The 72,089-nt window shown below is 39.4% G+C and overlaps 1 protein-coding gene across 1 annotated transcript; it reads left to right on the top strand.

Moving 5' to 3' along the window:
- The first annotated feature begins 29,371 nt into the window (after positions 1–29,371).
- pax2a (paired box 2a) lies at positions 29,372–65,661 on the top strand. The gene is made up of 11 exons (XM_061229276.1): positions 29,372–29,429; positions 30,467–30,469; positions 31,228–31,393; positions 32,395–32,592; positions 37,155–37,234; positions 37,760–37,879; positions 47,248–47,423; positions 49,801–49,915; positions 58,198–58,299; positions 61,414–61,500; positions 62,473–65,661. The coding sequence occupies exons 1-11, from the start codon at positions 29,387–29,389 to the stop codon at positions 62,592–62,594; spliced, it is 1,212 nt and encodes a 403-aa protein (XP_061085260.1). The 5' UTR covers positions 29,372–29,386; the 3' UTR covers positions 62,595–65,661.
- Positions 65,662–72,089: the final 6,428 nt, after the last annotated feature.

Here is a 72,089-nt window from a genome sequence, read left to right as displayed (position 1 = left end):
TTCAATCTCTACACCCTCTGAGAATATTCCTGCCAAAAATCTTGAAGTGCAGGTTGTGTTAGATTATTTATTGCTGGGTTATGCTGAAAGCTTACACAGTAGTGGTGTCTATTTTTTTGATAGGTCTAGTTCGTAAAGCTTTTAAAACAGATTTTTCTCAATTAAATGTATAGTTCAATCTCCATGATGTGAAGAAACAAGCTATGTGTTTACCTGTTAATGTATTATACATATAATTGATACATTATACATATCACTTGTTAATCAAGAAAAAAGTGAATGAAATCACTGACCAATGATCAGTTTAAAGAGAAATTACATTACTGTCTAAATGACAAGCCTAGTTCTAAGAAAGGCAACCTCATGAAAATGTATTTGAAAAATAACTGTTACACATAGCAGGGCGCACAGTGCTACTGGAAAGCTAGCACTAGTTAGAAGAGATATTTTTCTCTCTGGCAATAGCTAGCTGTGTGCACCTAGTGCAACATTAGGATGAACTAGCCATAAACTCTGAATCCTGTCCGACTCAAGCCAACCCTTCTCCTAGAGGGACAAGGCCAATTGTGGCCTGCTGCTACAGATTCTAATTTAGCACAATGATTGTTATGAATGAGTGTTATTGCAGAGGATTATCTAAATTATTAAGATTACTGCAAAGGGGAAATAACATGGAAAGCTTTTCAAGAAATCTAAATTAAGATCACATACAAATTCCACTCACATCATATTTCAGAGATTTACTGTTTTTTCTCTAAACATTCCCCAAATATGGAGTTGAAATTTAGCTAACCGTAACCTTTGCATTTGTTTGCGTTTTTACTTCACTTTTCAGTTAAAAATAAATAAAAAATCTGTTTCAATAGCATAATGCTAGTATCCTGTGCAAAAAGTGAGCCCCTAGGTACAGAAGTCAATGTCCTAACTATAATACCCATACGGATATAAGCTGAAAATTGTATTCCAGGATGAATAAAATAGAAGTGTATTTTATTTTAGATTATCTTATTTGAAATATGATAAAGTATTCAATGGTCCAAGGATGATCAGTTTTCCTAATTAATGGCATTTTTTTGCAAATGATGGAATGTTCATTGGTTCCATATGAATCTTACTGAAAGCTGTATATAGGCTGTTTTGTTATTATTATTATTATTATTATTATTATTATTATTATTATTATTATTATTATTTATTTGTTTTTGAACTAGCTAGTTAAATCTTCCATAAATATGTCATGTTAAACAAGCAGTTTAAGTGACAAGGAAATTCAATGACAAGGAGATGGAAGTTTGCTGCTGTTTCAGAAAGTCATGACTAAAATGAACGAGAATCTGCCCTGACTGAAATTGAACCATAAAAGTGACAAAGTAAACAATATTTGGCTAAAAAGACATAAATTGGGAGGAAAGCGTCGCTCCCAGCTCAGAAATTGCTCTGAAATATGAGGACCGAGTATCCCATCTCCTTTCAGGAGAGGAAAAAATGCTTCTTTAAGGAGCAAAACTTACCCACCCACCTTTTTCTCCACCCCCTCCCTCTAAACAACAGCACACAGCTTACATGCAACTCGCATCGATTCAGTTCCCAAGGGCTCAAACCAATTTCTCTTGTTTTCAGCCAGTCTCTCTGGCTGAACCTGCAACAGCCATCAAACCCATTAATCCATCCGCCGAAGATGACTATGACTGATTTGGCCGCCAAACAATCAATTTGTATCTCTCTCTCTCTCTTCTTTTTCGGATGTACAAAATATCATGAAAAAGTGTCAGTGGTAATAGTTCCACAACAGTGAAATAATAGAGTAATAAGGCAATCAGCGTTTGACCTTGGAGGACAGCTAATTCATCTGCCCATCTATCTTAATTATTTCCTCTGAAATGGTTACAAAAGAGAAACTGTACCATTCATTCATTCTGCTATGACAATTCCATTTTTTATACACTGTACACTGTTTTTTTTTTTTTTACCTGATGTTGCAATTCCACGTTTTGTACGATTTCTGGAGCAGAACCAACAACAATACGTTTTTGCATAAGCTGGTTGGCGTGGAAGTGAGGATAATTATTATTTGCTTAAGGAGACGTCACAAAGTAGTTTCACAGAACGCAAAGAAATCACGCTTCAGCCGCAAACAAAGGCTCTAAGTGTTTTGATTGTGTAGCCTCCTCCCTGGTTCACTCATTCTACTTCAGGGGGCCCCCGCATTGAGACCAAGGACTAAAGGAGGGCTATCAAAACATGTAAATGGTCTGAACGTCACTGGGGTTCGCCGGTTTACAATTTACAGACTGGACTTGCGACTTCTAAACGTGCTAAATAAATGGCGGCGTCTGACGTTCGCTTTCGGACTTTTCACATTTGCAAATGCGATGTAAATGTGCCAAGCCTGTCTGCGCCCGGCGCAAGGCACGGGATGGGGAAGCAGGCCGGCCGTCTAGCCTTGTGAACCTTGCTTGCATACCAGAATGCAAAACACCCTCTTTTAATACTAGGGAGCAGAAGGTAGGGAAGGATAAGTCTGGGAAAGGCTGTGGAAAACATTTGTCAGAAGACAGTGACAAAAGGGGGCTTGCTCCATGCTATTCAGAGACAATTTGTAAGCACGGCTGTTGAAGCCGGGCCAAAGACTGGCGAACAGCTGGAGCCCCACCGTGATTGATAAATACGGCCCCAAGAACTTCATTTCGATGTGAATGAAGACAAAAGCGCGACAATGTTCACTGAGTGTGTAATGCTACCGTCATTAAGTGGGAGCACTGGACATGCTCGGGTCCTCAGATGGGGGACACTGAATGCCAAAAGGGAGGTCAGCGCCCCCTACTCATTACAATTCTCTGACAAAATGCTCTTTTTTTCTAACAATTTCATAATTGATTTACATTTCAGTTTGATCACCGTAGAAGCACTTTGTCACGGATTTATGGGGTCCGTCCATGGGCACACCCACTATTTTCAACAATGTATGAAAAAGAAAAAAAAGAAAGTTCCATTAAATCTATAGACAAAAGATAGACACTTCACAAGAGTTTGAGCTCCAATGGTCCCCTTTTCAAAATGACTCACATACGACTGCTTCATTATGATAGTAGTACATTATTTAGGTATTGTTTTCATCAGAAATATCATTTTGTGGAAGCTGAGGCTTATGTTCCATCAATCCTATTACCATGCTTCCAGAAACTTCCTTTTCACAATTTTAACCAGGAAATGTTGACTAACAGTATGGACTGTCAAACATCTTGAGCCTGATAGTTTTAAAAGGTAAAAGTTAAAGCAGAAAAAAATACAAAGTATCTCTCTCACAAGTTTCACAAATGGTTGCCAGTCGATTCAAATTCAACTGAGAAATCGATAGGATTACCAGATCAACCTACTGGTTACTCAGTATCAGTAAATCAGTTACACCTGAATGTACTTTGTCTGACAATATTGTGCAGTATATTGGCTACACATCCTACATTGGGTCTTGATTATCATAACTACTGTAAAGCATTTATCAATAAAAATAAGGATTCCCATGTAATATTTCAACACCCATTTGGTTAGGATGAAAGATAAATCCAGATTTGAGCAAAATGTAGTTGAGTGTAGTTTTCTATGTAATCATAACCAAGGTTGAAAATGTGCACTATTTCCATGAATGTTGTCATCATTTTATTTTAGTTTTGTACTGAAAATAAAGGTAATCTGGAAGTAAAGTCGTGACAGCAATATAAATAGTATAGCAGTAAAACATGTGCATTTTCGATTTGGTATTAACTGCTTTTGTCGCATGGAAAGCAATGACTTCCATTGTAAATTTGTTCACATTAGTTTCTTCCTAATAGTACCTAAACGAGCAGCTGAATAGGATCAGCGAACACATGATTAATGACACTCAACCTACTTTGTTTTCTGCCAATTACAAAAACCAATTATTGAACCTTCTGCCTTGGACTTAAATCTTAAATATATGTCTCAGTCATCACAGAAATCCTTAAAGACAAGCATATCCTTCACAGAAAAAATAATGACTGATTCAAATTTGTCCTTTTCGCATAAACAGCAAACACAAAAAAACATTATGTAATTATTTGAATTATTTCAACCACTAACAACATGTTCCTCCTAACTATAAAACATTAGTAAATGATACATTATAATACTTTTGCCAATTACACATATTGCTTTTTTCGTCTTTCATATTCTTTCTGATGTTTACTCTATACCCTATTAATAATACCCATGTGATAAACCACCCATTGGATGCTGAAAATAATTTATGAAGATAGAGGCTGATTTTGAAGATTTTACTGAGCCGTATTTTTCTGGTTAATTATCATGTTATAGTGCCCTACACATCATTGCCATGAGGGCCTGCTGACCCAGGGATAAAGTGTGCTTCTAAATATCTGTCAAAAATGTTCTGACCCAAGGATTCCAGTGAGAGCTAGTGACCCTAACCCTAAAAAAAAAAAATATTCATCAACTAAATTATACTTATAGTTTTTACTCTCTTTTTCAGTGTTTTTTCTGAAAGAGCTACATATCAATAAAATTAAATCTTCTTTTTTCCCGACCTACGTGGTCTTGGGCGACTAGCCCAGGAATTGACAGAGACAGATATAAGTGCCATTGCTTAAGACTTCTGCCAATTTTGTGACCCATGCAGGCAGAGGTCAGCGGAACGGGGGATGACCAATTCACGGAGCGTCAGGCCGTCAGCTCGCCCCCTGCTTCAGCTGCATTTAAACCTGCCGTAAATAGCTTCATTTTCAGCTGTTTTCACACCTCATCATTTGCCTCATCTGCCATTGATAAAGATCACAGTGTTGCGCCCTTAGTCACGTTTTACGGCTTAGGTTACGATTCGACGGATTGGAATTCTGTTTTTATTTTCTTTTGTTTTAATTCCTCCACTTTGTAAATGAAAATAAGACGGTTTCTCTGGCGAGTGCATTTTTTATTGTATTTTTTTTGTCTGGTTCTAAGTGCAGGCATACACGGGACACATCCATCCTTGACCTATTTAATGGCTGGGTAGTGCTAAAGACCCCAAGCGCAAATTGAAAAGTTTTCCATCGCTAAGTAAAATGTATGGCTGCGACTCAAGTCCATAAAAATTGGGGATTGTTCTATTTTAATTTTGAACTCAATTTCAGACACCCTCACTGCGACAAAGGAGAACATCCATCCACCAATACCATTTGGAATTTCAGCTGCCAGGATTCACGATGAATGAGTGAATATTGATGAACTCCCCAAGCCCACGGGGGCATTTTTTTCTCCCTGCCTCCTCCCCCCCACACCCACCACCGCGGTCGGCGGAGAAAGGGGAAGAGGCGCCGCACACTCCCCAGGGGGGAAGCACCCCTCTCAGTATTCAGAATACTGGTGTTTTGTATGAAGTTCAGAAGGAGATATCAATCTCACTTTGAAGCCCCGTGCCTTCATTTGTTTGTGAGGGATGTGAAGTGCTGCTCAAATGACTATGCCAATTCTTCAAAACCCACTTACAGCGGCCACACCGGCGCTCCTGCCTTCATTGTGTCTGCTCCAAGTTTCCACGCAGGGGATGCCGTGATTGAAGCCGCGCGCGCTCCTCAAAAGTGGCTCCGTGAGAGGCATCCAGGGGAAGATGCCGCCGATATCCGTTACTCCATTTGCAGGTGTCAGGACGGCGAGAAATATAGACCTTATCGGATAACCGCGGGAAAATGAATAAATAAATAAATAAATGAATAATTTCTAACAAACACTGAAATACAGAAGAAAACGGTGGTGGATGAATTTTCTTTGGAGAAAGCGCATCCGAGACGCCTAAGGATGCATGCAAAGTGGTGTAGCACTGTATCAGTGAAGTCTTCCACAGACCCTAAACTACAACATGATTTGAATGACACCTGAGATTGTCTCTGCAACTGACTCACTGTGAATTCATAATTTGCTAGCTCTACCATATTAGCCTTCTTTTTCTTAGCCTTTTTAGATGTAAGTCACTCTTGACCTGCGTAGTTCCACTGGTAACTTGACCGTAAGCCAGCAAGATGGACGTTTGTCGTTATAGAGAAAACAGCACTAGAAAACATGTCTTATAGAGGTGGTTGACAAAAATCATGTCTATCAGCGTCACTCAAAGACAACTCCAAACACTGGTGGCTTCAGTGCAGGCCCGACAACGCTAAAAACTTAAAAATTAAAAATGGGCATACAAGGGCGAGAAATCTAAATCTAAAAGGACACGCCTCAGAGGCGCATGAAAATCCTTAATTCCACTAATTCCACTAACACACCACAACACAACAGCCTCTTTAAACACATTTTGTCTCCCGTGGCTTTGCCGTTTGTGGTCATCCCCCCTTCCACCAGCACCAGCACCAGCACCAACCCCCCTCTGTCTGCGGCAGCCATCCTCCGTGCAGTTTTAGCTGTGCAATGGACCATGCGCTCCCCTCCGCGCGTGTTTAGAAGTGGAGCCTCCATGTGTGCTCAGTTGTGCCTGGTTTACCAACACTATTGATTGCAGGTGATGTTCTGGACAGAGTCCATCTGACCTCTGGAGAGACTTAAATACATCATTGTCCGAGGGAGACCTCCCGAGACTCCTGGTTACCCAGCGCACGCTGCCCCGCGCTCCGCTCCCAGGACCGCTGATGAAGTCGTTCGCCAAAGGAGAGAGAGAGAGTGATTCGCTAAGTTCCCCTTTCGCCGCCACGGCCTGCTTGTTCCGAAGAGCAGATGGTTCACATCTGTAAACGCTTTTGTAAACTGATTCCAATTGGTAAATATGATATACATACAGACATACATATCAGGAATTTTGTATATTGCTTTACTTTTAAGTTCTCAGTATGTCTGTAAATATTGTATGAAAAAACTAAATTGACAATAAAGTGGCAGGTATTCATTTCATTTTTTTAAACATATAAATAATGCATTTATACAGCTTATCAATAATTGGGTGTGTTGTATTATTGTATCAGCACTTTCGGGTAAAGTTGGATGCCGCCCAGCACATGAAGGAGGTTTAGATCTTGTTAACTGCTCCTTTAATAAAAATGATAAGTTTAAAAGAGACTAAAAGAGCAGCACATATGGACTGAGAAACAGGAAGTGGACTGGGCCTTCCAACAAGTATCCATCGTACAGCAATATTAGTCAGTTCTTCTTTTTGCTTTGCGGTGAACGCTAATTAGAATTATTAATATGCAATCATGTTAACATTCACCCTAATTTGTGTAGCATGCCTCTCTCTTTCCCACACACCTCAGAGCAGTTGATGGAAATCCAGTGAGACGCAGGCTTACCTGCCATGAAACTACCGCTGCCACTTGGACACATTGTGCAGAGTGGGGGGGAAGTAAGTATTAAATTAATTAACATCAGACCTCTTGTAGCAGTTCATTTCTGTAAACAAACATTTTAATACGCGGTAATTAATTAAATCTGCCAAGCTTCTCCACTCCTCCCATTGATCTTGCGCACTTCACTTTGTGTTCATGTTAAAGGGTTTATTATTGTTTGTGAGAGGATAATGCAGGACACGTCCTCCACCGGCACGTACTTTCACAAAAGACTTCAGCGCTTCTTATTTCAGACAGCATAAACTGGACTTCTTCCCTCTTAAGGGTGGAAACGTTCCCTCTAGAAAATATCCGGTGTTAATTCAACTCCAACAGAGTACATATGCGTCCGACTGGGACCATATGTATTCTGTGAGAGCTGATTTAACACTGAATGTTTGACTGTGTGCAGCCTGAGGTGTGGTGGGGACTGGGTCTAACCAGCTGGTGTGCGTTGTGGTGTGGGCCACGGAGCTGCCTAGTGGGTGCACTGTCCTGAGAGGAGCCAAAATGGCGCCCACGTGGGAGACGGGCTGGTCGTGTGGGCAGGTGGACAGGCCTCCCCAGTGTTAAAATGAACTGTGCCGAAGGACGAGTGGTGGTCACAGTGAGCCCCGCACGTCAGGAGAGTAGGCCACGATCGATTACCCCAGCTGCCCTGCATGAAGCAGGGCTCTTTACGGGAGCCGCCATTTGCATGCAAGGAGTGATTTACTCTAAAAAATGCCAGAGAGGAAGAGCTCATGCATTTACTTCTGATCAATTAAACTTTCTGAATATTCATAAGCAGGGAAATTTGAAGAGTTTGTGCTTCTTCGGGATGCTGTGCACAGCCTGCACAGAACCCGTCCGACTTTGCAGCAAACTTTGAGCGGAAATTTACTGGTGTATTTTCTGAGCCAACTATCATGAGATTTATCAACGACTAAAGCAAATGGGCCAAGCATGTCTCTTCAAAGGAGCAGTATTTGCCACTGTTTGAATGTGCTGCCATTTTTAGTCGCCATGGTGTCACCATGGTCACCCACAACTCCGGCACCACAATAATAATGTGATCGGTTGGAGTTTCACTCATGGCAGTTAATATACAACATGTCACAGGAACAGGATTATGCGAGTAAAATGAATGATTCGCTAAAATAAACTGTATTTTAAGCTACATCCCAATTGGTCCTGGACATCATTGGTATTCCTTTTCTGGAAACAAATCTAATCAATAAACAGTGTGCGTTACACGCCGCGTCGGTGTTATGATTTCGCGGTTAATATCTGCCACCCCGCTCCCAACGAGCTTTCCGCCTGAGCCGCCCGTGCATATTTATCCCGCGCGTTATTTGCCATTTTCTTTAGGTAAGGGCTGAGTGATCAGAACAAGCCTATCTGGTCGCAGCCCAAGTGAGAGAGGAGACGTGCAGCGAGGGAAGGGCAGGCACGGCTGATCCGGATCATGAAGAATAATGTTTTGCCTGGCAGATGATTAGGAATGTTAATTTTTTTGGCTTTGTGATGTCACTTCTGATATCTGAGCAATCTGGCAGGGGATGATCCCGGCGAAACGCTGCCGGAATGTGCCCAGCTCTTGGCCCATTTGCCTGTTAATGAGCGGTGTTGTTGGAGGTACCCATGTGTGCCGTGTTGCCTGGGATAGCGCCGCGGAACCTTCACCTGACGCTCTGACCACGGCGGGACGTGGCAGGTACCATGACAGATGTTGTTCCAGGCACCGAGGGTGGGGGGGGGGGGGGAATCCAGGAGAGACCCACTCCAGATAGACAGAGGGCCAGGAAACATAGAGGGCAACAACTGCCATAACATGTGTCCGTATTAACACCTAACAAGCGTGCGGTTTTACGCACTCGGAGAACACTTTATTAGAGACAAACCCGAAAGAAGATGAGCTCCATGCTAGGTCTCCAAGAATCATTTTAGGGGTTCTGACTGACTATTGTTTATGCCCAAACCTCTGTGGCATGAATACTATTTCAAGGATTAGAAGTCTGGTGAAGCCACGTTCATTAACTACTACTGGCCAGCAATGAAGAGCCAGACATGAATAGCATAAGCCTTTAAATAAACAAACAAGCTAGCACGTTTGCCAAAAGTGCTAAAAGTAGCACATTCAGGTCCATTTTAAGTGCTGCATTTTGATGCAAACCCAAATTATGACATGTCATGTCTACTTGGAATATTTATCACTCAGCAAACTTCATTAACATTAACCTACCATAAACATTAACTTATCTTTAACTTATATTTAAGTGCGGACACAAAGAGATAAATAATGTTTATGCACATAAATGGACTGGGCATTGTTTTTTGAAGTGATCCAAAAAAATGAATGTGTAATTAAACATTTTAATTTAGTTTGTTGTTTGTTTGTTGGTTTGTGTGTTTGCTTGGGTGTTGGTTTTTGTGTTTGTTTGATGTTTGTTGGTGTTTGTGTTTGCTTGTGTGTGGGTTTGGTTTGTGTGTTTGTTTAAGTGTTGGTTTTTGTGTTTGTTTGTGGATTTTTAGGGAGTTGGTTTGTGTGTTCAAGCGCAGACTTAAGACCCATCTCTTCAGGCTACACCTTTCCCTCCCCAACTCACCACCATGATTAGCCTTAGACTGTAATGGCACTTCTGTATAGATTGTATAGATATTGTTACTTGTAAAGGTATTGTTGTTTTTTATTGGCTGTTGTACTGTTGTATTCCAGCTGCCAATTGTGGTATGCTAGTTTGAAAGTTGATTGTACTCTTCAAGGGTTCTGATTTTCTGTATGTTTACACTAGGACTCGGAACTGTACTGTCCTCTCAGGTCCTCTTTGCACTTGTTCTTGTGTTTGATTTCCACTTTGTTGTACGTCGCTCTGGATAAGAGCGTCTGCTAAATGCCATGTAATGTAATGCAATGTGTTTGTTTGTTTGTGTGTTGGTTTGTGTGTTTTGTTTGTTTATGCGTTGTTTGCGTGTTTGTTTATGTGTTTTTGTGTGTGTTGGTTTGTGTGTTTGTTTGATCTTGGTACTGGTAGCAGTGATTTACTGGAGGTGATTCTCAATGTGAATCCATGCCACAGGACAGTTGGGTAAAGCAAACTCATTACGTCACAGCATGACAGAGACAACAGCAGGTAATTACTAATGCACGGGACGGGGCACTGTGAACTCACTGCATCGCTCCCTGCCTTAAGAGCAGAGCTGCGGCACCCTGGGGTGGGCAGCCCGCGTGAGACGCACTGTGGAAGGGGGAGTCTACAGAGTGAGGGCCTGCGTGGGCCTGCTGTGTGTTTCAGCACCTACTGTGTACTAAACATACACCTGTACTAAACATGCACCTGTACTAAATATGCACCTGTACAAAACAGACACCTGTACTAAACATGCACCTATGCTAAACATGCACCTGTACTAAACATACATCTGTACTAAACATGCACCTGTACTAAACATGCACCTGTACGAAACATGCACCTGTACTAAACATGCACCTGTACTAAACACGCACCTATGCTAAACATGCACCTGTACTAAACATGCACCGGTATTAAACATACACCTGTACGAAACATGCACCTGTACTAAACATGCACCTATGCTAAACATGCACCTGTACTAAACATACACCTGTATTAAACAGGCACTTGTACTAAACATGCACCTGTATTAAACATGCACCTGTGCTAAACATACACCTGTATTAAACATGCACTTGTATTAAACATGCATCTGTACTAAACATGCAACTGTGCTAAACATGCACCTGTATTAAACAGGCACTTGTACTAAACATGCACCTGTATTAAACAGGCACTTGTACTAAACATGCACCTGTATTAAACATGCACCTGTACTAAACATACACCTGTATTAAACATGTATCTGTACTAAATATGCAACTGTGCTAAACATGCACCTGTATTAAACATGCACCTGTAGTAAACATGCACCTGTACTAAACATTCACTTGTACAAAACAGGTACCTGTACTAACCATGCACCTGTACTAAACAGGCACAGTACTAACCATGTCCCTTAAAAAATGGAATACAGCACAAGGGCCTGGGTGAGTACTTAAGGTACACCTGTACTAAATACTAAAACTGGTTCTTACAAAACATTGTGCAGCATAAAGTCCAGCATGAGCATGATTTGTATTTCTGCCCTAGCAATAAATATGCACGTGTACTAAACATGCTACACTACAGAGTGATATGCTAAATGTTCTAAATGCAACTTTAAAAAGAGCATACAGCAAGAGGGCCTGCATCAGCGTACTGTGCTGTATGAAACATAAAAAATACACCATCAAGGACATAGATGATATGCTAAATCATTTAAGAACATTTCTGTGCTTTATATGCACAGGAAATATAAGGTGCGGTGCTGAACGTATCCGCAAAACTACAGTGTTAGCGCTCTGAATTTTAATGACAAAACACTGGTGTGAAATAAGAACGGATATGCTGTAATCCAGCAAGGTTTCATGCGACGTTAAGCATGTACATCTTTTGGCGGCGCACTAACTGGCATTACTTTTACTGCCGGATCTCGGTGCGTATCAATACTGGGGCGCAATTAACTCCGGAGTGAGCGGATCCGGGTCCGGTGCTCAGAAACGTCTTCTGATTATATCGAGATAGATAGAGCGAACCGCGCACAAAGCTGTTACAATCTACAAGCTGTCCCGGCAAATTTAAATAAGTCTTAAAAAATGGGAGAGCCTTCTTTAATGTTTGCGCTGGTGGAAAAGGCGGTAATGGATGCGTCGCCCTGAGTGTGTAATGGGGACAGTTTATTTTTCCTCCGTGATTATCCGAGGAGTGCTGATATACAGATGTAAATGTGCTGCTTAGGATGTGTCCCCCCCCCCCTCTCCCTCTCTCCTCCCCTTCCCTCTTCCATCTGCCAGACAATAGTTTTAAATCTTTAATCCATGAGCAACCATTGAACACCAACGAATTGCAAATTACAGATGTTTTACTGTCTCCGGCATTTTTTTCTCTTTTTTTTTTTTTGCGTGCCTCCCTGCATCCCGCTGTCACTCAGTGTCTCCCACACATCCCCGGCTCCTCTGCATTCATTAGACACCCCGCACCATCACGGCACCATATGACACTGTCATCATTTGGTAATTAAACCTTTGCTCGTTTAAATATGAAAAGCTGGCGAGGATAAGATCATAAACACTGTTGCAGGGGCCCCAGATTTTTACAAACTAAATGAGCTTTTCCAACTACATCAGTGGGGGCCGCTGAAAGTTTTAGTTTTTCTTTTGCGGATTTTGTTTTCTTGCTTTTCTTTCTTTCAGAGGCTTGGTTCCCAAACTCCCCTTTCATCATCTGGAGACTGTTTTCCACAAAATACTTTTTGAGATCTGCTCTGTTATAACAAGGCCTGTACAGCAGTTTTTCACAAAAATGTTTGAACAAATAATGTTTTGGCAGATATCATCCGGCACCTTTTTATGACTACAACTGTGCCATTTTGCTTCCCTCATCACACTTGTAAGATTAACTATTAATAACTGCAATGCATAAGCATTAAACACCACATCCATAAAGATAATCATCATTTTATAGTGTCTCGCCAGTTTCAGTGAGATGTCATGAATAACGCACAGAAACAATGATCCCTCAGACAAACATGCATCCTCATACAGGAATTTTTATTTTATTTTTTCAGAGACAGCTTTCACTGACAGGTAAAAGAATAAACAATAAGAAAGTTAATGTCAGGTGACATAAGCTATCAGGAGGCTACCGTCATATTAAGGTATTGAGCCAAATGAGCGTTTTCAAATTAAAACACTCTAATGTATACATTACAAATAAACCAGAACGATAACTAATAACTATTTGGGCATGCACTATTATCATTTATTTAATGCTATTTTGCCACTAATATTCTATTGTTTATGTAAACAATACAAATATTAAAGTTTTCCCCAATTGACATAAATATAATACTGTTGTATATTAGAATACGGGAATGTTATATTGCTACTTGGAATTTCAAATGCCATTGCCTTTTGAATAGATACCCTCAGTGAGAGTATGGTGTTGACTAACTCAAGTGTCTTCTGTCAGTCAGGTCATATTAAACCAAATATATATATATATACATATGTATATATATGAACATAAAATATTAATCATGAAATTGCAGCATTTGAATAACCCCCATTGAGGTGTACTCCTTTAAAAACTGATTTTCTACATACATATTCCACACAAAACACAAAAGGGCAAGTGTTCTTTTGTCAATTATTAGATTTATTTATCCATTTCCAGTTCATTATGTGTAAACCTGAAGCTAAAAAGACATTTTTCAATGAAAAACACTGAAAGAAAGACTAACCTTAAGCGTTCACTTCCAGTTACGGGCATGGGCCCTTGACAAGCCTTTGCAAAAGAAAATAAGGACACAGAGGAGTTGTCCATTTCAGTTTTATTTTAGCATTTTAATGTGACAAATTTGTCTGTCTTTCCCAAACGCTTCCTCTCCCATGGGGCAAGCAATAGGCCTCAAAGGGGAGCTCTGATCTGGGCTCCCCCCCTTCGCAAGAAACCATGAAAGGGTCACACCGCCGCAAAGCAGCACAAAGTTAACCCCCCAAAAAAGGCACACTTCTGCTCCAACCAGGGTCTGTTCGGGGGGGTGGGGGAGGGGAGGGGGGGGGACACTTAGTCATCGTACATTCCCTGATGGAAGTACTGATGGAGCAAACGCAGCCAGCACTGTGCAGAGAATGAACGTGTCCTGCGAAGCAGAAGAGAGAGGAGACTGGAGCTTATTTAATGCTAAACGCGCTAAGAATTGGGACACAATCAAGACTGGCTCAGAGGATGAGCCTGAAGTTTCCCCGTGTCCAGGGAGGATAGGGCATTATGCTGTTACCAGATCATTAATCTTAAAAACCCTCGTGTGTGAGACAGTGGATGGTGTTGACTAATGTAAGGGAGTACACAATAAAAAGGCAGCGGTGCCGGGGGGGACTCCTGCCATCAACATCTCCCCGAGTTTCAATCTGCCTTCATATGGACTTCAATCACAAAGACTTAGCCAAATGTACTTGAGCATAGAAATGCCCGGCCCATTACAGACCCTCTACCAGCGTTTTATTGCCACTAAACAATCTCGCTTGGATCCCTCCTTCGGTTCTCAACGCCGTGTGTCTGTCCCAGCGAGTTTGAAGAAAAAAAAAAAAGAAAAGAAAAAAAAAAGTGTGTGGGAGGGGTTATTCTGTCACATTATGGCTTCCTATAGATCAAGGTCACAATTTCCATGATCATTACTGCACTGAAGGTGACAGAATGCATTTACAGGAGTGTTCAGAGGTTTATGTGGAAATTGCTGGAGCGTACATTTCCGTGGGGGGAAATATATGTGTACACACAAACATACACCTACAGTACACAAGCCCATCATTACAAACACAAAACAGGAAGGGATTCGGATCCGCTCCATTCCCGCTCAATAAAAACATGTCAAGTGCCAATCTTTCGGCAGCACGCTCTGAACGAGGATTTCCTGTGCAAATGGAGCCAAGTATTCACTCAATGCATGTTTATATTTTTATGGAAATATATAGAATATATGAAATATGTGAAAATTATGAATGTGAAAAGGGAAATTATGCAGATTATTGTTGGACAATTGAATGCAATCATATTCTGTGGTTATAATACGCTCATTATTTTCCATTTCTCCTCACAAATATATTGTAATTATACTGAAGGTCCATGTAACTGCAAAAATAACTGATATTTGGACTATAAAATAACTTTACTACAAAAATAAAGAGATTTTACTGTGATTGGTGTGTCTCACAAAATGATGACAAAACACAATTTGGTAAAAAAAAAACTCAAAAAGTAATTTTGATACATATCATAAATGTGTGTTGTGAAACACACACATGCAGACACACACACACACACACACACACCACACAGAGACTTATCCAACCTAATTGTCAGTTCCATTATCTTCGCATAATCAGTGGGCAGTTAAAAGGCATCACAAAATGCCGAGGGGGTGCCTTGGACAAAAGCGTGCTTTCCCATATTGCTGACATGTTAGTGGAAGCTGTTTCCTGTCTGCTTCAGACAGTGGCAGTCGGGTGGAGACACCCCCTGACTGCCTCGGGGCTAATGCACACATCGCACATACACAGATTATGCAGACACGAGGTAATTCTAATGACAAAGGTGCAATACAGGATTAAATACAATGAATACCATGTCATTTGTCATTTTAGGTCATGGAGGGGGAAAAGAAGAACAAAAGAGTGGTTGGGGGGTGCCAGAGTTTGAAAAGGTCCGTTCTCAAACACAAGTTGGATCAAGCATGTGTGATGACATCATGAGGGACTCTTGAAGTTTAAGTGGAGATCTTTGATAAAGCATTACTTATTTGATGAGACTGAAAAATAATAATAATAACTATTTGGATAGCACTTTTCGAGCATACAGCACAAAGTGCTTTTCAGCAGTGAAAACCAATAGTAAGTAAGTATACAGTTTGTATCATTAAGCTACTACTGACTAAGACATTCTAGGTGACTTTTGATAAAAAAAATAATGTGTGTATATGTACACTCAATGAGCACATTATTAGGTATTTATTAGAGTTATCTTCTACTCCTGTAGTCTATCCACTTAAGCGGTTTGACGAGTTGTGTGTTTAGAGATGCTCTTCTTCATACCACTGTTGAAATGTGTGGTTATTTGCATTACAGTCACCTTCCTGTCAGCTTTGACCAGTCTGGCCCTTCTCCACTGACCTCTCTCATTAACAATGTTTCTCCCCACAGAACTGCTGCTCACTGGATGTTTTTTGCAATGTTCTTGCAAACTCTAGAGACTGTTGTGCATTAAAATCTAGTTCCTGAGCAGTTTCTGAGATATTCAAACAACCCTGTCTGGCACCAACAATCATTCCACGGTCAATGTCACATAGATCACATTTCTTCCCCATTCTGACATTTGGTCTGAAAAACAGTTGAAACTCTTAACCTTGACTGCATGCTTTTATGCATTTAGTTGCTGCCACATGATTGGCTGATTAAATATATACAAATAAGTTGGTATGCAGGTCTACCTAATAAAGTAGCCAGTGAGTGTATATAATATTTCATTTTCAAAGCTGTTTTCATACTTCATAATTTTCCTGATGACATAATGATAATTTGTTGCATTTATATCATTCAGTCTGAAATTCATTGCAAGTACAAGAATCTTTGTTTTTGTAAACTACTTTCATCAAGTACACAGTCTATGTTTGTCATACGAAACACTAAGATCATTCACAAAAAGTTTTGAAAAAAAACATTATTACCGTGAATAGAATTGTGGTGACATATCATCTAGACCCTAGTCTTAATCATGATTATTTCTGACATTCTTTCTTTTGGAGAAGACTATCACATTTAGGGCAATGGTTATATCTATCACTAGGTTGTATGATATATATCATAACTTAATATGTGAATGGCATTTGCAATTTTATTGTGACTCAGTGGTCTTAATTATTAAACATAGAAACATATACTAAAGAAAATATTACAATGATGTATGAATTTGGTCATGCAAGGTCTGATATCACACAAAAACATGAGAACATTCCATTTCCTGCAGTCAATATTGCCAATGTTGCCTGCTACCTATCTGCACTCTGTGTTGGAGGGGTGTCAAAAGGAAATGCCTTAGTACACTTTTCAGTGCCTACTTTTCATTACATTTTCAGACACGTTTGTGTAGGTGAAACGGGAACATAATGTTAATACAATTTATACAGATTTATACAGATTTAGTAGTTACACGGTTTTTTAATATAATCTACCAGAGCCCATACATACTAACACATGCAGGTGTTGTATTGTTCAATAAACATTACGAAACTATGAACCTCAGTGCAGTGCAACCCATTTTAATATGAATCGTTCCTTTTTACCACCTATTAGCAACAAGATATCGCTGGTGCACTGGAAATATATTTTACCATCATCATGTATACTCGCATCTCCCCATGTGCGAGGAGATATTAAGAATACAATGAAATTACAAATGCTAAACAAATATCTGTGGTAAAAGCCTTTAAAAAACGCAAACATTAATACAATATGGTGCTTCAGTAAGATTATGCTAATTTCCATCCTCCTAACTAAGTAGCGATAGTTATTTTACATGTGCACACAAAAGTGTAAACTTCACCACGGGTTAACAGTGCGGGCGAGTAAAAAAAAAAAAAAAAAAAAAAAAGTCAGAAGAGGATTATAAAACTTACTAACTGGAACATTAACAGAAGAGCAACTTGTAAAAAATGCAATATTAGAGTATTCACAAGAACGGTAGAGCGTGGTGGAGCTATAAAACTCAACATTAAAATATTATAGCGGCTATATTGCCTAGTTAACAAACATTTTGTATGGAACTTTTTTCACAGCTTGAATATATCGGAAATGACAAAAATCAGGGCAATCGACCAAAGAATTGAAAAAAGGTGTATTAAATAGTATGACTCTCTGTAAAACACCTCTTTATTTCAGATGGAGATTGGGTTGTATTCGTTCAGCTACTCATTTTAAAGGAGATTACTTCCAGATTTTCTCGGTTAAATTGAGATTTTAAAAAAAAATCAAATATGTCCGCTGGCTGGCCAATACCATGGACTTGTATTAAAAAGTTAAGCTTACATTTTTCACCACAGGTGTGATGTAAGCCAAAATAGAGACAGATCAGTCTTTTATCGTTGAGACAAAGACAAAAGCGAGGAAATGTGTGTGCAGAAATATGTGAACACATTAAGTGTGTGTGAGAACGTTATGAAGGTATTTTTGTCGTCTTGAGCCCCTTTTTCAGAAGTCAACCACATTCCTTCATATGGATGAATAAATACATTTATGACCTATGAAAACATTTACATATACTTAAAAGATCTGTCCACTTATTTTAAAAATATTTCTTGATTAAAATAAACTGTATATAACAACAAATTAATAACACAGATACCCTGATATACAAGAAATAATGTCAGAGATGTGCATGTGTAGATGCAAAACCCACTATGCCCTACATATTGACGCCAGACACCAATGAAATCCAATGTGAAAACGGAATTTTATTGCTCTGTCAAACTTTTGGTTCTACAAATAAAAAAACAAGAAAGTCAAAATGGAAGTCTGAATTAAATCTCAGCGACGCGAGGGAATTGTGACTCGAAAGACAATTGGCGATTTCCTGCAAAAGCAAAAAGGTTTATTTGTTTTTTTTAAAGAACTGTCTTAGAGCAAAAGGCCCAACCAGATGCCTCGTTAAATGTTAAGTGTGGCATCAGTTCGGAGAGGTCAGTTATGCAATAAAAACATTTTCAAATGCAGGCTCCTATTCACCGATATAAGTAAACATAGTAAGATGGAAAGGGCTAAATATGTGAGGGACATGTAGTGACAGTAAGCTGTCTAAAATATGACGTTTTGGCTATTTTTAATTTGTACATCGGTATCTGAGGAAAGCACAGAAGTAGGTTATAAATCGGTATGGTTGTTCTTTGAATGTTGTCTTTGGAAACGGCCATAGTCCTAGTCTATGTTGGAATGCGATGTACGTGGTAGTCTTTTACATCTTCGAACAGAAGCGTATCAACTGAACGCACGCAGCGCGCACACGCACGTGCTTTCAACTTCAAACATACAAGGGAAGTACAGACGACCAAAGGTGCCCGCTGCAAAGCAACTGAAAGAACATGTAATCTATAAGAGGAATTCAGGCCTCTGTATCTATCTGCGTGCGGATGAGCACCTTTAATATCAGGCACAAAAAGATGCGTGTCACACAAACATTATTCACCAATATTGAGAATGTTACAAGAATACTATACATATACATACCATTCCCTACATTGGGAACGCTTTTATTTGGCGCGTGGAATTTTAGCACCTGAAACTTTGAGAAACAGAAATTGACATTTCCAAAACACAAATCAATGGCATAATAAAGTCACTGCAGTATTGAATTCATTGCGCAAACCATAGGTCAATAAGCCCTAAAACTGTAACGTAATAGAACAGTCAATGTCATTATTACATCTTCATGGAGTTTATGATTTGAAAACGCGTAACTGCTCACGGTCGCACATAGGAAAACTTTATTATACGACAATGGAGAACTATGACGTTACACCACACGTGTGTTTAGCCAATGCAAGTGTTCCTACATAGGAATCCATTCAAAGTTAAACTTCAAAACAGAATTAAAATGGATAGCGCTATTCCATACAAGCTGCGTATTAAATCATATTAGTAAGGCTGAGTAATAAAAGGACATCTGTTAAGTGTCATTATTTCCAGAGACAGTAACATGAATATAGCCAAGGCTCCATGTAGCCAGCAATTGCATTATTTATTTCATTAAAATATTGCACACCCATAATTTTGTTAATTATTGCAATTAAAAGCAACAGATCCATAATTCAGAAAAACAGGTAAAATCATGCTGGATATACACAGTGGTCTGCAGATTGTGATATGTGTATGTGTTGGCACTTAGGGTACACTGAGTTTAGATTAAATTCACGGCAGGGGAAATCGATTTTTCACTGTTGTTCGTCTTCTTTATAACTGCTTATATGGCTTCAACATTTGTAGAACTTGTTTCTTCTTCCTCTACCTCTTCTCTTCTTCCTCCTTCTTCTTTTCTGCGGATCTCTTCTTTAAAAAATGTTTAACGAAGAAGGTGCGTCCAATTTTCGAGAATCGCAGTGCCCCTTCTGGTGGAAAATTTAAGTTTATAGTCATATAGTCATTGTGATTATAATAGCATGGTATGTAAGAATTACGGATGAAAGGGTAAACATGAAGTATGTTGCCCTGATACATATGGTAAGAGGTAAAGAATACTTTTTTTAAAAATCATTAATGCTACTCACTACCACCACCACATACAATACCAACTACACTAACAACTATTACCAGTATTATTATTATTATTATTATTATTATTCGTATTATTATAGCAATAACTTAATAATAAGTACTACACAACAAAGCAGTTAAAGAAAATAATATATACATTTTAATTCATGGTGTTTAAAATGCAAATTAGATGTTAATTGTGGTTAATAATTTGCTGGACCCGGGGCTGCGAGAATTCGGAAAGCGGTACATTCTGACTGATTTTGCGCTTAGGGTATGAAAAGTAATTTAACAAAGTCTATTCTAATTAAATCTAATCTAACCTGAATGCATTCTCACATAATTGTGGCCTCCCTGTGTTATAGCCGCAATATTAGTAAAAAATACACATCTTTGTTTTGTCATCATACACATCCTAAGTGTGTGTGTGTGTGTGTGTGTGTGTGTGTGTGTGTGTGTGCCTGTGTGTCTGTGTGCGCGCACGGCCGCGTGTGTGCGTGAGTGTGCGCGCGAGAGAGAAAGAGCGAGGGAGAAAGAGAGGTTGAGGAAGAGAGAACGAGAGAGAGAGAGAGAGAGAGAGAGAGAGAGAGAGAGAGAGAGAGAGAGAGAGAGAGAGAGATGAGAGAGATGAGAGAGACAGTGTGTGTGTATGACAGGGAGAGAGATGATTGGGGCGCGCATGATCTTGGATGAATCTTATATGAGTTCACAATCCCTCTTTAAGATGTGCATTTCAAGTAAAAAAAAAAGGCAATTAATGATAGTGTAAAACTAATTATTGTATTATAATCGTAATGAGGTATTTCAAAAATTTAAATAATGAATTATTAATATATAGCTCACAGGTAGAGCGTTTTACGGCCATACACCAGGAAGCAGATTCCTCCAATATAGATTTTATGACCTGGATCATAGGCCTAACAAATGTAAAATTCACGTGTTTTATCACCGATTTTACATTTAATCTTACTTTTTCATGATTTCATTATTTCGTTATTCGAAAATAGGTCACTATCACCCACGAACAATAGCCTACATATGATTTCGACTTCTCTTGATTTGGAATAACACGAGTAAAATCCACCATGCATGTGCCCGATCAAAGGGTCTAGGATACTTTACAGTAGCTACTGAATATGTTTCGGAAAGAATTTGATGCAGGTAACCTTAAACTTGAGTACATGTTTGGTAAGGTTTTCTAAACATTTCGGTCATCGTGATAGATAATATTAGCTAGCCTACGTTTATTATCATACAGGCTATATCTATATTCACTTACGCAAGTTATTTTTCAAAAGTTACGATGAAGTACAGGCTATAATATATACCTAAGATTGAGATGCACTCGACGAATATTGCCTCTAGTTCGGCTATGACCAAACTAATGGGTTAAAGCTTCTCGTAGATCTGTCATGAAAGCATATCATTGTGAAAGTAGGCTCCTTAAATTTGAAATAAAGTTATTATTAAAAACATGTAAGCTGCTTTCAGACTTAATTGATTTGCAGCTCATTGAAACAACAACTGTGGCTGTCACAGGTTCCGTACATGCCTCTACACCTGCATAGCCAACATCTGCATTTTATGGACGATTCATCTATGGTACAGCTCTATGGATATAGGCTATGGCTAATGGCCAAAGACAGTACAACTATAGAGACAGAAATATGGTTTTCTTAACAGATTGTAATACAGAAAATCAAATTCTACACATCACAACACCATATAAACTAACGAAACTTTAAATCACCCAGTGACTCGATTACTATTAAATTACGTCTTCGTGACCCATCACGTTGTCTTCGCAACGTCAGGACAATTATATCAAAGAAGAGTCTGTGGCATTTTTCTCTGTTATTACTATTAGTATAGATTTGATTTATGATAAAAAGGGTTCCTCCTACTTCAGCTGCAGGTTCATTGCTGAGTTCAACCAATAGGCAGCTCCCTTCTGCAATCAATGCCCAACTCGTCATTGAACTTTTTGGCTTAAACTTCAATGAAGTCATTGAAGACGGTAGCTTTTAAAAAATAAATTCAAAACATTGAAAACACGTTGAGCGGTGATTACAATTGCAAACATTTTATGTAATATATAATCATAGCCGACGTTTATCGGTCCCACCGCTATATGGCTGCCTTCTGGACGTCCTAAAAAGGTTTATTAAAACAGGCGAACTTTATAATTCATTTTAAAATAACACCTGAAACGTCTTTTGTTATAGTTATCTTTCGTTAATTTCTCACTCGCGAAAGCCCCCCTTTTTGTAGTCGTCTAAACCGTTTAGTTTGGGATGATCGGTCATAGCTTCTGAGACCCAGCGGGGAAAAGCAAGACGCCCAGCCGGGAAGAGGAAGCAGGAGTTCGGCCTTAGTAGGCTTCTTCGAAGAGACGGACCATTAGACAGACAGAAGCCATGGCTCTTAACGTTAGACGATCAGGTAAGGATCCCTTTTTTTACCCCCCGTCGCCCCGCACCCCACCCCACCCTTCTCCGCTCTTCCTCCGCTTCTCACAAACCGTGTCAGTGTTTGTTTGCTGCCGAAAGAGGCGTAGTGATTTCTGTTTCAGGATAAGACCCAGAATGGTTTACGAAAGCTGAGTTTTGGTGACTTTTATCGACCCCTACGACGTCACGTTATTAATTGTAAATGTTTAGGCGTACTATAGAGTAATGACATATGTATAAGTAGGCCTATACAGATACGCAAGAAGATTATACAAGTGTCAGGTATTACAATCTGTGTTTATATGCTATGATCCTAAATTAAGCTATCACTTCATCTGAGTGTTTCTGGATGTATCTCAAAACAAACATTCTCAATGCAAGGGATTCTTCCACTACATTATGAGGTCATGTTCCACAAATCAATACGTCAAGAAGATAGGTATCCTGTTTGCTGGATATTAATGCCGTCCTCTGACAGTTCGATTTGGGAGAATTTTGGCAGGTTTCATGCCATGTAGCCTATACTGTATGCATTACAATGAGCGTAATTTGTACACGAACACGTCAGTAAAACTGGCCTTAATTTGACGTTACAAAGCCAAAACTCAGAGGTGTTCACCATTTCAATCATTATTCTTAAAATTGCTTCTTTGTTCCAAATATTCCTCACAAATTGACAAAGTTGATTTTCTTAAAGGGAAACGATTCATTACTCAGACTTGGGCCCAGCCACGATTCTGTAAAATGAATGCTCTATTATTATTATTATTATTATTATTATTATTATTATTATTATTACTACTACTACTACTACTACTACTACTAGTATTATAGTGGGTCACTAGTTAATTAGTTAATATAGTAAATACTGTAAAGAAATGTATTGCTCATTACATAAAATGTTCATTCTTTTTCATCACTTTATACAAAAAACAGAATATGGCAATGCACAACTTCATTTGTAATAATATTTATGTCTTGCTCCATAATAATACACTAGCACTGCAATTCGTCCTTAGTCCTAAGTGGTGGTTCCTGAATAAGTAGCTAAAACCAAAAACCTAATTTGGTCTGTGTGCGTTATTCTAAATTGTAGTACTCCTAGTTAATAGAAAACATAGCTCACTTACTAATTCACCTTTTAATTTTAGGTTTAAATGGGAAGATCAATGAAAAACAGTTGTAATGATCTAATTAATTATGGCAAAATTAAAAGCAAGTACAAAATCAATCTCTGATGGTGTCGAGGATAGAATTAAATTGATGGTCCATCTGTTCACCCCATAGACGACATGAATAAGCAATCTAAGGACGCAGCTAATAGAATAGAACATGGGGTACCGTTTCCCCATTCAGGTCCACTATTACGAATTTTGCATAGTATTTTGTACTGAACCAAAATGACGAAGGATATGCATTTCTTGCCAAGTGAGAGGGAGATTCATTTTGAAACTATATTTTCAAAGCCCCCCTATCCATTGATATTATTCTGGAAACATGAGTCAATTGCGTTGAAGACCGACCCCAGACATTTGGGGGAGATCTAAGCATAGGCTACACAATGTGTTGTCTAGAACCTTGGCATCTGTTTGGGTGAGAAAAAAAAACTGGATTAAAGCTTATTGTGTGTTGTCCAACAATGTAAACTAAAAATTTAGCATATGACATTTATGAAGCTTCTATATTATTCATCTTCATTAACATTGTTGAATCTGTACTATTTCAGATATAATGAAGGCCGTCATGAAAGTTTAAGTCAGAGTTTGCTATAGCTATTAGCTGTTAAAATACGCACAACGGACAGAATAGTAGTTATGGCAACCATAATGCACTCTTAGTTTATAAATTAATAATATACAAGTTCAGAGCCTAGTATATGATGTGAGAGCACACATAAAAACACGGCATATATAAGTTATATTTACTGACTAATACTTAGTAAAAAACGAACTAAAAATGAGTGGCCCGTGGCCTTGGTTATTATTAAGGCTTTTAAATGTATATCTTTTGTATTACTGGCAAAACAATGTCAAATTACACTTTCAGTTGGCAACGATAGTCTACACATAATCAACGCGAGATTTAGGTAATCGATTATCTATAATAAAATAATTTACGCACACATAGTACAAACCGCTATAAGATATGTGAAACCTCCATCGATTACACCGCAACATGCACTTGCTGAGTTTGCCGCTAAATAGTGCAAAAGAAGCAAAACACACACTTAACATACAGTCGCTAAGCTACATTCGCGATATCACAGAGATAACCAGGTCAAGAAAAAAAATTACAATAAGAAAAATAATCTCTCCAGAGATCTGCAAGGGTTTGATACTCAACTTACAACCGGTGATGCCAGCTCCCAAGTGCAGTACGCGGTAGGTCTAGAGGGGGGATAGCCGTATCGATTGGTGACGTTGGCATAATAATATTAAGGTGAATGGGAACGCGAACCAAATGCAGTCGAAAAAAATAGAGGAAAAATGAAAAACATTTCCCCTCTCTCACAGGAAGTTCATTACTGCTCGCTTGGTTAACTAAGTGGCGTTCGTTAAGGTTGTGTTACCAACTGGAGGTTGGACGGGAAAGCATGCAAGGTTTCAGCGTTTTGGTTCCTGAGCTCGTCCGATCTGATCCCGCTCTGTCCTGTCCCTCTCTCCCTCTGCCTTCATTCTCAATACCACTTATCCACAGGCCATTAGCGACCGAGGCTAAAGATAAACGGCTTTCTGTCACTTTAACAAACCTTTTTTAATTAGACGTCAGCCCTCTTTAAATAGTTAAATATTTTAAGAACAATTATTTGACAAAATACAATTCTCGATTTCATTAAGTTGCTTACAGTTTAACTGCCGTAAGTCACTGAGTGTCAGGTCGCTTCCCAGGTTATTTCCCCCCATTTTAACCCACCAAAGTGATAGATCTGCGAGACAAATAAAAAATGAATTGGTGATATTTCTGGAATGTCGATCATATTGTAGCCATATTCATAAACAAAAACAGTTCATAGCATAGACAAGAGGACCAAAGGATAAAAACAATGCAATATTAATAAGTTAGACCTTTAACGGTTCCTAATATAAAGATCGTGATGATTGGCTCTTCTTCTTCTGACAATGTGTGTCGCGTGTAAGCTAATCCTCGACGTACGTGCTGTATGTTTTTCTATTAGGCTACTGTTCAATTAGCGGTGCTAACTATCAGTTATTATGCTCGCATTCAAAATCTTTAAAAAAATCACTGATGTGATCCTTCTTGAGATAAAAGAATATATATTCATTCACGAGTATAAATACAGCCCAATCTTCAATAAATAAGCACAACGTAAGCATCTCACCAGAGCTGAAATGTTTAAGGTAATTCATTAGATAAACTTTCAACCTATGCCAGACATGAGTATTCAAGGAAATCAATAGCGAAATAAGTTAGGTTATAGTCATTTAACTAGATTATTTTGAATATATGTATTCATGTGTCCCCTTGTTTAATTTTCTCTGAATGGCTTTTAAAGAGGACCTGACCCTGTGTCGGTCTTGAATAGATTGGGCCTGCTTACAAAGAGGGGCTATATGTCGACCCACGAACAGAACAGAAACCCTAGTACGTTACACACGTGCTGTTCAGAACGAACAGGCAGACTCAAAATCCAGGCTGTTTTCAATTTCAGATTAATTTATTATTTATTCTGATTTTGCTATTATTATTTATTTATTTATTTATTTATTTATTTTCGCGTTACTATTATTTTGCATTGGGGGAACAAACAGCGCAGTCGAGAAGGGCAGAGGGAAAGAGAATTGGGGGGTCTTACAGAAAAAAAGAATGTAGCTTTAGGGGAAATGTGCAGTGGGGTGTGAAATTACAGCCCATGGTGCTACATATTGTACCAGAAGCTCCCTCCAAAAACAGTAACAAAAAGAAGAGCCATCCCCAAACCTAAGCAGGAGGTACAGCGCGAGACCTGACCTCCTGTTCCTTTGAGATATCCCCTAAAATCCACCAAGTTCACACTAAATAAGGGCCGTTTCACTGGGCCTATAAAATAGAATAGCTCACAAAGCTTTCGACTTTTCTCCTGGAATTAGTTAAAAGCAAAAAAATAAAAATAAATGTTCTTAAACACCATTTATAAAAAGTTTTTCTTTATTTATTTGGCAACCATGCTATTCATATTTTACAAAGGCCAATATATTCATGCATTTAGGTTAATATTGCTTTTCAATGAAAATATCGTTATATTCCCCAGTTCTGCTGGAATATATTACCAACGGCAATAACGATAAAGGTACTTCTTCTTATTATTTTTATTATTATAATTATTATTTGTACTATTAACAATAATAATTATATTATTTATATTGCACCAACTACTACTACTAATTGTAGTATGATGGTAGTAGTAGAAGTTGTACTAGCATTGTTTTGAAACAGTACTTCAAGCCTAAAATATTAGAGTGCTAAGGCCACAAAATTATTCAGCAAACGGTATGGTAAAAATCTAAGTACGGAAATGATCAATAGTATCAATTGGTAATCTAATAATGCAAAACCAAAGATCAGTATCTTAAACCACCGAAAGTGTATTTATCTTTAATTTCCTTTGAAGGAATGCGAAAGCTTTGAAGTGTAAATACGGGAGGACTTCCTCCTAGCAGAGGTTAATGAAAACTGTAATGATCCTTGGCAACCCTTGCTAAAAGATCCAGCGGGAAAAGAGTTATTTTATTTACGCGATGGGATGAACTCCGAAAATGATATTTATTTTACTATCCACCAGCACATTTTCATGAGCAGTCTATGTCATGGATCAATACTTCTTTTAGCTGTGCAGTAACTTACCACCCTTATCGCATGCAAGCATTTTTTATGATTACTTATCTAGTTTTGTTGAAGCCGTTTTTATAAGATATGGGCCGCTGAATATAACAAAGTTTCAAAATAATGTATGAAGATATATTTGGCCTACAAGAAAAGCTTTATGTTGTCCAACAATAGATCAATAGAACTCTTTTTTTTCTAATTGTTTTTTCTTTCCTTCAATTTCATTAAAGTCTCAGCATTGAAGCCCATATCCATGCAACTGACAACCCATGCTCATTTCCATCTTAAATATTTTACATATTACAATGTAATGGAAACAAACCCATTGTTCACTTCTGTAATATTTGATGCCATAGCATTATTTCCATTTTATACAGTCTGACGGTTAAAGATTAACAATATATTTACCCTGCCAAGGCCTCCTGCTGTATAAAGTTAAACTTATGACAGTTTTACCTCCTAAACGCTTATCGGTGAGATCTAACACAAATGAGACCACGGAGCGCCATCTACAGAAGGTTGCAGAACACAGCAGACTGTTACAACATTAGGGGGTATTTCAGAAAAGAAAAAAACACAGTGCCATCTTATCAGTAAACCTTCCCGAAGTACAGAACATAAACAAAGAAGGTAGAATGGCAATAATCATAAAATCAATTGAGAACAAATTGTCTCAGTACCTTTGCCCGCGCTTCAAAAGCCTAAAAGAATCATCCAGCGCGAAGCATACCTAGCATGCACCTTTCATTTCATATCATGCATTTGTTTACATGTATGTATTGGCGTACAAACCAGCCTGCACATTTTTTACATAAAGCCGTAAAAACAAGATGCTAATTTATGCAATAAAAATCCTTAGCTGTATGTTCTGAGACTATGTATTGCATTTTCCACTATGAAAATGTATCCCTTTAAGAAATTCAAAACACCGGCACAATAACAGATTTAATAAATAGGCCCGTTGTTAGTCAGATTATTACAGTAATGTGTGATATGTATTATGTTGATTTAAATTTAGTCAGCTATAATACCGGTGGATTTGTAGTTTAAAGTTCTAATTCATACTATGAAACCAATTAAAACATATATTTACCAATCCGTGTATTGTCATGTCCTTTTAATTTTCCTTAAATTCTTATTTCAAACTCTACACGATTTCCCTGTTTATTTTCCTCCCCTTTCGAAGTGTCAGATGAAGGCACCTCCTCATTTGGGCTCCATCTTTTTGCGTTGGCGAATCACAAAGTGTTGGAATCTATTGCCTTTGTCTGACAAGTCATCCATATAAGCGCGGGGGGGTGGGGTGGGGGGGGGGGATCTGGAGGGGAAGCTTTTAGAAACGCACACACAAGGAGAGGGGATTCATTCTCAGCCCAAAGATTCTAGGAAACGCATCCCATTCTAGAGGAAACGGGGACCACAAGACACTTTCGGTGTCTCCATGTTTTCCCTGTCATCTTCGCACATATCTGATCAAACCCGAGACCTACCAACAACGGCCACCGGGACCTAGGAATTTCTACAGCAGTTTCAAAAAGAGGACAAGGGAAGACTATTTGAACATATAAATCAGCGTTTTATCTCGTCACTATGTGGTCAAAAATCATCTGAACAAGCCCGCTTTTGCGAATGTTCTTGCGTTGTTAGATTTTTGAAACAAGTGTCGGTCATGTTCTTCACCTGACAACCCTGCCTTGTATTCTCCCTATACGGACTGATTGACGCAAAACAACTTTTTAAAAAGAAGTTATCCTCTTATCCGCTGGCTTCGGAAGCAAACGGCTGTTTTCTCTGTCCTTTTACAGAAATATTTCATTTCTTTGAATTTTAAGCTGCATTACCAAGGCGAAACGGCGGCTTCAGTTGATTATCTTTCTTTTCTCTGCTATCCAATGGATATTCACTGCAAAGCAGACCCGTTCTCAGCGATGCACCGTGAGTATAAAGGAGTTAATGTTTATAGTCGGTGTATACTTATGCATGTTCATTCTCTAACGATAACATTGCTGTTTGTGGGTAAAACATTTTATAGCGTTTGACCTAAAATAAACCATAGCTTATGACAATTCCGTTTCAAGATTTGCGGGATGAAGTGTATGCGCATATCGACTTTTTATATCCAATTCAGGACACAACAGGCGAAACAGTAAAACGACATAAACATCAGTATTCTAGGGCTATGTAAAATTAGGATTGGTATAAAATAATATTGTGTTAATACTTTTTACATTATACATTAATGATGCGCTGAGGCACTCACTAACGCGTAGATACAATTGCTGGCTTTCACAGTTTTACAGCGTGGCTGGTGTGTGTATGTGTGTGTGTATATATATATATATACATATATATACACGCACTATATATGTATATATGTATAGCCTATATATAGTGTGATGTACAGTTATTTAGTATGGGTTTTATTTAAGTAAAAAGGATAGGCTATATCGTGGTGGTATTTGAAAAACCAATCCATATATATTCGATGAGAGGTAATGTGCGCATTTCCATTGCGGAACAACCACTGGTACATTCAAACACTGTGAGAGCCCATACTCATAATTCGCATACACGTATATATTAAAAAGAAACTCAATCTATCGCTTAGCAATATCGAAATTGAGTTTAATCTTTTATCACCTGAAAGAATGCCGATAAAACAGAAGCCGAAAGACAATGTGCTATCTGACACAAAGTACAACGTGCGATCACAAACAAGCGTATGAATAAAGCAACAAAATTAATTATTGTATGATTATAATTATTAGTGTAATGACTGAAAATAGAATTACAATGCCTAAGTATCGTATTCAAGTTTATATTATTTTGTTATTAAAGAAGATACCCGCTTGCAGTGGCTGGCCTATTTCAATAATTAATTCCTAATCTTGCCTTTTCTAAATAATTTGTAATATGAGTAATCAAAGCTCTTTTTAATTATTTACAATAATTGTGTAAGGAAAATGAAACAGCTTGTAACTTAATAGCCTACCTGCGACATGTGCTAAGCTTGCATAGAGGAGTAGGAAAATGTAAGTCGTCCTTAGTCTTGTGATAGGCTACTAGAAAGCCGTAACATAGATTACCACACATTTTTAATATTGTGCCTCTATTATTTTCAAAAGGATATCCAGTAAGATTATTGATTTGACCAAAAATTATGTTAATAGAGATAGTTTACTATCATGAAGGGTTTGTCAATAAGGCCTTAATCATGTAACTGAGAGACATAACACATTATAATCGGTAGTGGATAAGTAGCGTCATGAGGGAAAATACAACTAAATACAAAATGTTTACTTGAGTACAGCAATTTGAGTATAGCAATTTACTGTAAATATCATATAAAAAGAATGGCCTTCGGTCTGAAGAATGAATTAGTGGAGCATAGTCGTTAAGATAGCTATAATTATATGGCAACTTCGATAATGGAAGCTATCACATAATTTTATATTAATTCAAATTCATGTGGATATTAATTCATTAGTTCATATATATTGTCCATACAGTAAACACGGACTAAAATATTGAACTGCGTTGGTAATAAGAATCCTTTGAGATTTGTGACCCCATGCTTAAATTGTAGGCTTCCGTGTTTTATTTTGAAGTGTGCCGATTGTGTTCCTGTTCGTAAAATTCTAACACATTTTTGCATGATCTGCAATGAGTGAAATTGTCTACACCATGTATGTAATGTTATGGTTTTCTGTACGCGTTGTTGTCTCCCATATAGGGCATGGGGGTGTAAACCAGCTAGGCGGGGTGTTCGTGAACGGAAGACCCCTACCTGACGTGGTGAGGCAAAGGATTGTAGAGCTAGCGCACCAGGGAGTGAGACCCTGTGACATCTCGAGACAACTAAGGGTCAGCCATGGCTGTGTCAGCAAAATTCTCGGCAGGTAAGAGAAAAAGTACATTGCCACATATTTCAGACATATTTTTTTCTGCGCACGAGTTCACAGAGTACACACTTACAGCAGGAACAAGATAACAGTATAGATTTCCGGGGGTGGGGTGGAAATAATTTAATGTCAATCCAGATTGTGTGGCATGAAGGTGTCAAACGCAAACGTATAATCGGAACACTTATAAAAGTTCACACTATGGAGCGGCAGGTAAGGCAACATTATGAGGGAGATACTCACATTATATACATAATCGGCCTACATATTTGGAAAAGGCAGAGCGCTTGGATTGGATAAACAGTAACCTTCTTTCAAATATCTCCAACCAAGCCGTGTTATTTAAGGAGGCTGCACAGCTTTTAAGTAGAAAAAAAAAATCAGAACTGTTTTGGGATCATGTCATACAAGGCATTTGAATGTTTGTGAAATATTTTTCAGCTATCAGAAGGATTTTAAAAGGTATTTTATTTTATGCACTTGGAATGTTTGTCACAAAACAATAAGAGTTTAATTTTGATAGCATGTCTATTGTAGTAATTGCATGTTTCTTTAGTATTTGATTGAGATAGGCCTTTTCATCATTCGATAATGTTCCTGATTTGGGTTGTATGTAATACAGTCCAATCATACTTGGGTGTTCAGCTCGAGGACTAGCTAGCAACTCATAGGATAAAATTATGTCGGTAGTAGGAGGATATGTACATAGAAATGGTATGGTATTGTTCGTGTTTTCGTAAAGATGTGTTGTTTCGACCAATTATACAAGTTTACTTAAAAAAATTACAACTTCTGAAAGCAATGAAACGCATAAGACTTAACATTTTTCAAATGAATTATCTGTTGTATCCACTGAAGGCACTTTCATATTTGCAATGAAGTACAGTATTGTAGCTCCTGTCTGTTCGCGAGATCGATTGTGTCCTAGAGTATCACATGATCATTAGTTAAGATGGCTGTGCATTTTCTGATGATCAAATTCAAATGTGTTGCTACAGATATTACGAGACGGGCAGTATTAAACCTGGAGTAATTGGTGGATCCAAACCCAAAGTGGCGACTCCAAAGGTTGTGGATAAAATCGCGGACTACAAGCGGCAGAATCCCACCATGTTCGCTTGGGAGATAAGAGACAGACTGTTGGCAGAAGGTATCTGCGACAACGACACTGTCCCAAGTGTGTCGTCCATCAACAGGTAAGAAACAGTTCTTTTAGTAGCCTATTTGCAAAAAAATAAAAAATAAATGTTACCGAAAAAGCGCAATTTTACATTAATATAGACCAAATTCGTATTTTCCCTCCGGAGCCTGAGATAACTGAAACTACTAACGTTACAAATATTAAATAGAAAGCAACTTCATCAATTTGTAAAAATGCATCATATCTGCACAAAAATATATAATTAAAAGATACACAATGAAAAAGTCCAACGTCACATTTTTACCAATTTAATGCACTGCAATAAACACACCTGACATTATTTTGATGACTGACCACGCTTCACATTTTTTTTTTTTTTTTTGTGGGCGGGGGCTGAGAAGATTTTAAATTCCGTACACATAGACCTTTTCAATTTAAGTATGAACATGCCTGCATTCGAGAGCCTTTCTGTGACATGTCAAGTGTGTTTTCACCATACGAAATCAATTCTCATTCAAAATGCTAAATTAATGAAGCAAAGGGGTTGAGTAAACCACCAATGATAATTAATATTCCTGATATAATTACAGTTTATGTATATCTTTACTCAATGTTCCGTAACACTGAATGCAAACCACCCATCAACACAACTGATATAATTATTAATATTATAATTTTGGCGTAGTCAAATTTTTTCTACAATATTGTGGCCCATAGTATATACAATTCACCTTTTCTGTTGAGGGTGGTCTCGGTGGTGCAATTCAATCCTTCAATTCGAAATCCTTCAACAATCAGCAGTAGATCTAAGGCGGTGAGCACCGAAATCACATCTGTCTGGGTGAAAACCGATCAATACTCTGTAACCAGATCCAGTGGCACTGGGAAATAGGCAGCAGCACAATGTTCAATATCGGGTCTACTGCGTTAGAGGGTCGCTTCTTTATTTTGAACCGGTTATATTGCAATAGCTTGCCTTTGTGTAAATACATCTAGAATAACAAACTGGAGACATTTAATGTGGAAGAGAGCTATGTGGATGGAAAATAACGTTGTTCAAAGTGTGTCGACTGTAATTACTGTACTGTACAACCTTTCGTATTTTCAACAGATTGATAGATTGCATGTAATCCGGAATTTAAGCAGCACATATAGGCTACGGAATTAGACATACACACATTAAAGTAAAACGTAAAAAACTACATTAAACAAACAAACAAACAAACACACACACACACACACACACACAAACACCTACTAATGTTAATCTTATAATTGTACATAAATATTTTATTTTTATGTCATTTAAGGTTCTACAAAGACGATGCTCAAACTTTACTGTACAGAAATTCCATTGAATACAATTAAAAACTTTGCGAAGTAGAACCGTAATATTCGAAAATATTCTCAAAACGTATATATAGGCTATGTATATATTACACACGACATCTCGCGAACTAGACAATACATGCACAGTCAGTTGTGGGGGAATTAATTAGGTTTTGAACTAAATCTGTATTAAAACCACGATGGAAGGTGAGGTGGACTAACAACAAGATAAATGCGCTCATGTACAAATTAATTCATCGATTCATCGATTACTAAATAAGTTATGTTTCCTAGTGCGCTGGCCTTACCGTGCGAAGGAAAGAATGCATGTTTTTAAAATGGTAATTCCTACTTAAACATTTAGCTCGTACCCGTGACTTCAAAAAAGGACCCAGATAAACAGAATAATAGAGGAAGAAGACAAATAAGGAAGAGAGGAACACGGAAGCGCGAAAACCCCCCTACCCGGGAGCACAAGTAATGATCTTTGGTTAGGGAGCACTGTTCCATACAGCCGGCATCAGCATTACATTTTAATGAGCTGATGGGAGAACACGGCCAGATTCACGCAAGCCATTTTTTTTAAAAGAAAGGAAGGTTGAAAAAATTCATTTCATGCACTGTGGTTACTTAAAAAAGGCCAATTTAAGCAGACTCGAACACATGTATGTGGTAATTTCTAAATGTGGATTAATAGCATTAAAAGCATTTATATAACTTTCCCATTTCTAATTAAATTTAAGCTAGCGTTTTAGAAATAGAACATTCTATGGGCCATTGTTCAAACTATAAATTAAAAAGCAAACACAAAGAGGTGTATTTCTATTGTTCGAAGAAGTTGAGGTATCTTTAACTTTACTCAATAAAAAAAAATGCTATGTCTGAATATTTCTCTTTATTTATTAATCTTGGATCTAATGCAATGTCTTGTTTTAATTATTATACTTTGAAATCCATCTCTGCTTGGGCATACACACATATGTACAGGCAGGAGCATAATGCAGGTGTTGAGATCATAATACGAATGATAATTGTGGTGTACACTAATGAGCAAAGATAATAACTGAACAATTAGGTAATACAATTTCTCAAAACCATAATGTGGTGTATTTTTTGTTATATGTAATAAAGCTGCTAATGAAGTGAGACTTTGCACAAAGTGCCTCACAGAGTTCACTGTCACAATGCACTAATATACGGCAAACTGCAAACTGAAGCCTGAGAAGACTGAAGAACACCATAGAGATTACACAGATATTACTGCAAGAACAGATATTCATCATGAGAAAATAACTTATCTTCTGGCGTACATGTGGTTTCGAATCAGAAACTGATCGTATGATTGATGACTGAATGGGATGTAAAATATGTGGAATCTTCTTTTATAATTCACTTTTAGCCTCCTTGAATGGAACAATAACATTTACTGTTGTAGAAAGTTTTTACCTTTAGAGTACAGAGCAAGTAACTCAAATCTATCTCCATGTGGTAGAAGAATAAATAAATGGTCATTATTGGAAGGTGGTTCTGTAATGACATTTTAGGACATGAGTTAGACGAAGTGTAGGAACAGGCCACCTTGCACTTTACATGGTGAGGAAGCCGACCTCATGTCTCTTCACAAAAGAGGATGTTCTAGGTTTAAACACTCTTTTCCCGCATGAATTATTAAAGATTACAAAGAGCTGGGGTTGTACGTTGTGTCTGAGCCTCTTGCAAAGGAAACACCAACAAATATCGTTGCCTACTTGTGGACATTTAAAAACCCAAGGTCCTCAATGGCTTTTCAATGATATTGATTCAAATGTGAAGCAATTTTAATATTTCTTCAGGGAATTTTCAGCAACAGCTGAAGTCATTAATTCACCCTCCCAAATTGCTTATTCAATATCGAGAACACGGATTCCAAATAAAGCCCCTGAATTTATGTTACCCCCACAAGTCAGGGGGTCAAATAATTGTTATGGAGAGTAGTTGAGAATCCAAATAAAATATTGATATGTGTGTTCCTGGAAAAGGCTTTTAGCTTTTGTCGCCTCACCCCAAGGACAGTGCAATCAGGGACACTGGGGGCTGTGCCAGTCCCTGAGATCAATGGAGGCTTGATGTTCCTAAGCTCCTTTCTGTGAAATTTCTCTTCAGTTCTTCATAATGACACGGGAATTCAGCGACCATATCAACATCACAGCCATTTTGAGGAACGCGTCCGTCATTCTCTTTGAGTCACTGGGTCACTGTGTGCAAATGACCATACAATAACAGTTATCTCACTTTAAAGTCTAGGTATAGCATTGAATTAAATAAGGCTTTACATATAAGTAATATCATTTCAAAATTAAGGTAGACGTAGAAATTTGATATTTTTTAAATTATTTTTTTCAAACAGAGCTTGTAGATCCCCACTGCAAGGTCCATGCAATCTTAAGGCACCTCTTACATTCCTTTTCAAACTAGATACTCTGTCATACGTGATAAATAGTTTTAAAGTTTACAAATTATTGTGACAGCTCCCTTTTTCCCCAAGTGCCAATCAGATTAAAGGAATCTAATGCTGGCGTAAGCTTGTGCAAGGCAATAAGGCACTATTGCTTTCCTGTCACATATAATTTATAGCTTTCTATTTGCATCTGTTTGCCCGTGTGACTAATCCCCAACTTTTTATCCCCAAGCCCCGATCAATAGAACCTCATCCGCAATGGCACTTGGGGCAGAGGGGTTCTACAGAGATGTCTGATCTGGGAAGTGAGGAGCCAGGAGTCTTGGGTACCCCTGTAAACCTCCCCGAAAGAGAGGGGGAAAGCCAGAGAGGGAGAGGGTGATGGAGAGAGAGAGGGAGAGGAGAGAGAGCTGATTAGTGTGGGCCAGGTAGAGTCAGTGAAGCCGATCATTGAGGTGAATTGATGTGATTTCATGCTTTGTTTGCAAGATCATTCAGACCAAAGTGCAATGAAGACTTTTTCCCATATCTCACCTTAAAGGTACAGTGACTTTATTATTTTTCGATACCTGGGACCCTGTACGATTGGATCCACTCTCTCGCGTTTCTTTAAAATGTATTTTCTTTTTTTGCTCACATGTCCACTCCGGGATTACACAACATGCCAAAAGGCCTATTCGAAACAATATCTGGATGCTTTACTGTTCTTGGTCTGGAAACAAAAATCTAAAAGATCTTTGCACAAATATCGCCATGCAAGTTGCAGTACATGCTCACTTTGAGTAGCATCTAGAAAAGAAATATCTGTGGTCCTTTCCAGACTGTTGATCCAGATTTGTATTTATGTGCAGGATTATCCGGACCAAAGTTCAGCAGCCTTTCCATCCATCCCCTGATGGAACCCCCCTCTCCACACCCGGACACACTATAGGTAAGCACAGCTCCCTATCCGTGTCATCCTTGCGGAATTTGTATGATTCCAGGTCCTTAGAATCAGGCCTTTTCCCATTGCTACCACGCGGCACACAAACAAGCGTCTATTCAGAACTGGTGTACGAAATGCTTCATCCGGACTGGCAGCTTTCAGGAGTCGTTGTTAAATGCGTTTTATGTGATGAGTTAGCTTGAACTGCATTGTGACTCATTAGATATAAGAGCAGTGCAATGAGGCACCAAATATGAGACAGCTGGCTGCTTTTTTGCAATCATTTTTCATCTTTAAAATAAATATTATTAAATAGGATGTACTGCTATATCTGTTTCTCCATTTGTGCTACGTATACCTCAAGCAAAAAAAAAAAAAAGTTATTTGGTCAGGTGTATTGTATATAGTGTCATAGGTGATCCCTCAGTGCAAGCGTTCTCATCCTTAGAAGATGCCCATTATCTGAGTGTTCTCTTTGAAGCAAAGCACACGTTTTGGATAACTCCACCACAATCTTTCCCCCTCCCTCAGTGCCGAGCACAGCTTCCCCGCCTGTATCCAGCGCTTCCAACGATCCCGTGGGGTCCTACTCCATCAACGGCATTCTGGGTATTCCCCGGTCGAACGGCGAAAAGAGGAAACGAGATGATGGTAAGGGAAGGGATACCAAAATTTTGATTTTGATGTTTTGTCATAAGTAGAATATGAGAGGAGGAGTACACACCGGACCATGGGTCCCCTGTCTCCTTTTGAAAATGGCTGGAGTTCACCGGCATCACAGAAATAAGCATTTCATTCAGCATGTAGAACAAGTATAGCCTTTCACCTCAATTTATACATCACAGCCTTGGATGTACACTTAATATAGCGTTATGCACCACAAAGTGGAGATTATTGGACAGCACAAACCTGGCTTACTCTCATACTGGTACAAGCTTAACGGGTGTCAACCATTGCTAAAGCAGTTTCATACTTTCAAATTGTTTAAAAGATGGAGCGAGGAACACAAATCTTTAAATCTTGGCAGGATTGCAGATTTACAGAATTCTTTTATTCAGCAAAGGCAGACTCAAGTCAAAGATGTTCTTCAATGTTTCTCCATACTCTGGCCAAATTTACCAGTTTGAACAGGTATAGTCATTTGGATGGCTGTTATGACTGCAATTTTGTTGTACAATCAAACTTAGCCAAACTGAAGAAAATAAAGTCTTTGTCTGCTGCGATTTTATTTTCCAGAAATTCAAAAACTGTGAAAATATTAAGCATTTGTTTTAATGTATGATATTCATGAAAATTATTCTTAATGTCAGAAGCTGACCTCCACTGTTGCCATCAGCAATTAATCTTATCTGAACTGATTAAGAAGAGTGAGGTAATTACTTGTCAAGATGATGTAGTCAACCACCCAGAAATCACTGCTTCACAGAATGTATTTGTGAAACTCATAGTCATAGAGCGGTTTCCCTTTTGAATGGTTAGTGGCTATATGCAACGGGCCAAAGCCATGGTAGATGATTGGATCTGTGAGCAAGCACGGATTTTAACGCCACTTAACAGCACAGTGGTGCAAATTCTGGTTGGAAATGATATGACATATTTCATTTTGTATATTATTCTTTAACTGTGAGAATGTACTTTCACCTGTAGAGCAAGATACGCAATGCTTATTCTTTTCAGTTCAGAGCCAAACTCTTGATGGGGAGGAAATTGTACAATAGGTTTGGAATCATTTGATTTGCTTGGCTAATCGTGGCCTAATATATTTTGAACAGTGTTTGCAGTATGTTGTGTGGGAAAATCCATGGGGAGATTGGGAGATAGCTACATTCCTAACTTTATGGAAAATAACCAGTTATAAAATGGAGAGGTTCCAACAGTAATTGCCATATGCATTTCTCTTCCATTAAATAATTTTTAAAGATAAATATGTCCCAATTGTCATAAGGGATGAGAGTTTCTCAGTAGCCAGTACGGGAGTACAGTGGTCAGGCCGTGAATGGCAGGGATTAGTGCTTACCTGGTGAAATGTCAGTCAGGGAGCGAAGAGGAAGCCTGTGTTTTTATTGAGATTGACACAGCTCGAGCACACAGGCATTAGCAGAGGTGTAACTTTATTTCAGGTTTGGATTCCTTCAGGTTTGGATTTGCTTTGTAATTTTTTTAAACAGAATACCTTATTTCCCACGCATCACAGATCACTGTTTAAAAGTGCACATCTTGTGTGATTTTTCCCTTCATTTTGTTGTCCAACTAGCTTTGGAGTAAAAGTGCAGAGTAACAGGGGTGATTTTAGACACAGTGCTGAGACAGAACACACCTGCAGCCACAGTCCTGGGATATTTAATCTTCCCATAAGATAAGCCCCAGGCCTAGTCCAAAGACGCCTCATCTAAAAGTGCTTGTAAAACAATGTATTGCTTCAAGCTACAGTTTGTCAAGTAATATATTATATCTCATATTCGTTTTAGTGGACAGATTTTCAAGATTAATATTTTATTATATAGAGTACATAATAATAAACATCATATCAAACATTTGAAAATAGAATAAATTTGTACTCATTATTCATCATATTTGACAATTTAACTTAAAACAAGAACATATGTGTATAATATATTGCATGTTCAAATACAGTATTTCGTTTTTTGTGCTATTTCTATTCAAAGCATATGCTACACAACTATAATTTTAGACATGTCATCGATGTGAGTAGATATGTCTATGTATTCTTTTTGTGGTTGTTGTCGCTATTGACATCATCATTGCAACTGCTGGTGTTTTTGATAGCAATGATTAATTATCTTTCAATGTGTACATACCTTTCTTCAAAAAATATTTTTTACACTCAGCATATAAATTCCTGACCTTTAAGTGGAAATGTTTCATGTGCTGCTTTGTTAGTGCGTGTTTCATGTACACATAACTGTGGGGCACTGTCTGCCCTTCCCGTGCTTACAGTTTTCATAATCAGACCATAATGAAGACTTTGTGACTGGTTATTTGAGCCCGTGCCAATTATTTAAAAAGCTATGTGTTATTTAAACTTAATCCTTAATTCACACAGAGACATCAGGGAGTCTATGCAACGTTTTAATACACGCTTTCAATTTAATCGCAGTGCAGAAGCCTTTGGGCTACCTGAGCCTTTTCTGGCTTTGCGAGACTCCAATTCATTAGATAATGACTTAAAAATGCAAAGGCACTTTAGGTAGGACAACACACACACACACTCACCAACACTAACAGCACAGAAAGGTTTAATTTAACCATGTACAGTAGAGTTTGAGCCTGACATATAGGCTGAGCGGCCCCAAGTATTTGTTTTAAATCTGCTATGGCAGCTTGCCAAAGCGGCAGGCTGGGTTTCTGTAGCTACTAACTTCCAAGTCAGCAGTGCCCTTAAAAAAAGTCCCCATTACAAGAGGGATGTTGAGATAATGTAGTGTGACACGCGTTATGTACACCAGGTCTGGGGAAGAAGAGCTTCAGGGACACAGGTGTCATAAGAGCCATTAATCTGCCATTGTCATGTGTTATTGCAAATTAAAAGTAGCATGTTACACTTGCTGGCTATTGGTGGCATTGGTAGCGGGAGGTGGGGGGAGGGGGGGGCTCTAGATTGTGTCTTTGGTGGCCATAGCTCTCTGTGTTGAACAAAGTGACATTTAAAGAGAATTTGCAATTCCGCAGAGAAAAGCTATTAATTCGCAAATTAACATCCCACCTCCCCTCGGATGGGCAAGCTATTGAAAAGACAAAAGAAATAGCCTAAAGGAGAAACGCGAGATTCCGTTTCTATCTGTGTAAAGATTGGTACCACTGCTTGCAGATACATAAACCAATTACTTCAGCAAACGAGCATGTGCCTCAACTTATTCTAGGCCCCGAATCCATACCCAGATTTATTTGTTTGTCTCATTATGTAAAACAGAATGCTATTCCCTGCCGGATGCATTAATAGCCAAGGAAAATTACGCTTGGGTGAGACATTTTCTCCGCTTGTCCACTAATTTACGGAATTACAGCCAAATGAGAGCGGGGAGTAATTACTAGGATGTTGACTTTGTTTGTGTTGAATTTGGGGTACCGGTCTGAGGTGAAAGTGGTTACCCCTGTCCTGTAGAGTTCAGTGGTACAGATCAGACAGACTCCTGCAACAGGAACAGTTCAGCCCAAAGGTCATTCAAGGACATATCTTAGACAGTGCAGAAAATGTTTTTGGCCAAATCATCCTGTACTAAAAAAAAAAAAAAAGAGATCACAGCTTTCATAGCTTTAGCTCTCAAATAATGGTTTCATTAGCTAGTGACTTGTAATTTTGATCTTAAATAACCTCAGTTGTGCAAAGCCATTTTCTGATGCTTGGAATTATTCCGGCATGTAGTTTAGTCAAAATTGGGTATGTATTCTAATGGCTTCTGAAAAGAATGGAAGTGTCAGTCTTATAATATTGTGTTATTTCCACAACAAATCAGATTTCCCTCCCAGATTGCTTCATATCCTTTGAGATCCTTCTCCCCATTTTATTGTTTAGTATGGGAAACAAACATATGCCTTCACAAATGTATTGCTTTCTCATTCATTACAAGTCCGTTGATGTATGTGTGGGTACAGTACATGGGGGAGTGCTTTGGGTTTTGGCTGCCACATCCCGAGTAGCACAAACTTGCTGTCGAGTCGACATAAATATTCTTCCTTAGACGGTGATTGGCTGATTATGGCCTGCTTGCCCCTGGAATGTGTTGTAGGCTAACGTGACCTTGGCTTTCCGTTCATTCACTTGGAAGTCCCCTGAAGTTGCCTGTGTATTTTTAGAGCGGAGGTGATGAAGGCTGATGGTAATGAATAGCACGCAATATTGAAAGGTCGTGACCCCCGGAGCTGGCCTGAGCTTGTGTACGTGGGAGAGGAGGGAGAGGGGGCAGACAAATTGCAAAAGAGGGGGAATATAAAATGCAGAGTACCTTCAGCGCAGACAGAAAACATCAGTGGAGATATCTGACGCATTACGCTGCAGGTGTCCATAACTGATGTGCTGGGACTGGATCCAAAGTTTCACTGCCGTTGCGATTGATGGCAGCCCCTGTCTTACTCGGTGGTATTCCGAGCCAAAGAAAAGCCACAGAGAAAACCTCCCCTCTCAGAAGTAAAGCTGGATGCAGTAAACGAGTCACATGTCTGTCTGGTTTCAGTGTTTTTTAATTGAAATTTTCTTTCATGATGCCCTGTTCTTAGAATTCTATATTTCATCTTGAATGTCAACCATGACAGAACTCACTTTGAAATGAGGTCAGCAAAGAAAATATGGCAGCAGTACTTAAAACTGGTACAAGTGGGATGTGGACCGTGAATCGTTGCATTAACCTCATCTCAGCGAGACCGGTTCTCCGTGAAAAGGAGGGCTAGAAACGTAGGAGTGAAAGCACAGATGTAGCGCAAGAGCAGGAGAACATAATTTTGCATGAAAAGATGCTCAAGTTTCTTTGACCGTTTTTTCCTGTCACAGCCCAAGCTGCTTCTGCACTCCAGACATTTGTTCAAGTGATCCGATTGGCTCCTGGCGCTATCACATAATCCGCTGAATATCAGAAAGTAAATGGAAGGTAGCGTGTTAAGTGAACACTGTGGAGGTGTGAAATTAAAAAATAAACACAGACGATCACATGCAGTATACTGTAGGCAGGAGTGCTAAACAGAGGGGTGGTTCAGTACCACGTGTGTATGTAGCGGGGAGAAGGAACCGAACAACAAAGAGCACAGCCCAGGAGCACTGCTCACCAGCCTGCTCTCCACTGTCAGCTAGCGCGCCGCGCGGAGGTGCTAAATTAAATTAATAAAGCCCTTAAACACGCAGGAACATAACAGGAAATTAATAGCCTTGGTTGTGCCGCCACCTCTTTCCATGCACTTATTTGCTGTACAGTCTTTCCGCATCACAGATTTCATAATACAGGGTTTTTCAAAGCAAGCATAGTTAGCAGACTGGAGGTCTTCGCTCTCTGTAAGTGTGTGTGTGTGTGTGTGCGTGTGTGTGAGTGTGTGTGTGTGGCATATTTTCAAGCAACAGATATGGCTCCCATCATGTTTGCTTTCAATTCACTCTGTTTTCAAGTCACTATCATGTAAGGAGTAGACAAAATAGAACAAATGAACTGATTTAATTGAAACGCGGACTAAACAGTGTATTCACAATAAAATAAATGCGTTCCCTGCATTTTATTAAACTCAAGCATTACTAGAGCCATAATTAAAGGAATCTTGTTTTGAATACATTTCCTAACAGCTGAATAAAATAAAAACAGAATCAAATGAGGATTCATACTCTGGATTGAGGTCTGTTGATAAGTACAACACTCACTCCAGTGGTTCTGTGGAAAACGTTTTGGGTGACCCTGGACTTATAAGTGTAACCCCCCCCCTCGAAAGCACCCCCGCGTGCCGTGAAAATGAAAAATCCCACAGTGAAAAGATTTCACACCCAACTTGGGAATTTTCGACATCGCATCATTAAACAAACAACATGGAATAAATAGCACGTAATTACATTTGGAAAAAGCACATCACTTTCTGAGATGCCATCTCATCGAGTATGAAGAGGAGACAGAACGCCAGAGAAGTCCTTTCCCCTTTATCGATAGACAAGTGTGCCTGTCCCGGCCACATAAATCACAGAAGCTTCCGGATGCAGCAGTGCATTCTGTCACCATTACCTACTCACTCCGCTTGCGTTTATGAATTGTACGCCAAGATAAGAAAACGACAAGGAAGCCACTTCCTGTGTCTTTGCGTTTGTGTGAAGGGATAGGGAAACTGCAGTCTGATATTAGGTCTTGCAGGTACACCGGCAGACTCTCTCCCAGTGTAAAATTGCATCGGCCCACCTCCTGCTAGGGGTCGCGACCTCTGGGTGACAAACCCACAGAGAGGAGCCTGTTTTATAGAGCTGGTTATCTGATCTGATAGAGCCTGGTCCCTCGTTACCGGGGTGTTAATATGGAGAGATGTCAAAATGAATACACTCAAGTGTGACAGTGATCAATAAAATACCTACAGAACCACGCAGAGGGAGGTTCTCTCACATACCAGCCCAGAGGTGCCCTGATTAGTGTTCATTAATATTACATCACGGCTAATCAGGGGAGAGTCCCAGAAACTTCACATCTAAAGAGTACAGAGATAGCACATTCTTTTTTCTCATGATATAAATCTCTTTGTTTTCATGTTGATTCCCTGCCCTAGATGGCTATCTTAATCATTTTTAATCATATATTTAGTTAAAAAAGTAATTTTACACTTTGAAATATGTATTTAGAAATCTCGGTGGCTCAAATGCTGCATGATAATAGTAGAAATATGGAAATCGATATGTATTAAATTAAAGGTAAGGTCTATTTATCTTTACTATAGCCAAGCCGCAAGTTAAAATGAGACTCGAAAATGCAATATGGGAGGTGATAAAAGACAGACCACCCACCCACTACCTCCACCACACACAGGCACACACAAGATATAGGCATGCACACATACCTGCATGCACACACACACACACACACACACACACACACAAACACACCCACACACACACACACACAAACACACACAAACACACACACACACACACACACACACAAACACACACAAATACACACACACACACACAGACACACACGCACGCACGCACGCACGCACGCACGCACACGCGCATACGAAGAATAAAACTTTAAAGTAAAACTTCAATGTCCCTGTCGAATACAACCAGCCCTGTGTAGGTTGACCGTGTATGGTTTATATTGCGTGTGGGAAGCATGCTATGTTATAGTGAATGACAAATGCTGGCTTATTGATCGCGTTTTGTACTCTGGCCAGCTGATAGAAAGTAATTAATGACTCTATTTGCTTCAGTCCCAAAGAGAACAATTGAGTTTGATACAGCAACAACCGGCACTGGTATGAAAGGCCCCCGAGGGAGCTGTCCAGAAGAGATGCCTGCTCAAAGATATGCAGTCAGACTCACAGGATGCGAAAAACAGACAGTACGATCCGAGAGAAATTAAAGGGGTAGAGAGAATGAAAAAAAATAGTAGCCCCCTGTGAATGAATGTATCCATATATCATAAAAATACATAGATATAGATATTCGCTGACATTTCATTCTTTATTGTAAAATGGTTCCTTAGCCGTAATTAATACACAAATTAATGACCAGTTATCGATACCTCTACTTGCATATTATATAATTATGTACTGGGAAAATACTGGGAAAATTTAAATAGCTCCCACTGTTGTTTAAGCTTAATGCAATGGCTTCCCATTCTATTCTACAGTGCTCAATTATATTTTATTCTATTACATTCTATTATAGTCAAAGCATAGATGAGAATCCAAGGAAATACAATCTATATTTAAATAACATGCCAAAATCCCAGCCAGCAGTTGATAATGCTGAGAAAAAAAATCAATTAATGTGTTGACAGTATTTGACTAAGAAATGTTAATATCCAAAAGGGTCATTTTTCTATTGCCCTCACACAAAAGGCATGCCTACAGTATGTGTGGCACACGCACACACACACACGCACACATGCACGCACGCACACACGCACGCACACACACACACACACACACACACACACACACGCACACACACACACACACACACAAAGCCAATCTTCCTATACAGTTCTCCATACATTTTGTTCATCATGGGAGTCAGGTTCATCCTCTGGCCCCAGCCATTGAAAAAAGGTCAAACTGCAGAATGGAGTGGCAATAACGCCCTGAAATGGTACTATCAGTGAAACATGATTGATCAATTGAATTCCATGGCAGAGAAAAATGTGGGATTAAGTAGAGTATTATACGCACAATGAGTTGAGGCATGATGTTCATTTCAAGTTCATTTCGGCTCCCTCCTGCCACCAGATCAGGCAATCAATAGGGGCCTTGCATATCATATATCACCGCTCTCTCGCTGAGCAGAGAACATAATCTGCTGCAAATTTAGAATGACAGATTTGTAAGGGAGCCCAAGCGCTCCAGAATACACGGAGGAGGCGGCGGGCTAGCGGACTCTGCCACTGCTGCCTTCTCCTGGGGGGGAGGGCCGGGGGCCGGGGGCTGGGGGCGGGGGCGGGGGGCTGGGAGGGGGTTTTAAAAACGTCTTACGCCGACTGACAAAGGAAACGAAAAAGGCATCCTCCGAAACGGCAGGGTAATCGGGTCAAAAGCCAGGAGGTAAAAAAAAAAGAAAAAAAAAAGCCAAACGCTCATATTTGGAGAAGGAACGCACCTCGGGGAAAGATGATTGAACTGGGGCCGTAACGCTTTTATTCGGCTAATGTCAGCTCGTCTTTCCCAAATGAAAGGCAATCTGAAAATGAAAGCAATATTAGATTTTATAAAAAGAGATTGTGTCTTTAAATTACAGCTCTTGATTTCCAGACAGGCGCAAAAAAGATCCCCCGGCCAGAAATGGAAAAGGCGCTGTAATCTCTGGCTGCTTTCATACGAATACGCCGGTCCCTCCAACAAGTATATATTTACTGATGGTAATCCATCAATTACCACAGGCCTATCACATCATGACAGTGCTAATACTGTAATACTGTGGGGGGTTGGACTTCCACTGCTCCACTGCAGTGTCTGTGGCAGTCACACGGCACTCACTGGCTCACCGCAGCCATTAGGATGTGTTTAAAAACATGCCCTGGCAGAATTTGCTCTGCATTTCAATTTCTCAGTCCACCCCCCACCACAGCACCCACACAATGATGGAGAAAGCCCTGCAGTAAAAAGTGAAGTGAACTTAACCCTTTAAGGTGTGACATCACAAACATGTGATTAGAACGTTCTTAACTGAACATTCTAATGCTGATGTAACATTCTAAAGCAATTCTAGAACACTGACTTGGAATTTTGAAAAAGAGAACATTCCAAAAAAAACCTACTCTTCAAAGGGTTAAGTGAAAAAGCACAGCTTCCAGGTCAGAGACTCGAAATGTCGCTCTTTCTCCTTGTAGATGGTTCAGATGGTTCTGGCCCAAACAGTGATTCTCAGGGTAGTGTGGACAGTTTACGGAAGCACCTGCGCGCCGACGCGTTCACGCAGCAACAGCTGGAAGCTCTGGACCGGGTCTTTGAGCGGCCGTCCTACCCAGACGTCTTCCCCACTGCAGAGCACATCAAACCCGAGCAGGTTAGTAACGTGGCGGCCCGGGCCCTCTCCCTGGCTCCTCCGCCGATTTCTCCTCGCGAACGCGCGCACACGCCCCACGTAAAACACGAAACTCGCTTTTCCACACTCTCTACACCAGTGGTCCCCAAAGTTTAACTATTTTTGTGTTTGTTTCTGTTATTGCACACAGGCCCCCCTATTGTTCAAGTGCCCCACCGCAATCCAATTTATCAGCTTCAGCTATAAAGAAATTCTTTGCGGAATGTGGAGAAAGCGCTAGCGCTTAAACGAGAAACTCACAGCATCACACAACCGCTTGGACAGAGCTGTGATGGTCCCTAGAAAACCTCCCACACATTATTGATTTTTCTAATGACAAAAATGAGTATTTTTCACACTGCTGTAATTTAGAATAACAAAAACAACATATGCAATCAATCATTATCTTCCCTTTTCCTCGGCTCGTATTGTGTTATCCGATGTAATGCTTGCTTTGTGGTCGGTGTTTCTAAACAGCAATTCCATCGCTTCCATATAAATTAAGCGTTTAATGTTTGGCGGATTTATAATTCCGGTGATATTATCTAAATTGTAAGTACGACACAGAGCAGTGCTTGGGATTTTCTATCAGTTAGCTGCTTGTTCCTTTTGATGTTAACAGAGCAAGCCTCACCACCTATCCATCATAATGGACAAAATTAAGAGCCCCTCTCAAACCGACATCAACCACAAGCAACAAAAAGAAAACCCTATATGTACAACTTCTTATTAAAAGCCCTGGGCTTATTACAATGGATAACCTTTATTTACTTTCATTAGACTATTAAACAACAAGAGACTATTAATTTTTCCCTTGAAACTCCAAGTCGGACCTATAAAGCAAAAGCGGTTGCCTAATTGAGTTCATTTTAATTTCTCTCCAATCGCGGCGAATTACGCCAGTGATAAATCAGCAGGACAGCCCTCACCTCTAGAAGAAGGCCTAATTTGCAGCTAATTACAAAACTGATTTCTACTGGAAGATCAATACCAAAACGAATTGGAAATGACTTGCAATCACAAGGAGCGGGAGAGAGGGTATTAAAAAAAGAAGAGGGAAAAAGGGTAGGCGTGCAGAAAAAAGGCCTGGAACGGTCCAGAAAAATCAGTTTTAATTTAATGCAATATTAATCAGAGCACTTTCCCTTTTATGGATTCTTTTCTCTTCCCCCTTTTTTTAACTCTTGAAAAGGTGGGCCTATTAGCCGCTGTCTGTGCCCGGGCGAAGGGCATTAAAAAGCCATTCTGGAGATGCAGAACACAATACACGCACCCCTCCCACACTTCTGCTGACCATTTGGTCTTCCTTTTCAAATCTCTTTTCACACCCCCCCCCCTCCCTTTATCTGCATTATAAAACGGCTGCTCTGCATCTGAGGTCTCCAAGAATAGCGGAAAACATCCGCGATTGTGCCAGCGAACAGTTGTAGCAGACAATTAGAGTTTATCTGTGATAGAGGCAGACAAGGCTGGGGTCAGGGGCTTCCCCACTGGGACCGCGGCCCACTCAGACGTTGAGAGAGACAAACAGGGCCCAGGACTGACGGAGTCCGAGCCCCGGCTCTCAAAGTCACATCTCATTACCGCAACGGCTGCCATTAGGCAGGGGGGAAAAAGCCTTCGTAAAACTTTCTCAAACAACATGTGCTCATTTTAAAAGTGAAAAATACACAGGCATATCTATGGGCTACTATATGAAAATTCTTGAACAGGTTTTTATTTTTTTATTTTTTTACGGAAAGTAATCCAACTGAACGCTGTTAGATGAATATGTTCATAGCTATTTAATCCATTTCACTGAAGCAGCTTTTGTTTCTTCCAAACATATTGTTTTAATTTTGTGGAATGGTAGAAAGTGCAGGTGAATTATGCCCTACAAACAAGGCCACATGGTGCGTCTGTAACAAAGCAGCGATGTTTCCTCACTTGGCTGGTCAGGAGGAGGACTGCTGTCAAACACAAAGGACCAGCTGACGCCTCGTCTTTTCACTCCAATCAAATCCCACTCTGTGCACTGGGTCTTTCCACTCAAACGGAGCTAAAACACATTCATGATATGCATCCCTACAGCTTGAAATACATAACACATTATGGAATATATATTATTCGGCCGTTGGGGCGCATATCATGAATCTGTTTTGGTTTTGCAGGAGAAAAAGAATCAAGCAAGCTTGCTTAGAGGTTCCTTGCTTCTTTTTCTTCAGCAAAAAAATATAATAAATAAATACTTGCAAGCGTACAGAACTTTGTACGGACAAAAATAAAAGACTAAAGAAATGCAAATCTCTCATGCTGGAAAAATTCTTAGAATGTCTTTCCAGGTTTTTAATTTGTGTTAATGGTTCAACCTTGTTCACAGGCCAGCGAATACTCACTACCAGCTCTCAACCCTGGACTGGACGAAGTGAAACCAAGTTTGTCATCCAGCGCCAACCCTGACCTGGGCCCCAACGTGTCTCAAAGCTACCCTGTAGGTAAGATCATGTGACGTATATGATCAGTTGCCAGGCTGCAGGTTAATCTTGGGGGTGGGGATACTCTTTTACACTGATGTAAAAAAAAAACAGTTGCAGATGAACTACGTGCCATTTCCTAATAACGCTTTTAAAAAATAATAAAAAAAACTTGTGAACAAAATTGTGAATATTTATTCAGGGTCTTGCTTTTCTAAGCTGAAAGGGTGGTAAAAATCTAATCAAAACGGTAATAACCTTCAGGTATCCTACTAAACCCTGTTTTGTTTAGCAAGGAGAACTGACGAGAGAGAGCTGTTTCTCACTGCGTGACAGGATTTTTGATGACAGGACATCAAAACTATGATAGAGAATTGACTGGCAGGGTCTTAGAAGTCATCCAGATTGACTGATTGATTCCTGACGTGGCTCTGTCCTTCAATCCGGCAGCAGAAGGATACAGTGCGGCAGGTTTCCGTGTAGGCATGTGTAAACAGTACGTTATTTGTTTAAAACAGACACGACGTATGCTAGAGATATCCTTTGTTAAATATCCAATAGCATTTCTGCCTGTCTGCGCGCTAAGCTAATTTTTTTTCTTCTTCTTTCTTTGGGTCTGTCATGGTTAATGACTGCCTCGCTAATTGAAATATTGTTTCATTGTTGCCGTTGTTATTACCTAGAAGAAGGTTAAGTTTACTGATAGCCAACTGTCGGGTCGAGATTAATACGCTGAGCGTTTATTAAAATTCACATAATTATGCAGGAGCCATCAAAGCCAATGAGTTCTGCGTGGGGGCGAGACAGGATGATGGAAAACGCGGTCCCCCTTCTGGAATGATAGCAGGGCCAGTGTTATGCGAAAGAAAGGCCTTTTTTTCTCATTAACATGTGGGAGGTAGATTTCCCTGGTAAGTCAGGCCCTGTGAGGAGAAGGATGTGTGTTGCTCCTTTGTGCTCTGCGCTCGTATGAAAGCAGCCCCAGTCTGGGGCTCCTCGGAGGCAGGCGGCTTTGTTTGCACCTGTGGATGTTTCAGAGGAAGTATTCCTGTTCTGGGGGGCCCAAGCAGGTTACCTGTTGGGTTAGAAGGTAAAGAGGACACAGAACTTCCTGTGAGATATATTACTACGCCCCCCCCCTCCTCCCCATTAAAATATCTGTCCTCCTGACCCCCGCATACCCACCAATATGCAAATGTTATGTTCCAATAAGAAGTAACTCAACAGGGCTGAATTAAATGAGGTTTGAATTAAATGGAAATAAATAGATAAAACATACTAATTATCATAAATATGAACAGCGGCCGCTGACAGGGCTATTCAAGTGGATTGCAATCGCCTGTACGCGCAGACGAATATACGCGGGAACAGAAATTAATGTACGTCGTATAATAATTTACCTCCTTCATGAACTCAGTAGTGCCTTTTCAGGCTCAAATTTATTAATTGCCCTCAGATATAATTCAGAGTTTGTTTTATACTCGCGGTTATTGGCCAGTCATTGCCACTTCACAAACTTGCACTTGATTTTTCCCCTAGTGGCTGTTGACACTAATAACTCAATCTGCAATGTGTTTTAATCAGGTACAATGTTCGGGGGGTTGGTTAATAGAAGGATATTATGCTTTACTAGCATATGATAAACCCAGGCGGTAGGAATGGAAGCCAAGCAAAAAGGTGGTAAATTATCTCTTGCATTTAGGCTGAGATCCAATTCCGAATTAATAGTGCCTTGAGAGGGAAAGAAGTGGAGATTATGTTCATCCTTAAAATGTTTTCTAGCACCAATTAAATGCCTGCAGTTATTGATCTTGTTGATTTTATGTCCTGAAATTTGCATAATCTATTAAAGATGAATGATTCATGAACTCTTCACTGCCAGTGGAGATTAGAATTCTGGGGGAACGGCAAGCCTTGAGAGATAGAAATCTTACGTGTCCTCTGTATATCCTATAACAGCTAAAAGTACCTGCAAAGTGGGCAGGCAGCTCAAATAAGAATGAGATTTAAGGTATTGTGTGCGTGTCATTAGAATTCAGGGGCAGGCAGCCACCTTCTTTTCAATGTTTTCTCTTCCTCCCACTGTATTAATGCTATTTTTATTACATATTGCCATAAATCCCCAAATGAAATACAAGTTTTTTAATAGGTCATCCTCACAACCCCACTGTATTTTGTTTTTATATTGAAGCCATGATGGTAATTAACTTAGGTTTGCTTCAAAATATTTAAAATAGTATATGCTCGATATTTTATAGGTTCATGTTTTATCTGCGTCTTTTAATAGTGCGCATATTTTGTGTGAATAACACTGACCATTTACTGAGAGTATCACAAGCACTTATTTGATGTTCGTATCCATAAAATGTCCAGTGACCCATTTACAAATACATTTCGTATTACTAATTGTTTGTAGTAAGATGTAATAAGTGCTTCCTTTATTGCGTACGTAGCAGGATAGAGCTTGCTTCTGCACGAAACGCAACGTTGTGCGAATGACCGTCCGCGTAATTTTGCAGCAGATTTTGTGGATCAACTGCAGACAATGTGGCCATTACAAGCGGGCTGGAGAGGCATTTTGTACATACCTACAGACTGAATCAACAGTAAAAACTCTTGAAACACGCTCCCCGCCGAGCCCATTAATCTGACTCTTCCTGGGGCCGGTGGGATGGCACTGTGTCAATGGGCGCCCCCCCTCCGTCACACACACAAAACCTGCGCAGGTGCCGCTGAGACCCCACTCGCTTTCCACAATCTCCAGGAGAAACAAAGGAGCGGCCAGGGCAACAAAAGCCTCCGAGCTCCACGTTTGAGACTTTCAAAGCCAGCAGAAATAAGGCTGGAATGCACGTTTGGCCCCAAAAAAACAAAAAGACTGCCTTGTGTTAACTGGAGGCGCCGGTGTATTCAAGCTGAAATATATCCGAGCTATCTTTTAAGCGCAGTCCGCTATTCTCTGGTGAACAGCAAACAACAATCGGCCGCCCAAAACCTCAGGTTCCTGATGTGTGGCCACATGACAAACGGCTTGTCTGTCTTCTAGCTGGGGGACACGCAGCTCAGATTCGAAATTAATGCTTATTTCGCCTTCAAACGAGCATGCTAACTTTTGAGCACACATTTGATAATGAATGACTTTCACAGTGTGTTTGGGGAATTAAAGCAATTTGGCTCTCCAAACATTCTTTACTTAGTTGTAATTAATTAGGGTGTTGGGGTTTTTGGCTTGGTGATAAATTGCTACACCCCGAATGCAGAAAATGGAGGTCAAAGATTTTTGTCGTTGTTGTTGCAAAACATGAAGGTGTCCCTGTCATGGTAAATTTAATACTCAAACCGCCAAAAGAGTCATTTGCAGATGACTTTGTTGTACTGGCAAATAAAATAAAGGTCACCAGCTTTTTTTCCACTGGTGTTATGAGAAGCACGACGTGTAGAAAGACAGGAAAGGAAGACTCTATAGCTTCTCTTCACATTTAAACGTGAGCGTTGGGAGGCTGTCCTTGTGGACCCGTGTTTATCCTCCATCACAGTAATCAGGGGTTGACAGTTCTCCCTTTCCGAGGGTATCTTGTCTCTTGGACAATAAGCAACAGCACTTTTATTAGCTTCAAAGTTCAGTGGTCTTGAACACAACGCTCAGGTCAGTGTTGTATGGTGCCCCTGTCTGTCAGACAACCACTGTGCGAGCCCTGTGTAAGCACCATACACTTGATTCCTCAAACAATCTTTTCTGCTCTTCTTGCTCATCTGGCTTTGATGTTTTACTCTAGAGTCTCTGGGCTTCTCAGCAGATGCATCTTCCTAGCATGAAGCCATTGGTTTTATTTTGGAGGCAATTAAAAAAAAGTAACAGGAGTTTGTTTACGAGTCTAAAAACCTCGCTAGTTATGAAACGCCTCAAACCAGTGTATCAGAAACAATTACTATCCCATTTTTTTCCATCAAGGTTTCATCCTTCCCTTTTCACACCGTACGTACTCACCTTATTCTATTTATAGCGATTCGGCTAATATCGAGATGCTATTCCAATAATAACCGCGGTGGAAAAAAAAGAATCCTTTGAATTGATTTGTGTGGGAAAGAGGCCAGTAAAATGGCTTGATTTCCTGGCGTTAAGTCTAAGAGGGCTGTCACTGAAGCACCCAATATAAAGGAGCCCTTATCTTAATGAGGAATCTCTACACACAATTCTGTTGTAAAACAACAATAGCTAGGAAGCAGCTAATGAGGCTATCATAGCGTACTGAAAGCTCTCCCCACAGGCCTCGCAAACAGAAAGGAATTTAAAGAGGACATGTAGCGCCAGAAACAGAGCTTGCATTGATTGCTTGGGTTTCAGAAAGAAAATCTGGCCAAATAAAAGGTCCCAAAGCTCATCAGTAAAATCATATCAGGCTTCCCTTTTCCATGCATTCATCATCTGCAAATCAGTCACTTTTTGTTGACGCTGTTTAGAAACGGAGGTACATTTTTCACAGGGTTTTTCATTTGGATTTGTACGTACTTGCCTACAAAATACATAAACAGTTCATATACGTAGTTATGATTGTTTTCACAAACATTCAGTAGGATGATACCAAGGGTACTCTTGAATATTGTTCGAATGGATCTCATTTTCAGTGCTAACAATGCAGCAATGGCTTCCTCTGATCAACATATCACACTCTGTCCATTTGGGCAGATACTACTTGTGTAGATACAGCAAATTAAGTTTGCAGGGATAAATGGTGGTGACTAGTTCAAATGAATTCAGGTGGGATTGCGTACGAGCAGAATTACACGTGCGGACGGCAAAAGTAATGTGATCTCCAGCTAGTACATCTACCTATGGACTCTGCAGCTGGTGTTTGGATGTAGTCCAGAACTCTAGTGACAATACTAGCCTGTTCTAACTTAGGGAAAGTTTGCCACTTCCTTTTTGTGGAAAAAAACTAGTGCTAGCAGACACAAAATGTTCAGGAGGGGCAAATTCCAACATGCTACCGAAAAACAAAAATTAATGTTTACAGGAAGGGAGTATCAGTCATTGGTACGTGTGATCGTGAAACTCCAATCCACTGTACTGCTGTAGTACACCTGTGGCCTACACCCTGCATCTATAACTGCCTGTTACCCCCCCCCCCCCCCCCCCCAGCCCCAAATCGCTTCCACTGAAATGATCAACCACAATTCTCTCTGAGAGAGGAAACTTCAGGATTTGGGCTGTGGAGCTGTCGTTGCAAAATCAAACACCTTCATAAGAATCTCGGACCTGTGTCCTTTTCTCATGGCAGTGTATGTTTGAGTACATTTTAAATCATGTTTAAAATATATGATTTATTTTTAAACATTTGCCATTCACTCGCATGGCTCTCATCCTTTTTTCTCCTTTCTGTTAGTGTCCTTGCGTATGCCTGTGTGTGTGTGTGTGCAGTCGTGTGGGTGTTCATCACACTTTTTTTTTGTCTGTATTTGTTCTCCATCCGGCAGAATCCCATTCATCCTTGGCCTGTGTTAAACAGGAGCCTCATGAGGCTTCCATGGCCCCCTTCACCCCTTCCTCCTCCTACTCCTCCTCCTCCTCCTCCCTGCTGGGCTCGTGCCTAGCGGAACTGCAGCCTTTCCAACCTACTGTGTCAGTAGATGCCTCAACCCCCTGCTACAGTGCCTATACCCAGCACGGCCCCGGCTACGGGCATTACGCGAGCCAGCCTATTCTAGCAGGTACACGTTACGCACAAACCGCAGTGCCCTGCACTGCTGGGGGGGAGGGAGGGGGGTTGGGCCACCTCTGGAGACAACATCCGCTCATAACTAACCAAACAACATTTTCACAAACATAACATGTATGTTGTCCTGCACATATGTTGTCCGATACATGTCTGCACCAATCAATCACAACCGTTACTCTTATCGATGATATCCAGGCTTGTACTGTTGCCGACAGAAAAGCAAAGCAATCCAGGTTGAAACCTAGTTTGATTGTATGACTTGTGCGATGATAAGAGTTAGACAAAGTTTGTGTATTTGTCATCAACAAGTATTCCTGATATACAAATATTTCTGTAGCCATTCAGCAACCTTTAATCATATTCATGATGAGCCTTTGTCTGATGGGAAACAGTTGGCGCTAAGCTAGGGAAGCAGTAAGCACTCGTGTTTTCCACGTCAGGAGACAAAACTGTGGTCTGTTCTGTGTCTAGTCTGTTGAATTTTACCGAGCGCACGAGGGGAGACAGCTGCTCTCGGTAGACGTGTGCGGAGGCGCTCCGCTCTCCACAATGCACGGCTCTCACGTCCACAGTTGGGCTTACGTTGTGCAATGAGCGCTGGCCTCCTCATTAATGATTTCCCCCCAGCCCATGGTGCCCCTCGCACAATGTTTTCGGGGGCCTCAGAAGGCCGGCCTTGGCTGATCCGGAGGTCCGTGCGGCTGCTCAAACGGCCCCGCTCCTGTGTGGGACAGTCAGCCGTCACCAGCAATTACGGGGCTGAATGGCGGACGCCTCGCGTTTCGGCCTGAAATGACGCTCAGTGTTCGGTCTGCTCAGTGAGGCCGGCTGTTTACGTCTATATCCTCCTGCTGGCCGAGGCAGAGAGCACATTTAGGGGCGCTAGTTAGCCACGTTATGGAGATTACTGTACGTCTCTGTGGCTTGAGCGCAGAACACACAACGCGTGCTGTATATGTACCTGATTCCTGCCACCAGAGTGGCTCTAAACTTAGCAAGTAAATCAAGACATGTTTGCTCTCACTCAAAGCCTAAACAGTGTTGTATTATGAATTAAATTAAGTGAATTACAGTAATGTTAAGCAACACAAAAATTAGGCTGTTTAAATTTGTTATTTTAAATTGAAACTAAACATCCTGGTGGGAGTTTTGAATCAAGTCCTCAGTCAATTGCAAAACATTTTATATTCATGAATCCTTCTGTAATTTGGCCATGAGAGAGCCCTGATGAAATGCACAGGTGTTTAGACAATTGCATGTCTGTTTCATCATCTCTGTAAAGACCTTTACTATTTAGTCCTAAAGGAAGCTCTTCTCTTTCAATAATCTTGTATACGGTTTAACATCTGGATAAAATTGTGTATGTATAATACAGAAAGTGTGCGTGTACAATATGTGTGCATGCGAGCAAGCGTGCTTGTGTGTGTGTGTGTGCACGTTTGTTTATGTGTTTGTCTCACTCCTTGTTTTAAACTATTAGATGTACACATCTTTTCTCACCTTAAAGCAGCTACAATTGATGCTTTTCATTTGTGTTTCATAAGGTGCATTCCCTGTATTTACCAATACTTATCAAGTGTTTACATTCATAAATGATCTTTCAGAATCATGTTCCTGTCAGAACTCAATAGCCCCTTCAGTCACTGATGCAAGCTGTACCAGTAGTACTGGTTCAAAAGAGTGAAAAAAGAAACAATGAAAAATGTCAGAGAATCTGGATAATTCCTTGACTAGACATACTTACAGACACCACAAAAATGTTTGTCATCTAGTGCAAAACTAGATGACAAACACAATTCTAGTTATTTCTTTTTTGTAAAATGTGTAATGTTTAATGTTAATTATTAGTTCTTCCTACTTAAAGACCGATTCAATTCTGCTTGGTGTCCATAATTTGGGCCAAAATGATCTCTCTATCGTAGATATTTCGTTAGATAGTTTACCTTTTAGCTGTTAATCAGCTGCAAACACGGAAATGACAAACAAATCAGACATGATGAGATACACAACCCAAACTGTTTTCCAACAGGATTCTAGGTGTGTTTAAGTGCAGAGACATTACTCGGAAGGAATATGTGCATTTCTCCGATAGGCTGGGCTGGCAGTAAGGCCGGTTTGCATCATCGACTGGAGGAGGGAAATCAGGTTATAGGATTACAGGATGCGGTTGGGGATGCTCAATCGTGCATGTAAGGTACTTGATACGTATCATAAAACATATCAGATTTTGATCTTTGACCAGACTCGCTTCTTAAGCAGGAGCAGAGAGCATCTACAGACACTATGTATGGAACTGCGCTATTTGCCACCCGTTTGAAGCGCTACAGACAGTATGAGCCACAATGAGAACACAAAGGGCATCTGAAGAGAATAATTACTGAACACTGACAGTGCACGCTTTGTATAAAAACTGGTTTTTGATTTTTGTTTTGTATCTCTAACCACCTTTATTCTTCTAACGCGGAAGTCTGACATTGAAGATGCAGAGTGGAACAGCGTGCCGACCACACAGTGTTGCTCAGCTGTAAATTTGTTTTGGTTGTTCTCCCAGAGCAGCGGTTAAGTGCCTGTTTTCTCTCTTCCCAGGTCGGGACATGGCGAACACAACCTTACCTGGGTATCCCCCTCATGTCCCACCTACAGGACAGGGGAGCTATCCCACCTCAACACTTGCTGGAATGGTTCCTGGTGAGCGACGTTTCCTTTCTCGCTGCATCATTAACTTTAGCTCAGGTTGTAACGTTTTCAGAGGGTAGGCCCTTAAAAATGATGATCTTCTGCTAGCCTCGTGTCACTCAACGCTAAAATCAAAAGGCACGGCTCAATTACGCGGGCGCTAAATTAAGACATGTCTACATAAATCTTTTTTGTTTTTAAAACATCATAATGGCTATGCCGTGAACGTCATGTCACACGGACACATCTCCGGTGATGGAAAAAACCTCTCCGAAATAATAATGTACGATGCAAATTAGTTTAATACGCTGATTAAGTGAGCAATCATTTTTAATCTGGACCCAGCATGTCAATCCAGATTTTAATGATGTGAGGACATAAGTATATTTACTTTTCATTGTATTAACTAAAAAAATAAAAATGGTGGAAAATCAAACAACAAATCATAAGCTAAATGATTAACCCTCCAATTATGTTTGGGGTCAATTTGACCCCATTTAGTGTTTGACAACTCTTAAAAATTAGTTAACCTTGTTTCATATTGATACTGTATGATTTTTCTAATTTTCTAATTTTGAGGGATTAAACGGTAAACATGGAACAAACATACTGCTATGCTTAGTCCTATACCAACTTTGCATACAAATATGTTGTGTGGGGTTCTCTTGACCCTCTGTAACTGTGTAAAATGTAAGAATTTTTTTTTTTTATCTCAGATTTCTTTGCGGATGGTTCTGGTGGCACTTTCCTATACAGGTGCCAAACTATACCTCAGGCTCTAAAGTGACATGTTTCTCACAGATTTTTCATATTTATGGGTAAAAGGCTAGTCATTATGGAAACAATAAGAAGGCGACAACCAAAGTGTCAAAATATATCTATTACAATAATTGTGTGTTTATTTGAACTGTTGGGCGCAATTAGACCCCAAACATAAAGGCAGTCATAAAATCTTAATCTTAAGGAGGGTTAAATGATTTTAAGATGATGATGTTGAGGATGATGATGATCTTGACTTTAAGCACAATCATAACATTTGACCAGGATGCACTTAAAACTAGGACCATCCCTGGACAGTGATTGGTCAGGCGAGCAAAACAAACGGATGGGTAGACGTGCACAGCAGACACGGAGGGCAGGAGCCTGGATGTGACGCGCTAGGAGACCAAACGTGCTCGATAAGTGATCGGAGCGAGGCGATTGGACAGTTCCTCTCAGTTACACTCGGGTTCGGAGGCTCATTATCCCCCGCGCGCGCTCTCGCGAGTCGTCGATAAACATTGTCTTCGCTCGTCCCTCCAGCCCGGCGCCACGGAGCGTATCTCTTTCCCCTCTACTTAACCCGAGGTTCAGGTTCACGGCGAACAGTTAAGGGTCACAACACAGAGGCGCGGGAGGCCTGTAAATATTTAAATCACTATCTCTCCGAGGGACGTGGCTCCGGTTTCCCTGCCAGCCTCCACCATGCGTTCTGGCACAGGGCTGGTGCCCTCGCCCACACCACAGAAAAGGCCCCCGACAATACCCTCAGTGCACATTAACCCATATGGGAGAAAGAACACAACAACATCTGAGTGCACAGTGCTGTCTGTAATACACAGAAACATTCAGACAGCTGTGGTCTTCCGCGAACAAATAATAAAATAAACACTTGCAGTGGAGGAGGAAGTATTGTGACAATGTGTGATGTTCTAAAAACAATATAATATAGCTGGGGATAACATTACAAATAGAAAATGGGACTCATTACATCAAACTAAAATGGCGATGCATTGGTCTACCCTCAATGCTGCTCAGGAAGGTTCGAGCGAATACTGTGTTGCCTTTTGGGTAACATGATAGTTGTTTGGATTTTGTGTTTTCTCTGGTAATTTAATTCGACGGCAGGATTTGTGCACTTGCTACACATATCTCTTGGAGAACATCAAATGTGTTTTCATCACACATTTATTTTCATCAGTCACACATAGTAACATGGAGCTGAGAAATCCTCTTAATCCTACAGCTATAGGTTTCCTGTGCTCTCCCATTCGTCTGACCCACACCGACTAAGATTTAGTGACAGGTCCCAAACACTGTTAAAGCAAAAGCCATTCCTCACCAGCTTCATATAAAATCTAGCCTTTATTGTCTCATAAAAGAAAGAAACGTGTTGGACCAACAGCATTGCTCACTGACATGGTCTGAGTTACTTCCTGCACACTGGAATTCTGCAGCATACTAAAAAAAAGAGTCAAGGGAAAGAAAAAAAATCTATACAACCGGCTTTTTTTCCAGGGAAAGGCCCCAGAAGTTTATATGGCTACTTTAACCAACTGACAGTTAAAGCAAAAAGAACACTCAGACTCAAAAAGAATAAGCCTTAAAAAACTACTGAAAAATTTACAAAGTGATAAATTCAGCTCAAGTAGCCCTGCAGAGGACATTATAACATGGGATGGGAGTTAAAAACAGTCTTTTAAGAGGCCCGTTGTGTGAAAATGCCATCTATTCCACACAGAGGCAGACAAATCAATGAGCAAACAAATATGGCCAGCAACAATACGCCAAAGAAAAAATAAAACACCAACTCTGCAATTATAGAGACAAATCGAAGAATTTACCAGATTATTTAAAAATATATAGATGCTATGAATCATTAAATGCCATAATGGTTATCAATATACAGCAACATAAAAGATAATGAAAGTATAAAGAAAAGAGAAATGAGAAGATGTGATCTGTTATTTAGGTCAATTACGCATTTAACCGAGGGACTGTTGATGGATTATTGTGTCACAAAGCTATGATTTGCATCATTTATTTTTAAAAAGTATTTTTAGAATGGATGGCTTTCCATTTTTGCAGTGAATGCACCTTTTGAAGATGGTATTCAGCAGGAATTTAAGGCCTCTTACGAACTCTATTGATAGTGACACAATCTGACACAGGAGATTCGGGTTTAATTCTACTTTTAGAAGGACGTCCCTTTAAAATTCATGAAGGAAATGGGTTAGAATTAAACATGTCTGAGAATGACCTTTTTCCGTCCACGGTTGATAATATTATTTCTGTATTATACTGAGCATTATTTGTGTTATTTGGAATAAAAATGAGAATTTGTCTTTTTGTGTTGTTTGTTTTCAGGGAGCGACTTTTCAGGGAACCCATACAGTCATCCACAGTACACAACATACAACGAAGCATGGCGATTCAGCAACCCGGCGTTACTAAGTGAGTTTCATTCGTCAGGAACAGAACCAGTATCAGGAACAGAACCAGAATCAGAAAGTCTTTCAGTGCCATGTGTATCCCCCTGAAGTATTGTCATTTACAGCATTTATTTTCTTCCTTCATATCTGAATATATTGTTTCAGATTACAAGCATGTAATTTCATCACATTTCATTACATGAGATATACTGTTTATAGTTAAAACAATAATTTGTCTTGTAACTATTGAGAAAAGCATGGTTTGTTAGAACATTAATTGACAGCATGTAGAGCTAATGTGTTACATGTTGGGTACTCTGAACATTGATTTTGTTTGCGGAAAATGTAAAATCAAAGAGATGCTGATTAAAATCTGGAGATTTTAATGTTTCACCAATATGCTAGTAGGCTTAATCAATCAGACTTATAATGACTACTTTCAAGAACACAGTGTTCTCGCAAAAGCTGTTTGAGTAAACACAACGCTGCCTCTGGTACAGTGATAAAATTTTATGTACAAGGCATCGTAAAGGTACAGCTTTAACAGTATTTACATAAATAATTATTTAAGGAGCCAAATTAATATTTAAAATGTAAATGCAGTTAATTATAATACTTTGTATAACAGGTAGTAAATATGGCAGTAGAAATTCCCCATTCACTGTATGCTTTTCTCTAAGCTGCTCTTAGTGTGTCTTTCAATCACATAATATATATGAACACCAGTCAGCACAAATGGGCCAACACTTTAGCATAAAGCCTTTGTCAATGTTACGTTGCTGAGTCTCAGACATGGGTATTAAGTCTGGTTTTTAAATAATCTTTTTAAATAGCTGAAATGTGTCCCCTACTTGCAGCTCCTGCCCAGTAGATTTGAAACCCAGTCTGTCTGCTTTGAATGTATATGAGGAAGGTGTCTTTACGTTGTGCTTTATGTTATTTCAACCACTACACTCTTCTCCTGTTAACTTTCAGGTTCCCCTTATTATTATAGTGCTGCATCCAGAGGCTCCGCCCCTCCCACTGCTGCCACTGCCTATGACCGCCACTAGTTACCATGGAAACCAAATCAAACTTCAGGACCATGGCTTCGGCCCCCATATTGTACCAGTGTGAGTGGCATTAAGGTCAATGGGACGGTAGGCGGCTCCAAAACTTTCCTGTCACTTTCTCGCAAAAACCCGAAGGACGGACAGCTACGGAGGCCCGACCGAGCCACACCAATTCGGCCCATCCAAACTCCAATTCCTCAAGTCCCATTCTTCAATCCGCAAGACTGTACAGCTCCAGAGACTGAGAGATTATATAAATATATATATTATAAAAAAAGAAAAAAAAAACATTTTTGAAGAAAACATGGCGTGAAGGAAGCAAAGTAAGAAGCGACAAGGGTTTTCTCTCCTATTTGTTTTCGTCTCTTCATGGATCGATACATTCCTTTATTTGACTGATGATGACACCTCCGACAGGACCCAGTCGTGAACACAGCAGCCCTCTCGCAAGTTAGGCTCTACTGGACACACTTTTCCATCTCACTGTACACTGGCTGTCTGCAGGGACGGTACAATCAGATCCATGCTGAAGACTGTAGCATCAGTGAAGGCCACCGCTCGACCCTCAACCACCTCATTCACAAGCCCATACCAACCAACAGAACACACAGCATGTATAAAGCTACCCTTTCTGGAAGAGGCTGTTTGATGCTATTTGAGTGGACAAGTTCCCTGTGATACACAATCAGATGTAAAAAAACATATGTGTGAAAAATGAAGAAAAGAAAACCGTGACACATCACGGTCTCCTAGCAACCTGAATTTAAATTAGTAAATATATTCTTAAATTAATTTTTTTTATCATTTTTTTATTATTATCGTTATTGTTATCATGACAGCCTTTATGAACATTTAGGATTGTTTGCTTTGTTTTTGTTTGTTTCTGTTAAAAGATTTTGAAAAACACAGCAAATGATCGCAGTCCATGCAATATCTTATCTTTGTTTGCTCTTGTTTTTGCACTATTATCTGAAAGTCTGACATTATAGGATGGCATCATGCAGAGTTCACTCTTGATAACTACCTGATTATACAGCGGGGCAGTAAAAACACTCACACTCCACTCATTGGTTCCCATTGTTAACTATAAAAATGTGTCAGATATTGTACCTAAAGACGCTCCAAGTGCAAGTTTACATATTGCTGACTTTACTTTAAATATCATTGTTTTCTGGGGGCCCATGAATGCTTCACAAATAACAGCCTTTGCCTGGAGATTTACCTTTTAATTGAGCTACAATGCGCTCTTCATATTTCCCACACATACTGTACCACTTCCAGTACATTACAGCTTGTCAGCCATTTCAAGAACAATGAAAACAGTACAATGTTGACTCAATATTTTACCACTAAATGGCATGTTGAGGACAGAACCCAAGTTTGACTAACATTGTGCAAGCATATCCCACACCTGACAAAAACCGGTCATCCTTAACACTGATGTCAGTCACAGAAAGAAAATTCTGCGACAGGAAGTGAGAGGAACAGGTCATGTGACTCCAACTAATGCCTTATAACTCTCAAAGGAAAAACTGCTCACAGGGCAGATACGTTCTTCACAGAACACTTAACTAAAGCTACAACTAGATCCACAATACCCCTCTTAGAAACGGTAGCCAACACAATCCAGAAAGAATTGGGAAAAAAATACCTTTTCAGATAGTTTTCTTTTTTCCCCTCATACTGCTCCTAAAAATGTAAAGTGAATGTACTTTTCCCCATGTTTGCCAAAGACTTAGTTATTGTTAATATTTTATTTACAGTATGTGTATGCATTGTAAAAGCAGTATTATAGCAAAAATAACTAGTCAACACTGAAAATGTATGTCAGAATTTTATGCAGAGGAAACAGATCATCATATGCATATTAAACTGTAAAACTGCAAAAATCCTAATCTTTACAATTATTTAATGTTTTGTTATTTGCAACAAAAATTGCTGCTTCATAGAATGATTTGTGTGTAATGTGAAGACACTTCCCTGTATATACTATAAGAACACTCACATCCCGACCATTGCAGTATCTTTCCTTATTTACTGGTCCCGTTTGTAGATACAAAAAAGAAAAGGATTGTGTCTGTCCTGTTGTGTTCTACGCAGTGGAAGCATGGCACAGCTGTGTTAGCCATGAGCTCCTGGTTCATATGTTTCAGGTGGTAGTTGTCATCAGCTGTATGTTCGGTTGTTATTCTTTTCATTTCTTTCAGTTTTTGTTTTCATAACGATGTTTTAAATCACTATGCAAAATCGAGAAAAAGGCTTTCTTTCCCATTTTCTTTTGCTGGGCTCTCTTATTGGACCAATACAAACGTACAGTACGCCCTTCAGTTTTAAAAAGAAAAGGATGTTTCGGATGTCCTAGAACGATCATCTTCGGATCCTTAAGACTGTTTTCAGAACTGTTGTCTGATTGTGATTTCCATTCCACACCCATTGTGAAGTGTAACTATGTTTAAACTGAAGCGACGAGAAAGCCCAAAGCTTCCTTGGTCATGTTCAGCAAGAGCAACTTATTTTGTGACTATTAGATGTTATAGTAACAACATCACCCAACCTATGTAATTGTGGTCCGTTTGCATGCCTTTTCATACATGCACACCCTGTGGGATATTAAAAAATGTACAAAGGAGTAACATCCTAAAATTAAAAGTATACTTTTTAAAACTATACTTATAACAAGAGTGAACATTACATCTGAATCGGGTGACCCTATAACTCCGGCAAACTTTTACAAAACTGCAAAAAAAAAGAAAAAAAAAAGAAAAACAAGGACGTAATTGCTACCAAGGACTGCAGCCACTCGCTCTGAAAGAAGAAATGTTTCACAATCACACTGCACTTGGGATTGGACTGCTAACCGCTACATTTCTTACCAAACTCTGGATCCTACAGTTTGGTACTGATGTAGTGCCGCCTCAGCTGAGGAGCAGAAACGCTACTGTATGACTACAGAGCAGACCAGAGGGTATGGGTCTCCCCCAGTTGTAAAGACGATATGAAAGAAGTGTCACAGATCTAACAAGGATTTTTAAAGGTCCACGACAAAAAGCCACATGGCTTCAATCATTGTTCCAGTTCTGTTCAAATTTTTTTGTGCACATGAGAAATAAATTTTTGTATGTCAACTCAGAGCCATGACTCCATGTCAGTTGATATTACACTCTTCCCTCCCAAGTATGTAACCGGGAAATGGTATCCTATTTGTCCGTATTCTGTGTGTGTGTGTGTGTGTGTGTGTGTGTGTGTGTGTGTGTGTGTGTGCGCGTGTGTGAGTGAGTGACAGAGTGAGTAACTGAGTGAGCGTACTGTATGTGTGTGTACATCAGTGCTGTGCTAATGTAACAAAGTAGTCAAACCAGTGCCATCCAAATGACATGTCACAAGTAAACATTGTCTTTTGAGCATTCGGTATAAACCTTGAAAGTCTTTCGAAGGAAAAAAAAAAACTTAATTGGGAGAATGTCCTCAGATGATATCCAGTACCAGGGCATTGAAGGTGAAGGTAATCTTTAACTCACTGGGGAGGCAGCCTTTTTATATGCAAAGGCTTTTGTGTAAGGAGGTTAAATGGGTAGCCACAGATATTTTCATTGTTGTTATATGGTTTCTCTACCAGTACTTAAGCATTTGATTCTTTACATCAGCAATAGCAATTGCTGATATCATCATGTGAGAATACTTTCTGTATTTCGGACAATATCATTTTAATAACAAGTGCAGCTCATAACAACTGTGCCTCAAAGTAACTGCAATTGCACACATTAGTAGTTACATTTTTCCCATCTAGAGAGCATACATATTAAGTTGATTAGCTAGCATGAATTTCTATTTTCACTAAGCAGTCTATTTTCCACTGATATTGAGAGGATGTCCTTTGGCAATTGCAGAGTTCAAAACAGATTTGTTCTCATAGGAAAAAAGGCCAAGGAAAATTCAGAGACAGTAACTCATGGTTATATTCACACCACACTCCTCAAACAGATTGCAGGTAAAAGACCCATGGGTTAACTTTTAATGCTAAAGTAGGGTGGACTAACAACTGACAAGGATATGTTGAAACAATGGAATTTTGCGTAGTTGCATTTGCAATGATGGGTTTGTTTTCACTTTGCTATGTATTATAGAAACACACTTCCCATGTGTGAGGGCAGGACAATTTGAAAACTTTATCAAGAGTTATTAATAAATCTGTGTTTTAGCACCATGCAAGTAATGTTTTTTCAAGTATTTTTCAATTAATGATGATGTGCGAATGCCACAGACTCCAAATATACGTGATTTAAATCACAGTGCTGTGTGTTATAAAACAGAATAGTTTGCTGGCTAAGCAGAATCTGGCCAGTGACAGGAGTACAACTAGCACAGCCGGGGCATGTTGGAACACTGTGTTCCAACATGCTCCCGCCTATTATAAATGCATCAGCCACAATAACTTTTAATGTAACGCTGTATATTCCATGTGTACCATACACTTATTCAGTCCTATTTAGCACTCCCTCTTATTCAATTCTTCTGAGACATTCATTACATATTGATATTGTCATATGCAATTAGTATACACAAAATATAGACAATTTCTACGTGCCCCAGAGCTGTTTCATCTTGCCCCCTGTTTAAACATATCCTTGTTAGTTTATACACCGGTCTTAAAACATTAAAAGTTGACATATGGATCGTTTAGCTGCAATGCGCACAATGCCCACTGGTTTGAGGAGTGTGGTGTGAATATAACCATAGATTACTGTCTCTGAATTTTCCCTCAAGAATCCTATTGACAAGACTGAACTCAATTTCCTAAAATAAATCTAATAATTACAAAATGACTTGTATTGCCCTCATTATTGCATACTGAACCAACTTTGAGTGTAATGCACAATAAAGGCTAATGAAAAAATAATAAATTTTATATTGCACACGTGTTGTGGGAACAGATAAAAACAAATGAATCCACTTTTGTCTATCTTCACTAGATTAGTTGTTCAAATAATATATGCTTATGGGCAAATTCTGTACAATATTTTGTGACATAAAAAATACAATGCTCTTGTACCACATCATACAAGAGAATAAGCTATAGTTAGCAATGCATAAGCCAATGCATTTCTTAATCAAGCAAAATAACATGGTAAGAGTAGTGAGCACTATAAAAGTATGATTTCAGCCTTCAGCGTTTCATGACTACAGTACATCTCATACAGGGCCAATCACAAATTCTGAGCTGTCAAGAGGTGTATCCAGGTTCTGATTTCCAGCGTAACGATGACAACAAGTCCTGTCTGTTCCAGGACGGACCGCAATTCTGTAAGGTGCTGCACAATTAGCCACGGAATCACGGCAAGGAGGAAGGGTTGACGTCAGCACAGCTTCTCCTGTCTCCACCCAAAAATAGGCTAATCGTGGACACAATGACTACACAGCCCAGGGGTGGACTCAAATGAAAACAAGCGGCAACTGGCAAGATATTATTTTCTGGACAGCATATGCTTGTCTGCAAAGAATATAGGACATTGTGATGCTTTGACACAGGCAAACAGGTACAAATGGCATTTCATTCAGAGAACTATGGCTTAAACAGTGTGGGAGCTCAAACTCAACAAGCTAGTAGAGACGGAGAATAGTGGTGGGAAATAGAGTGATTCAGTGACATAGGATGGCCACGGATACACAATAATAGCAAGGCTGTTTAATATGGGCCGATAACAGCTTAAGTCAAGACTAGGGATAGTATGAGGGGTGCATATGACCAAAGAAACATACTGTACATGCTCCAGAGAAGTGATACTCGTAATGCACTGCAGCAGCTGTCAATTAAGTGAAAAAGTCAACTCCTTTGAACAATTTGTATTCAGTGATTTATTTTATTTTCAGTAAGTCCTACAGTATAGTCAATATTTAACCTGTGTCAAATAGCCTCTGTAAATGTCCCTTTTTGGGCCGAAGGTGAAGGCCCAAAAAGTACCTTAAGTAACTCATGCTACTCAGTTAGCGAAGTTAAACGAAAGCGTGGCGATCAAGGTTTTTCAAGTCACGGCATACACAGACTGTCGACACAGACAAACACAGACTTTTGACACAGACTGACACAGACTGATAAGACAGATGCACCCAGGCAACATTAGGTCATATGGTTAGCAGAACATGTTGCAACAGTATGCACTTCACTAGTTTTCGCATTGGTATTCTGGGGCAGAAACTTATCGGAACTTAATGAATTGGTACAAGAATTCCAAAATAACCCCAAAAAAGCATCTGCAGAACTGTGGAGGGAAGTAAAGGGAAGTAGCAGTTTAGTTTCGATGTAAATGTGTCACAAAAACTTTACTTCAACAAATCAAGAAGTGCTTAGAAAAGGCATTTCAGACAATTTGACCCAAGGATCACAAAGAAATCGCACTTCTAAAATTGCCTTTTATAACTGCTATCCATTATAAATCGCTGCTATGCTTAATTTTCCCATTTTATTGAGCATACAATATCGCTCATTACCTGTGTTGTTTATTTATACAGCCTCTTCTGCAGCTCATCTTTATCAATGGTGCTTGGAGGGTATATACTATATGCACATACAGTATATGCAATCAGTGGCCACTTAATTAGGTACCCCTGGTCATTAACTCCTCCAAACTGCAAATCATGTGGCTGCAACTCAATATACTCAGTGACCACTTTATTAAGTAGACCTGTACACCAGCTCATTAATGCAAAAATCTAATCAGTGTGAACATCTAATCTAATGCTGTCCATACCAAACATTAAAATGGGCAAAACATGTGATCTAAGTGACTCTGATCGTGGTTAAATCCATAGTTGTTCATGAGCGAGGTCAGAGGAGAACAAGCAGACTCATTCAAGCTAGCAGAAAGGTTTAATGTTCAAATAACAGCTGTTTACTGTACAACAATGGCGTGCAGAAGGGCATCTCTAAATGCATAACGCATCAAACCTTGAAGTGGATGAATAAGCTAAGGAAGATGAGGCTACAGTGGGCACATGATTACTAAAGATGACCAAAAGGATTGCCTGGTCTTTTCATTTCTGCTGCAATATGCCAACATGCATCAGGCAATTCTGTCAACAGTGCAGGCTGGTGGTGGTAGTCTGATGGTGTGGGGAATGTTTTCTTGGCACACAGTTAGGCACCTTACTGTATATTATGACCTGATCTCAGTTGAACTGTCTTAAAAACATACTGCGCATTTATAAAATATATTTCTGCATTGTGCATTAGAAAACAAGTCATTATTCAATTCACCATTTTCATCCATCTCTCTCAAATGAAGTGTATTTGAAATGGAAAATGTAAGCTATAAGCCTATTAGTCTCTTCATTAGCATTTTTCCCAGATTGCTGCAATTGGTAGATGACATGGAGAAAGAAGCTGGTAATGCAGCACATATTCTCTTTTTCATTCAATATACGAGCTACAAGCAAAAAGAAACCAGCTGCCTGCCATTATTGCATGGACTCTTTGAGAAAGGTTTGTCATATACTGTACGTATTAAAATACACAGTGGTCATGTGACAGTGACCATACTTTCTGTAAAATATGATCAGTTCTCATGTTCCAGACACAGAAAGAATGATCAATTTCTGTTCGTATTCTTTTTATCCAAAATGTAAAAGGGTGGATGGTATGTATTTCCCTTTTGCCACTCCAGAAAATGGGAAGTCTTGTAACGCTTTTGGTTTAAAACCTGGCTTCTTGGCTTGCTATTGGCTGTTGGGGTCCCTCTCCTTCTCCAAGAAGATTCTCTTCGATTGTAATTCAATTTCTCTGCCTATTGTTTATTTCATGGCTCCCCTGTGAAGCATCAAAAGCTGATGTTCTGTCAGCCTCTAACTGTCGTATATGTTTGTCATTCAGCCCTTGTTAAAATAAAAAAAAAACCTAGCCTCCATTCTTTCCCCAGCTGAGAATTCCCAGTAGTAAAATTATTCCATTTAGATGGAAACTTTTTTTTGTCACTCCCCTGTCTAAATTGGCATATCTGGCTCTCTTGCAGAAACCAATAAACTGTGAACCTGGCTGCATCTGTCAATCAAGCTCATCTTTACTTCAGCTTGCCAGATGACAACAACAACAAAAAAAGAAAAAAATTCTACCAGAGATTGGATCAGCTGATTGGCTCTCATCAGCAAGGCATTACAAAAAGCACCTGTCATTCTCCCTGCTCCTCAAACTGTGATGGGCCCCATCCACACAGCATAGCACTGCAAGAGGACCTATCAAATCAGACTGCAGCCTTCAGAAGGCTTTTATTCTTAAACAGAATGAGTTGTATTTGCAGGTGTTGGTATTGTTTTTTAATGCACATCTCTTGTTCATTACACTGAGAACAACTGTCTCGGAAGGATCAAATTGATAGAACAGTAGACAATGGTTATGTTATTTGTAACAAAAGGTTTCATCGTTAAGCTGCATGTAGAACAGGGCACAGTCATGATACAGAAAGTTTTAAAAAATTGTGCTATTTTCTGTGAGATCTCAAGATTTCAAGATACAAAACTAGTGAAATGCAGGTAGTTCTTACAATTATTTAATCAATTGAGCTTTTTATGAGGGACCCTAAATTATAACTGCATATAACTTTAATTACATCTAAATATTTTATATATTTATTCTTTCAGAAATTAAGATATTATGTATATGACCTTGATTCAGTGAACTTTCCTAATCATGGAATGCATGGCAATCTCCTAATCTGCCTCTTTCACAAGCAATATAAACTGAAAGAGTATTTGTATTTTTAATGAACAATGTAATACTCTCATACAAAATTTAATATGCATTGTTAATTCAGTAATAGCATGTCCAGTTTGCATTGTCAGTATGTTCGCATTTACAGAGATTAAATCGTCAAAGTGCATTTGTATGGGGAAAAAAATATACTTAAATTATTTATCAGTGGAAATTAAAACAAATCCCAGACTTTATGACATAACCAATAACCTTTATCACATAATCAGCATATTTATGCCTTTAGCATCTTTTTTTATTTTAAATTAAAATTAAGTTTTAATGGCACCAACTACTGCATAAAGTATACACTTCTTTATTTTTAATGTTTTTTTTTACAGTAACGATTGTTGTATATTCAATGTATAGACAGCAACTGTTCTAGCTGTACTAAAGCAAAAAATAATTGATGTACTTTAAATGTGCAAAACACACCATAAGTTTATTATATTAAATATATATTTTCTAAAGGCCAAGCCATCCCAGTTCCTCAAGCAAAGCACCCAGGTGGAATTCATCATGTGTTCTGTCTCTGGCTTGTGTCTTTCAGTTAAAGCAAACAGACATCGCTGTTTTTTCATGTCATGTGTCACTACTTACGGCCTGTCAAATTGGCCATCATTACCAGGATGGATTTTTACACCTGTTTAAAAGAATACATAATTGGAATCAATTACAATGAGATAGAGGGAGCAACTAGACATCATGTATGACACCCTTCAGTGTACATTCAAAATGACTATTTTACATTTATACTCCAGATTCAATGACAGCTTTGCCACCATAATTTTCTGGAAGAAAATTAGGTGCTATGTCTAATGA

The sequence above is a fragment of the Conger conger genome, chromosome 2 (assembly GCF_963514075.1).
Source record: "Conger conger chromosome 2, fConCon1.1, whole genome shotgun sequence".
NCBI classification, from domain to species: Eukaryota; Metazoa; Chordata; class Actinopteri; order Anguilliformes; family Congridae; genus Conger; species Conger conger.
The sequence above is the reverse complement of the archived record's forward strand: the minus strand, read 5'-3'. Positions and strand labels throughout refer to the sequence as shown.

Coding starts and splice junctions, on each gene's coding strand:
- pax2a (XM_061229276.1), top strand. CDS start 29,387: ATGGATATTCACTGCAAAGCAGACCCGTTCTCAGCGATGCACC. Junction 47,424..49,800: donor AGCACATCAAACCCGAGCAG/GTTAGTAACGTG, acceptor CCTTGTTCACAG/GCCAGCGAATACTCACTACC. Junction 61,501..62,472: donor CAGCAACCCGGCGTTACTAA/GTGAGTTTCATT, acceptor TTATTATTATAG/TGCTGCATCCAGAGGCTCCG.